Source organism: Zingiber officinale, chromosome 2B (genome assembly GCF_018446385.1).
Source record: "Zingiber officinale cultivar Zhangliang chromosome 2B, Zo_v1.1, whole genome shotgun sequence".
Taxonomy (NCBI): domain Eukaryota; kingdom Viridiplantae; phylum Streptophyta; class Magnoliopsida; order Zingiberales; family Zingiberaceae; genus Zingiber; species Zingiber officinale.
In genome coordinates, this window is record NC_055989.1 from 510,471 (window position 1) to 582,559 (window position 72,089).

A 72,089-nucleotide genomic window follows, 5' to 3' on the forward strand; every position below is an offset into this window, starting at 1 on the left:
CGGACTATCGCACAGCATGCAATCATGCAAATGATGCATGACAATAACCATATAAACATCCTGACCTAATCCATATATATAGAAAAGTGCACCCTAGGTCAACGAATCATATCGAATCAAAGGTACACAGAAGGTATAAAACCTAGGTCCTGAACATGGTCAAGCATGGCATATCACTACCCCTATAAGCATGTATAGACAGGTAAAATATACTCGAGATGCAAAACCAATCAATCAATCAAGCATGTAAGATTTGGGTAGTGATTAACCGAAACAGATAAGAAACACAATTAATGCAACATGTTAATTTAATTACTAAGCATATCAAATGACATAAGTCAAAAGTACCCGCCTCCAATCGAAAAGGATAGTATCCAAAACAGATCCCCCGTCAAGACACCGTCTCGAATCAATATCCTGTAATAAATCGTACAGTTTGGCTAAGTTTAATTATAACTAAAATAGCTAAACCAAACTATTTTCTTCAGGAACCCCAATTGAATTTAACTAAAAATCAATTAGGATTAGTTCCATTAACCCTAACCATTCTACTATTCGATTTCATTAAAACCTACACATGAATCCAACTCTCTACTTCTTACCTCAATTCTTCTTCAGCCGTTCTGTAATGGCAACAGAACCAATCAGTAATGAGATGACTGGAATTGAGGAAACCCCAATCTGCAAACCCGGTCAGAACCAATCAACAACAGCACTGATGTTTCAAACCACAATAGAAACCCTAGGGAGGAAAAGGGAGAACCTCGGGTCAGCAATGAAAACCAGAGCACAATGAACAACAAATCAGAATGGTAGCGCCGAGGAGAGGGGTGTCGCGGCTGAGGCTAGGGCACCGACGAAGGCAACGCTGAGTGAGTCTAGGGCTCGGGTGCCAGCACAGAGAAACGACCGATGATGGCTCTCACAGCGTCGGCATTGGGCAGAGGAGAGGGGCACGAAGCAAGGAGTCGGCTAGGAAAAATCTCGATGGCTGGCAACCGGAGATCGGCAAAGACCCATCTAGGGCTTGCTTCTTCCGTGCAGAGGGCGACTCCGAGAAAGAGAGACAAAGCCGGCGGTGGTGCTCGGGTGGAGAAGGCGCAGAGAGGAGAGGGGTTCGGCTCTTAATCAAACGCCGGCGAGGAAGAAACTGCCGGGCCGACGGTTAGGGTCGGCGTCGGGCGCGAGAGAAGAAGAGAAACGCGGTGAAGGCTGCGGGTTTTGGCGAGGAAGAGAAATAAGGAAAATGAAATAAGAAAAAAAAAGTAAATTGAAATTTATAAAAGAAACAATTCCTCGCTTAAATGGGTAGCCTTAATAGGCTTTTCCGGGCCCTGTTCCGATCCCTGTTAACTCATCCATACGAGCTCTGAAAAATTCTCGGAAAATTTCCAAAAATTCCGAAAAATTCCCTTATTAATATTCGCATATTTTCCGGTATTTTACATTCTCCCCCACTAATAAAAATTTGGTCCCCAAATTTCGTTATCTACCATCAGCAAGTACTAACAACAGACAGAAAGTATAAATGCTGAACGGTAAACTAAATCACATACCTCAAGTGAAAAGATGGGGATATCGAGCTCGGATCGTATCCTCGAGCTCCCAAGTAGCCTCCTCGTCCGAATGATGCTGCCATCCGACTTTAACCAGCCGGATGGTCTTGTTCCGCAACTGACGCTCCTTCCGGTCGAGAATCCGTACCGGAACCTCCTCATACGTAATGTCAGGCTGAACTGGAACTGGGATATCTGCCAGCACATGCGTCGGATCGGGTACATATCTCCTCAGCATAGATACATGAAATACATCGTGCACGCCTGACAGGGACGGTGGTAGTGCCAGTCGGTAAGCTACTGCTCCGATCCTCTCCAAGATCTCGAAAGGACCAATATACCGCGGAGCTAGCTTACCTCTGAGGCCAAATCTCTTCACCCCTTTCGTGGGTGAAACTCGCAGAAATACATGGTCACCAACAGAGAACTCTAATGGTCTGCGTCTCCGATCAGCATAACTCTTCTGGCGATCCTGCGCCTCTGACATCCTCCGTCCGATAGTACGGACCAACCTGCGTTCTGCTAAACTCTATGAGGTCCCAACAACTGGGCCTCTCAACCTCATCCCAAAGGACGGGTGTCCGGCAAGGTCTACCATACAACGCCTCAAACGGTGCCATCGGATAGCCGAATGGAAGTTGTTGTAGGCAAACTCTACCAATGGCGGATGGTCCTCCCAACCGCCTCCAAAATCCATAACACATGACCTCGGCAGTCCTCTAAAGTCTGAATGGTCCGCTCATCGTCCCATCCGTGTGGACGGAAAGTCATCTTGAAACGGAGTGTGCCCAAGGCTGCTCGCAGACTCTGCGTAAACGAGGCGTGAACCGTGGATCTCTATCCAAATGATACTCAATGGAACACCATGTAGTCCGATAATCTGTAATACAGATCTGCCAATCGATCCAGGGAATCAGTCCTCCGAATCGCTAAGAAGTGCGTTGATTTGGTTAATCGATCAACGATTACCCAAATCGCGTCATGGCCTCGTCGTGTCCTCGGCAACCCTACCACAAAGTCCATGGTAATGTGATCCCACTTCCACTCAGGAATAGGAATCCGCTGAAGTAATCCTGCAGGTCTCTGGTGTTCAGCCTTCACCTGCTGACAAACAAGACATCTAGCTACGAAATCCGCGATGTCTTTCTTCATACCGTTCCACCAATAGGAACGTCTCAAGTCTCGATACATACGGGTCCCGCCTGGATGGATCGCAAATCGAGAACGGTGTGCCTCCTGAAGTAGCTCCTGTAAGACCGGATGAGACTGAGGTACGCATAATTTGCCTCGGAAGAATATAATACCCTCCTCATCTCGTGTAAACTCGGTCTGATGCCCGGAAGCTATCTGACTGCTAATAAACTGCAAATGCTGATCACCAGCCTGTGCCTCTCGGATCCTCGTCCTGATCGACGACTGAGCAACCATGGTAACCAGAATACCCTGCTCTGTAGATCCCTGCTCCTCAAGGTCTAACTCGGAGAAACCCTGAACCAAGTCTGTAACTGAAACTCGGTGGCAAGCCAAAGTCCCTCTGGACTTCCTGCTGAGTGCATCTGCAACCACATTAGCTTTCCCCGGGTGGTAGCTAATGGTACAATCGTAGTCCTTCAGGAACTCCATCCATCTCCTCTGTCGAAGATTAAGCTCCTTCTGAGTGAAAATATATTTGAGACTCTTATGATCAGTGAGAATCTCAAATGTGATACCGTATAAATGATGACGCCAAAGCTTCAGAGCAAAGATGATGGCAGCTAACTCCAAGTCATGAACTGGGTAGTTCTTCTCATGCTCCTTCAGCTGTCGAGAAGCATAAGAGACTACTCTGCCGTGCTGCATCAGAACAGCACCCAAACCCTGAAGAGACGCGTCGGTGTAAAGTACAAACCCATCCTCTCCAGAAGGTAGAACCAAAACTGGAGCCGACACTAATCTCCGCTTCAGCTCCTGAAAGCTGGTCTCGCAATCCTCGGACCATACGAACTTCACGCCTTTCCGGGTAAGACGTGTCAGTGGCATAGCAATACGCGAGAAGCCCTCGACAAAACGTCGGTAATATCCGGCCAATCCCAGAAAACTGCGGATCTCCTGAACTGACTTCGGCTGCTCCCAACCGGTGACAGCCTCGATCTTCTGAGGATCAACTGAAATACCTCTGCTAGAAACCACGTGTCCCAGAAACCCAACTGAGGATAGCCAGAATGCACACTTGCTGAACTTCGCGTACAGCTGATGTCGTCGAAGAATCTCTAAGACTGTGCGAAGATGCTGTGCATGCTCCTCCTCGGAACGAGAGTAGACCAATATGTCATCAATGAAAACGATAACAAACTGATCCAGATACTCCAGAAAGATGCGGTTCATCAAGTCCATAAACACCGCTGGAGCATTGGTAAGCCCAAATGGCATTACCAAAAACTCATAATGACCGTATCTGGTACGGAAAGCTGTCTTCTGAATATCTGCGTCTCTGACTCTCAGCTGATGATATCCGGATCGCAGATCAATCTTAGAATATACTGATGTACCTCTGAGCTGATCAAACAAATCCTCAATCCGTGGTAATGGATATTTATTTCTGACGGTCACTGCATTCAGCTGCCTGTAGTCAATACATAACCTCACGGTACCATCCTTTTTCTTGACAAACAGAACTGGAGAACCCCATGGTGAAACACTAGGGCGAATAAATCCTCTGTCTAAAAGCTCCTGGAGTTGAACCTTCAGCTCGTTCAACTCTTTTGGTGCCATACGATACGGAGCTTTCGATGTCGGCGCGGTTCCCGGAATCAGCTCAATAGCGAACTCCACTGGCCTTCTAGGAGGCAAACCTGGCAGCTCCTCTGGAAATACATCTGAGTATTCCCGGACAGTATTCCCGGACAACAGGAACGTCGGAGAGCTGCGAACTACTACTGTCCTCAGTACTGATCAACGACAACAGAAAACCATGACAACCGTGAGACAGCAGCTTCTGCGCCTAAATCGCCGAAATAATCGAGATGCCGTCGTCTCTGATGCCAGTGAAACTCCACGAGGGTTGGTTCGGAGGGCGGAAGGTGACCACCCTCGTCTGGCAATCAACGGTAGCATGATATACTGATAGCCAATCCATGCCAAGAATGACATCAAACTCGATCATCTCCAATACTAGAAGATCTACCGTAAGTATCATGTTGCCAAAGTCTAACGGGCAACCTCTAATCTCTTGGGTGACGTCTAAAGTATCACCGGACGGTAGGGAGACAGTCAATCGCCGCAACCTAACAGTAGGTAATCTACCAATCTCCCGCATAAAGGTACGGGATATAAAAGAATGCGAACTACCAGTATCAATCACACTATCGGAATAAATGCATAAATGGAAATCGTATCGGAAAAGCGGATCCGTCGGCCCGAGCATCCTCTCCGTAATCGCATGAACACGACCGGTCTCGGCGGAGGAGGAGGTGGTAACATCGCCGGTACTTTGCGGAAGCACGACTATGTGCGATAAGGCGAGAGGATGGTGGCGTCTCTTGTCGGTGGTGGGGTGAGTCGATCACGCCGAGTCGGATAATAAGGTCCGGTGCAAAACTCGGGGTGCTTCTGAGCCTGAGTACTCTGTCCAAGCATGCCAAATCTTTGCTGCGGAGGGCTGCTCCCTGTGTGAAGATTGGACTTCTGCCCTCCTCGATAAGCCCCTGACTGACTAGACTGTCCCCTCGACCGACCCTCCGGGCCGTGTCTGAGCCTTCACCGACAATCTCGGCTCTGGTGCCCGGCAGTTTGCAATAACTGTCCCAAAGAGCAAGCTGGGTGAGGTGATCTCTGGATCCACATCGAAAATGAGTATCACGAAGGTGGTTGCGGTTCTGCTGAGAAACCGGAACGCGTCAAGAAGACCGCCACGATTTGAGGCCTCACGAGGCGCCCAGTACCACCTGACCGTCAGGATCGCTGCTGAGGCTCTGTCACTGCTGGACACAGTCGGCCAATACTTTCTTTTCCTGTCCGGATATGCTGTCTGCCGAGCTAACTCTATCATCAAAGCTCGATTCAATGCATCAGAGTAAGATGTAACCCCTAATCCGGCAAGCTGTACATGCAGATAACCATCCAATCCCTGTATAAACTGCATCATGCGAATTCTGTCCTCCGCAACTAACTCTGGACAAAACTGAGCCAACCGGAGGAATTCAGTATTATACTCGGTCACTGAGCGATTATTCTGCCTCAGACTCATAAAATCCTGTCGGCGAGCCATCTGATAGGACAGTGGAAAGAAACGGCTCTCAAAAGCCTCTCTGAACCTGGTCCACGTGACATTGCGCTCACCAATAATAGAACGCTGAGTAACCCACCAGGCATTAGCTTCATCCCGTAAATGATAGGCAGCCAGCTCTGCTTTCTCCCACTCGGAGCAAGCCATATAGAAGAAAGTCTGCTCCATAGTCTCTATCCATGACAGAGCCATACTCGGATTGAGATCTCCGCGGAAAAGAGTGAAACGAGTCTTCATCGACTCGGCCAGTGCTGGAATCCTAGCTCGTGCAGCGACAATATCAGTGAGCTGTGTCGGGACGGCTGCAGGAACTGGCGGAAACACTGGAGCTGATACTACAGGTGGTACCGCGGAATAAACCGGAGGAGGAACTCCCGGTGCTGCTGTATATACCGGAGCATACGCCGTCGGTGGTACTGCCTGGGGAACAAAAGTGGTGGCAACTGGAGGTACGGTAGAATAAGGTACCGGATATGGTGTAGCTGCTGCTACTGTAGGCACTGGGGGCACTGGTGTCGCGGGTGTCGGGTACACTGTAGGTCCAAGTGGCGGTGGTCCTGAATACATCGTAGGCTGCGCTGGAGCAGATGTCGGGTACACCAATGGTACCCCTGATGGTACTGTAAACAGGGTAGGCGTGGATAAATAGGTATCTCTACAGGAGCTATCGGGATTTGAGAGCCCGATGCTCCCGCTGCATCCTGAGTCTGTCCCTGACTGACAGGCTCACTAACAATGGGCATCTCTGGCATATCCAGAGATCCCGTGGTGCTCGCACGTGGTCGTCCAGCACCACGTCTTGCAGCAATACGAGTAGATCGTCTCATATCTGTTAAATTAAATTACAGATATTACTACCAATATAACAACCATAAAATAACAACATACCTATTTGCTGTCTGGAGATGTTCCGTCGCTGTCCAGTCCCCAATTTGACCTCAAAATTCCGAACGTACATATCGCCGGAAATCCAAATAAATCCGAAACGGAAATCCGAAACACAACCATATCGAAAATCCGATAATGCCCAGTTTGACTCGCAAACCTGGCTAACCCAAATATCCAGAATACCAACAAGAGGTATCCGATAAATCTCCAGAACACCAAAAGCAGGTATCATAACCCGCTCTGATACCAAATAAATTGGTATCAGATAAATCCCGAAAATCCAAAATACGAAACAAAAGATCGTAAAACTGTGATCTGATACCACTAAATTATCATGCCCCCAGAAGAGTCCCTGTCCGAGAAAATTTCGGCAGCATCTCCCCTGTACGGCGGACAATCAAAATTTTCTACAAGCACTAAATACTCAGCCACAGGCGGCTGGAATAATAACAGTAATGAAAATCAATCACCACGCAGTTTATATATATATATTCAGCCTCTGGCTGACACAACCACGCAGTAATAATACTCTGACTCGAAATCAACCCTACTCAACTACACTCGTAAAGCCCAAATCCGATTTTTTTCTTACCTCTTCTGCCGTTCAGGCAGGCATGTAGTAGAGTAAATCCAAATCATACGAAAAGTTCATCCAACGGAAAGATTCCATACAATATCCATATGTAAGTCCAAAACAAAACTAAAATAAAGTCTGATAGCGAAAAGCTAAAATGAAACAACTCAAAACCCAGGGAGTAGCACTACGTGCGATGGGGACTAGCGACTGGAACTCCGACAGCATCAAACTGAAAATAACAACAATGGAGGCGGGGTGAGTCCAACACTCGTACAGTTGATATGCAAAGTAAAGAAACAACATCTAGCACTAATCATGCGTCCTCACGATAAGAAAGATAAGAATGCATCTGAAATAAGCAGGAGAATATGTACTAACCAGGTCCTGAGTATAAGGTCAAACGGTCGAGGGATAAGGAAATCCTGGATGCATGTCAAACATAGGTATCCAAACAATATGCGGCAAATGCAGCAAACACAAACACAAGCAATAAATGCATCATGCATATGATGCCAATGATGCGTCCTGGTCACCCCTGACGCCAGTCGATCATCTCATACAAAAGTGAGGCCGAGTGGGTAGGGCAGTGACAACCGTGCACTCTGTCGTCACTACTCCTGATGAGTGACCGAGTGGACGGGATGCTGTCGGAGTACACCTAACCTCCTACCCCAAATCATAGATGGGGGAGCGCAATGCTCTCAACTCCCGGTACTCAAAGACGGGGAGGAATCCCTGCCGGATAACACGTTGTGTCACACTACCCATGAGCGGACCAACGGTGCCTAACAGAGTCCCTGCTGCAACACACTCAGCCTGAATCGACCACTAACCCATGAGTGGTAGTGTGTGCAGATCCATGTAACTGGCGATGTGCTCAACAATAATGGAGCGGACTATCGCACAGCATGCAATCATGCAAATGATGCATGGCAATAACCATATAAACATCCTGACCTAATCCATATATATAGAAAAGTGCACCCTAGGTCAACGAATCATATCGAATCAAAGGTACACAGAAGGTATAAAACCTAGGTCCTGAACATGGTCAAGCATGGCATATCACTACCCCTATAAGCATGTATAGACAGGTAAAATATACCCGAGATGCAAAACCAATCAATCAATCAAGCATGTAAGATTTGGGTAGTGATTAACCGAAACAGATAAGAAACACAATTAATGCAACATGTTAATTTAATTACTAAGCATATCAAATGACATAAGTCAAAAGTACCCGCCTCCAATCGAAAAGGATAGTATCCAAAACAGATCCCCCGTCAAGACACCGTCTCGAATCAATATCCTGTAATAAATCGTACAGTTTGGCTAAGTTTAATTATAACTAAAATAGCTAAACCAAACTATTTTCTTCAGGAACCCCAATTGAATTTAACTAAAAATCAATTAGGATTAGTTCCATTAACCCTAACCATTCTACTATTCGATTTCATTAAAACCTACACATGAATCCAACTCTCTACTTCTTACCTCAATTCTTCTTCAGCCGTTCTGTAATGGCAATAGAACCAATCAGTAATGAGATGACTGGAATTGAGGAAACCCCAATCTGCAAACCCGGTCAGAACCAATCAACAACAGCACTGATGTTTCAAACCACAATAGAAACCCTAGGGAGGAAAAGGGAGAACCTCGGGTCAGCAATGAAAACCAGAGCACAATGAACAACAAATCAGAATGGTAGCGCCGAGGAGAGGGGTGTCGCGGCTGAGGCTAGGGCACCGACGAAGGCAACGCTGAGTGAGTCTAGGGCTCGGGTGCCAGCACAGAGAAACGGCCGATGATGGCTCTCACAGCGTCGGCATCGGGCAGAGGAGAGGGGCACGAAGCAAGGAGTCGTCTAGGAAAAATCTCGATGGCTGGCAACCGGAGATCGGCAAAGACCCATCTAGGGCTTGCTTCTTCCGTGCAGAGGGCGACTCCGAGAAAGAGAGACAAAGCCGGCGGTGGTGCTCGGGTGGAGAAGGCGCAGAGAGGAGAGGGGTTCGGCTCTTAATCAAACGCCGACGAGGAAGAAACTGCCGGGCCGACGGTTAGGGCCGGCGTCGGGCGCGAGAGAAGAAGAGAAACGCGGTGAAGGCTGCGGGTTTTGGCGAGGAAGAGAAATAAGGAAAATGAAATAAGAAAAAAAAGTAAAAAGAAATTTATAAAAGAAACAATTCCTCGCTTAAATGGGTAGCCTTAATAGGCTTTTCCGGGCCCTGTTCCGATCCCTGTTAACTCATCCATACGAGCTCTGAAAAATTCTCGGAAAATTTCCAAAAATTCCGAAAAATTCCCTTATTAATATTCGCATATTTTCCGGTATTTTACAGATACCATTGTCAGTTTGGTCAGTCTATAGAGGATTGATGTATCATATTCCATGGGGATTTTGACCATGGATTGTCTATACTTGGTTGGATGACTTAGAATGTACATTCGGCTAGGATACCCCCACTGATGTGGAAAAGTGTTAAGCTACCTACTTAACACTTATGAGATACAACCGTTATTAGGGTATAACTTGGAGAGTACATTTGGATATATGATTTGTTCTAGTGTGGAAAAGATGATGTTAGCTGCTTAACCTTTATGTGACCAGGTACCACGTGAAGGAAGATACAGATGAGGGTGTTTGAGAACAAGGCGATGGTCAGTCGACTCGCGTAACGCTGTTCCATAGGAGATCCCGACTCATGGAACTATTGGATATGATTGGATATCCTTGATGTACTTAGTGATATATATCCTGTAATGGTGCGGAGGAAGTGGTGTTAGTTAAGTAATACCTAGGAGGTCTGACCGTAACTAGGTATAATATCAGATGATGATCTTCGAGGGCTAGAGCATCTACTGATAGATATTTTAACCAGCTATTTAGTTATAGTGTTCCTCTATCTTTGTGTTCATTGCTCGATACTAGAGGTTACTGAACCTCAGGGTGGAGCAATCGCAGTATGATGGGGTATAAGACCATGGTTAGACGATTCAACTAACATCGTCTTCATCAAGTGGCTCAAGACCTTGACCACATGATCATTTTACAGGTCTTGTAGTCTATATCTTAGGTCAGAGGGTTTGACCTTTTTCGATATTTGTCGAGGGACATTTATAGGATAATTATGAGAGTTGTGGAGATACCCTCTTCATGGGTAGACTCTCAGTTAGGAGGTTGAGTGACCCTTTGGATTTTAGATTGTCATTCTTTTATTGTGGATATTTGAGTACTTTGGAAGGATGAGATTAGACATACTCTTTGGATATTTTTGGATAAGATTAGTAGAGCTTTGTATACTCATATCTCATGGATTGACCGTATCTCTACCATTTAGAGAATTGTTGATCATCGATCAGGAAATCAAGGGACGCCCTTGGATTTCAGTTGTGATACACTTTGGTAGGATGATAATATATTTCTACATATTAATTGTAGCCCATGATGAGGGCGGATCAGTGGGAAAATTAGATTGGTGAGTACATGACTAGTCTGTCTCACTAAAGATATACGATAATAAATTTCCCCACTGGATATGATCCCTGTAGTGGTACAACATAGATGTGCAATGTTGAACCAAATTGGATATATTTATGTTTGTTGGCAGTGAGTGTTGAAGGATGGATGCCTTCCTTTTTTTATCATTCGTCAGATTTGATTGATATTGAGGATGATTTGTGATTGGTGGATATTGTGAGATCAAGTGTGGTGATATGTTATCTTTTGATGATCTATTAGTGGGCATTTGACTCGATAATCTATTATTTGATGTTTGATGTTGATAGCGACCTGAGGAGTAGCACGTGTGATTTTTATGGATGTGGTGATTTGTAGTTGCCGATCAGATTGTAAACTCGTTACCAGTGATCTTATGGTTGAGTGTGCTGGTTGTACGGATATTATGAGTCTTTGATATTACAATTTAGGCTTACCAGTGCCCTAGATGTTTTCATGGACTTGTTAAATCTAATATTCCTAGGGAATTTGGATTAATTGACATTGTCTTCATAGACAATATGGTGATATATTCCTGATCTAAGGTGGATCACGTACACCATCTTCGCATAGTTCTGAAGATGCTTCGACGATAACATCTCTATGTGAAGTTCAGTAGTGTTGGCGCAGCAGGGGCCGACAAGAGGGGGGTGAATTGCCTGCAAAATTAAAGGACACCCTCCTCAAGACTTTCAACTCCAAAATATGCAATAATAATAAAAGTAAACTAACATAAAGAAAAAGACAGACTCAGCTATTTACTTAATTACAACCAAGAAAATTGTTAATACAAGGCAGTAGAAAAACCTCTAAAGAATTTCCTTCTCGTTAGACGGTGAAGCATTTTACACATTAGAAGCTCAGAATTACAAAGTTGTTAGCCATCAAGCTTAAAAATTGAAGGCATATTGCATTGATAGATGTAATTTTAGGTTTATTTTTTAGTAGATTATTGAATTGATAGGATTTAAATTTTAAGTAAAAATTTTTGCAAGGGAGTTTTATCTTAAGCCCTAGAGGGTATTTGATAGATTATCTTGAAGTTTTAAGTTAATCTTTAGTGATTGAAAGGTCAAACAAACTAAGATAAACTTCAAATCACCCTTAGAATAGATGAAATTAAAGAAACTTAGGTTAACCTAAAATATTTATTTGGTCAACACAAACATCTTATTTTCAATATATAGTATGCCGACCAAGTTAGAATTGTGTGGACCAAATTTAGCATAAGGTCTTCAACTATCATAAAAGTTAGATGGCATAAGTTCAAAATAAGTCAACACATGGAATAATAGTTGAGGCCTTGTCTAAAGGTCCTTTGTAGAATTTTTGGCATAAGAACTCATGAAAGAACATCTCATTTGATCATTTACGATAGTCTCAAGTGTCAAAGATGAACACTAAAGATGCTATTTTGATAATATTTTTCTCACCTAAAGTTTTTGCTTTCGTTGATCACAGCTGCATTGTTTGAGCCAAGGTGAGTCCTAGATTTTGAAGGGTCCGATGTAAAAAAAAAAAAACTCTTTGTATTTATATAAAATAATAATAAAATATATACTATAAAATAATTTTATTAATAGAATAAGGATTTTATCATAATAAAAAGATATCAAACCAACTAATTGAGTAATCTAAAATTATTTTTCATTTAATCTTGCACTAAGCTAAATTAACATGGATCAAACAAGAAAACTCTCCCTAAATTGAAGCCTTGAAGGATCTAAGCACGTGTGTAGTGTCAGTGGGCATCCATGGTGACGCAACAATGTAATGACGACTACACTGTAAATCACAGTGTGGGAACTAGGAAGGTAGTTAGTAGCTGTCAGTGGGTGTCAAAGTGGACGAAAGCGAAGAGTTTAAGTGTGAGACAGGGAGCAAAAGTGCATTTAGGGTTTAGGAAGAAATAGGAAAAAGCTGAGAAAGAAAAGATATGATTGAACTCTCTCTTGTGGGTATTTTTCTCTTTTATTATTGACACTTTTACAAAAAAAAATTTACAATCATTTTAGATTTTTAAATTAATTTTTTTTTATTCAATAAATACTAACATTTTTTTACTAATAGAAGTGTGGCCTTGTCTGAAGTGGGGCCCTGTGCGCCAACCCCATCTTGACCACTCTAGGGTTGGTCCTGATTTGAACCTTGTTGTCAACTCTTAATCGGACCATAACGCTAAAAAATTATGATAACATTGTAAGGTTAGGAGAGTCTTATAAGCATAGCCCCTACTTATGGGAACAAACATTCTTGCCTAATGTTAAGTGATTACATAATTCTAAGTAAACCCCAATTAACTTTTAAAAAAAATTATGGATTTAGTGAAAAATTTTAGCGACAAAAAAAAATTGTTACAAATCTGTAACAAAATTCAGGACAAAAAAGGAAATCGTGGACATTTGGATTTTGTTAGAAAATATTATGGATGATTGATGTATATGTTTTTTATAAATACCAAGGCATATTTATTAATATTCATAATAAATTTAGCGATCTATTTCACAGTATAAATATGCCAATGAAATATATTTTTTCCTTTTTTCCTCAAAAATTACAGATTTGTCGCAAATTTCATAGCAGATAATTATTCTTGTCGCAAATTTTGTAGCAAAAAAATATCAAGTTTGTGATAAATTTTACAATGAAAATAAATTCTTCCTATCTTTTGAGACAAATTTTTGTAACAAATAGTTTGGTTGCAAAACTTGTCATGAAAGATAATTTGGTTGCAAAATTGTCCACGGAAGATAATTTGGTCATAAATTTTAGACAAAATTAAGTTTCGTTGTAGATTTACGACTAATTATATTTTTGTCAAAAAATTTGTAATAAAAATCTTTATTACTTTTGTAGCAGATTTTGTAATGAAAATATTTTTCGTCACAATTTTACGATGAAGTTTATTTTAGTTTATTTTTTTGTCGCAAGACTTCGCAACAACATATTTGCGATGAAAAAAAATTGTATTGCAAAAAATTAAATGCTGCATCATCATAAAATTCATGGTAAATGGTTTTTTTTTGGTAGTTGTAAGATCAAGTTATTTGTCTTGGTAAGAAATGTAGAACCAAAACAAATTATTTGATTTGAATATTCCAAATCAAAACTTTAAGGAAAAAAATCTGAAATGATTAAATCTATTAAAACCAAAACCATAAAACGGAATGAAATTTGAAGTTTTAATTTGCTATAGGAAGGTGTACCAGGGTAAACTCCCGCGTCCCATAAAAAGTTTGAAGTGCCCTAGATTTATGCACAAATCCTCTTTCTATTACTAGTGCCTAAATACCAAAACTTAGAAGGATTGACACTGGAGGTCTAGCTGATCTATCTTTTTAAAAATATATACACATAAACATGGAAACATTCATCATTCCTCTTGATTCATCACTCCATTCAAAATCGAGGTCATAAATACTCATCCGGCCATCATTAATGACAAAAAGGAAATTAATGAAGTAAAAGTAATCATTGCTTCAAATGTTCAAATTCAAAAGTATAAGGGGCGTTTGATTTACATTTTCAACGTTATTTTTTTTTTTTGAGAAAATGGAAAACGCTTTTGGTTTGCGTTTTCCATGTTCATTTTTTAAAAAATGAGAAAACATTTTATAAGAAAACGAAAAACGCGAAAAAGTCATTTTCTAAAAAATAAAAAATACGCATTTTTCAGAAAATAAAAATGAAAATGGGACAAATCAAACGCAGCCTAAATTTTTTAATAGACTCATAGGATTTTCAATCAACACGTCAAAAGAAACTAAAAATAGGGTAGGGTTAACTATCATGTATTCTCTTCCAATTTTTTATTCAAAGAAAAAACTGACTTAATCAAAATACAAAATGATCCGATGAATTTGTTCATTTTAGAGAGATCAATAATATTGTAGAAAATCTTTTGTAATTTTTAAAATTTTAATTATTAGAGAGCAATAAGTATACTAATCTATGTGATATATATTTTTTTTTCATATAGTCAAAGATGATAGGACTAAATTATTGTTTTGGCACACTAATACATCAATTAATTAATGGTCTTTGTGAGATATTAATGTGATATTTTGTTGATATTAATGGTTTTAAAAATAATAATGGCATTTGACCAAGTATTCCAAATTATTAATTTTTCTAAAATATTCACCTTTTACCTTAACTGAAAAATCATGACCAAGTGGGGGCTCAATTAACTATATAATAGTAAAAAAAACACTTATAAAAATATTAATTTATGATATGGAAAGGAGAAGTAACCAAAGTTATTCTTTCCTACATTCTTCTTAATAACTGAGAATAATAATATTTGCAAGGAAGAAGACCAGCTCAGGCTAGTTCTGCATCACTAGTAGGCAGAGACGATAAATGGGCTGGTCACAACATGTTTACCATCATCAGAGGTCCAAGTCAACTTTCCCTCCACGAACTGATTATTGCCCGAAGTGGGAGGTCCGTTGGCGCCCCATTTCACACTCACGGTGAACGACTTCTGCTCGTTTAGCTCGTTGAATGTCAACGTCTCGGGGGTGACAGTAGTCGACACAACAGTCTTCGATATGCTCACCGACACCGTGTAGCTTGATTTCGCCAATCCGACGTTCGTGACGGTGCGGGTCACTTTGGCCGCGGCCCTGCCTCTGGGGGCCAGTAGAATCGACGGGTAGTTGAGCTCCTCTTCAATCACACTCTTCGAGCACTTCGTGACTTCGCGCGCTATATTTCTAGCGCCTTCTTCACCGAATTTGCCACAGATGTAGTAGACGTAGTCATCGTGGGTGATGTCGTAAATAAGACCGGGATCGACAGCTTTGTTAGGGTTGACGTGTCCTGCGCCCTTAGCGAAATAGTGCGCCGGCTTAAGTAACTCGTCAAAGACGTCAGCGTCTGCCGTGGTGATGATCGCAGACCTGATTGCTGCCGGCGACCAAGTAGGATGTACGGCCTTTATGAGCGCGGCGACACCGCTGAGGTGAGGCGCCGCCATGGACGTGCCGGATTCAATTTTGTACTGATCCGGAGTGACATTGGAATGAATATAGGCTGCGAAGATGTTAAGGCCAGGGCCAGAGATGTCTGGCTTGATGATTCTCGGCGTTGCCTGAGACGGCCCTCGAGAGGAGAAGAAAGCCACGACGGGGGCGGGGGATACGCCGAGAACTGTCCCGTTGAAGACGATCGACGCAGAGGGGTCCAAAGTAGAGTTCAAATACGATTTGATGTCGGAGCCGTCTTGGATGGTGAGCACTACTCCGGGAAAGTCCATCTTCTTGATCGAGATGGTGGCGCCCTCTGTCTTTGGGGAAATGGAGATCAATGCCTTGGCGCCGTGGGACTTGGCGAACGTCGCCACACGTACAAGATTGTCGCAATCGACCTCGCATACCCAGACACTGCCCCTGTGTCTATCATCGGTAGGCTCCCTGTTGCAGTATGGCGACTCGGTGGGGTAGTACAGGGGAAGAGAACTTTCAAGGAAGTTGCTAGGTTGGTCGAGAGACTCTCCGGGGATCACCTTCCCATTGGGAAGCTTCACGAAGGCCCTGAAGCTTCGATCGACGCTGCTGGCCGCCACCGTGAGGATCCACGGTGCCTCGTTGGAGACGGTGAAGTAGTCAGGTCCATCGTTGCCGCCAGCGCAGCTGACGAAGATTCCCTTCTTGGCAGCCGCGAACGAACCAATGGCGATTATATCTTGGTCGAGAGGCGTGGAACGGCCACCTAGCGAGAGAGAAAGGATGTCGACGCCATCCTTGACAGCTGCGTCCAACCCAGCGAGGATATCGGCGGAATAGCAATTGCCTTTGCGGCCACAGACCTGATAGATGGCAAGGTGTGCCCGAGGGGCCATTCCGGCGGCCGTGCCTTTGGCAAAGCCGAAGTAGCTCGCGTTTCGGACGAAGTTACCAGCGGCAGTGGCGGAAGTGTGGGTCCCATGGCCGACCGCGTCAACGGGAGGACTCCCATCGACGATCATCGACCTGGCTCCGATGAGCTTGTTGTTGCAACCGGTCTCGAGCTCACACGAGCCCTTCCACGTCGAGGGCGGAGAAGGGACCCCCTCGTCGTCGTAGGAAGGGTGGCCGGGTGTCACGCCGCTGTCGAGAACTCCGATGATGACTCCGCTCCCGAGGTTCGAGTCATTCCACAGCCCCTTGCTGCCGACCTTGAGCCCGAGGAAATCCGGCGTGTGGGTAGTCATCACGCGCAACACTCGGTCGGGGAACGCGCGCACGAAGCCATTCTTCTTCCCCATTGCCTGCAGCTCTTCCTCCGTCAGTGTGGCGGCGAACCCGCTGAAGACGTCGCTATAGGAGTGCAGCAGCCGGCGATCGACGACTCCAGACGCCTCGACGGCCGGCGGAAGGAAAGATTCGTGCCACCTCTTCAGGCTCCCTTCCGTCAGCGGCCGAGCCGGCTCTTCCACTTGAATAATGTAACGGCTCGCAGAAGAAGGAGAGGCAACGGAAGGATTCGAGAAGAAGGCAAGGAGAAAAAAGAGCAAGCATGGCGCAAGATCCATTTCGGGAATCTGAATAGCTAACTTCTGATAAACAAAGATCCTTCTGTACCATATATAGGGAGAGCCGTACGCTGCTAAATTTGGAGACCAATTAAAATATAATAATTCCTCCGTTTTAGAATCTATTTAACGTATAATATATATTTAAAATATAATAATTCGTCGTTGTAGAATCTACTAAATACCTAATATATTCATATGATAATTCATGGAAATATTAAATTACGTGTCTGTCAAATAGTAATTACATGCCGATTTGGTGCATCATTAATTCCTCAGCCTCTTGCTATCTCTGTAGAAATTTTACTTGTATAACACTAAAAAATTTTCAGGCAGAGTTTTTAATAAAAGTAAAACCATGCCATATGATCACTTGGCTAGTAAATTTGAGCATGGATTCTCTGATTTGTAAATTGTGGATTAAAGGATGATCCATTTTTTTAGATCATTGATTTAGATGGACCCCACCTATTTAAAGATGGGGTTCATCCAAATCAAAAATCCTCATGCAATGGACCATCTCCTGGTCTATAATTTGAGGACAAGAAAATTTCTACTGAGTAAATTTATATTTTTGTTAATTTTATAGATACCACCGGGTGTAATAAATAATTACCTGATCACAAAGTCGAATGAATAATTAATATTTTTTATTTAAATAAGAAAGAAATATGTTGTAAATATTTAATTAAGGATGATTGGATTTTTTAGGGGAGAAGGAAATAAATTCATATTAAAATTAAATAAAATGAATTGAAGGTAGATATAGGAACTATTTAAGATATTTTTGATAAATTAAAGATTTGATTTTTTTTATTGTTGGGAATTAGTAATTTTTATTGGTTATTGCCTAGGTGAATAAAAAATAAGTAAAATAATAATAAAAAAGACATCCTTAATTATTAGAATTGTTAAAAATATATTCTATTTTTAAAATAATAAAATACTATATTACATTTCTCATACTTAATGATCTGATTAGAGGTCGAGAAATGGATCAAATTCCACTAGAAAACACGTAGTTGATTGGGGTATTTGCCACGTAGCACTTAATTCTATTTTCTTGGTGGAATGGTCGTCTCACTATAGTTCCAATGAAAGGTGAACTGAAAAGAGACACTCTTAAAGATGGTAGATTTTTCTAATGCCGGTCCCACAGATATAGAAAAAAGTAAATGTACGTACACAGGTGTTAGGCGCGCATGGTGAGATAAACCTTAAATCGTCTTAAAGAAGATTAAAAGTATGGTTGAGTCGAGCTCGACTCAACCCCATAGGAAAGCAATGAGTCGCATGGCGAACACTAACAGAGTGGAATTCCCGTAGGAGGAAAGGAGTGTACAAAAGGTATATAATCATTTTAGAGATAACATGATCAGGAAATCATGGGTAAAAATAGTGACATAAATGCTATGGTTGCTAATACATGGGAGGCTATCTGTTCGCGTTAAGCAGAAGTATTAATTAGGAGGATAGGTTATGCGCCTTCTGCCGACATGAGGAGGGTACATCATATTTGGAGGGCGGGTGATCACAACACGTTTAAGGGGATGAGGTTTGATGCAGAGTTGATTTTCAGGAAAATACATATTCATATTTACAGGTTACGTTGCTTGGGAGATGGCCACACACGAGTAGCTTGGGAGATGGGGATCGATGAACAGCCAGTCCCTTAACGCTGGAGGGACTTTCTGTATTTATAGAAATTTTGGTTTCTTTATTTTTTTAATGAGATGCATGTCCTCTATGGTACATACCGTTTATGATCGATTACTATAAAGTTTTGCTAAAGCTGTCATTTTTTGTGACGGTGTTGTATAAATGCATAAATGATAAAGAAGCAGACCATTTTCAAGTATTGCTACATTATCACATTTATTTATTTTTAACTCCTGCCCATTTATAATAAACCTCTTTAATACCCTTCCTTATATGAAAGGCACACTGCCTTAAACATTTCTTGGCCAGGTTAATATCTTGTCTCAAGTTTTTTCTGTAAGATCAGGGTGAATCATGTGTTTTTAAATGCCTTTTCTTGTCTTTTGTATTTAAAAATCTTTGTTCGGAATTCAAGCATGCAAATGAAGCAAAAAAACATCGTACAAAAAGTAAGCACAAGCATAGGTCGATTTTATTTGGTTCGAAACCCCAATGATTTCTACTTTAAGATTTAGTGATCCTTTGGACCATATTTAAATGGAGATCCACTAATATTCTCCCCAAAAAACCCTCGGAGAGAAGCCAGAGTACAAAATGAGGGAAGTACAACAATCCTACATTTTCCCATGCAATAATAGTATGCAATCAAATAATAGAAATTCGTTATCCAACACGTGTGGATGAGAAGTGATGAACTCGTGTGTTGGTGACGGTCTCAACACAGCTTGGTCAGAGTTGTTCTTGGCATAGTGTGAAGGATCGAAAGTGTTAGAGGGGGGAGGGGGGGATGAATAACGCTCGTAGCTATTTTAACGATTTAAAACTAAGAGTAGAAACGCAGCAGAAAGTAAATGCAAACACACAGAGACGCAAGTGGTTTACTTCGTTCGGAGCCTATCTCGACTCTTACTCGAAGGCCCGCAGTCCTTGACCGCTTTCGGTGGGCAACAACTATATGTCGGAAAGATGATTACAAGTTGGAGTACAATTAAGTGCAATAAAGGAACTATACCAACGAAAAGAGAACAGAGAACTTTGGAGTGATTCGTTGGAGTAGCAGAGCGTTGTTGAGGCGTTAGCAGCAGCACATGGAAGAGCGCAGTTTTTTGTTCGAAATCGATGATCTGAGCTGCACCTCGAGGCCTCCTTTTATAGCTCTGCAAAATCTGATCCAGATCCCCAAGCTTCGGGATCAAGTTTGACCCGACGCGGATCGGTCGACCGATCCCAATGTTCGATCGACCGATCAGGCGATCTTCTCCCATCCGATCCGCCCAATCCTCTCGCTCCGCTGGTCAAACTTTATCTGAGGTTCGGTCGACCGATCACCGTTTACGGTCGAACGATCAGCTGTTCTGACTTAGCCCAGTCAGCTTGATCCAGTCGACACCAAACCCAGGTTCGATCGACTGATCACGAGGTCCGGTCGACCGATCCCCTTGTCGAGCCCAGTCCAACCTTTAGAGATCTGATCTGTTGGCTTGTGGGTTCGGTCGACCGATCCCAAGGTTCGGTCGACCGATCCCGGTCACTTCTAACCTTGCACAAAAAGGTTAGTCTCCTGCAAAACAGAGTTAGAGCAAAATGGATAATATGTAAACAAATGAATTGACAGCCTTCGGACTGTCCGGGTCTGACTTCGGGTTTCCGACCGAAAACCCTAGGTCGACCCGACGCCTACTGTTCCCTCTACGGAGAACGCGTCCTCACCTACTCCACTCAGGAGATTTACCTGATGTCAGTCCGGTCCTCCAGACCGACTGGACTTTCCGCCTAGGGTTACCACCCCCTAGGACCTAGGGTTACCGCCCCCTAGGATTTTCCTCCACCTAGGGTTACCTCCTCCTAGGACCTAAGGTTACCGCCCCTTAGGGTTTTCCTCCACCTAGGGTTACCTCCCCCTATGACCTAGGGTCACCACCCTCTAGGGTTTTCACCTACTTAGCCGCAGCTAGGACTTTTGCCTAAGTATCACTTAGGACTTTCCTGCAATCTCCATGAACCTTGTTAGATAACACCACAGCTTAACTTTGAGCCCTTTGCCATAATCAAAACTCAAGTTCGATCATCTGGTGCTCACTGCACCAACAATCTCCCCCTTTTTTATTATGACAACCTCGGGTCAAAGTTAAGTAAAACATAACATTAAATAAAGGAATAAATAATAGAAGTTAACCATGAGCATGAATGCAATTTAAATTTTATGCTTCCCCTTTCATTATGTTTAATTTCTTGATTTCTTAACTTTGACTTTTCACTCCCCCTTTGACATAAATCAAAAAGGAATTAACACAAGAGAGAAATCGTCTCTTTAATTTTAAGCTCCCCCTAAAGGGTAGTATAGTTTAAGTACTTAGACTTAATTTAAAAGGCTTTTGAAAATAATAGTTTTCTTAAAAAGACTTTTTCTTTAAAAAAATTATTTTGAAAACCACTTAGCTAAATTTGAAATGCTTAACTAAGTTTTCAGCTTAAAAATGATTGAGTTGAGAAAGTATCTTGCCAAGTGGCTAAGTTTAGAAAATAATTTAACTCAGTTTAGTTAGAGAAAACTTAATTAAGTACTTAGCTTAGTTTCTAGAGGAGTTATAATTTAAAAGTCAGGTCATGAATAACTTTAATTTTAAAGCTAAGTTAAAAAATAACCTGAATTTTTGAAGATAAGGAAAAATTAGTTTTTAATTTTTAAATCAAGTCAAAGATAATTTTATTTTAAAAACCAAAAAAAATACTTTAAAGAACAACTAACTTGGAAAAACTAACTTTAAGACCAACCCAAAATCACTCCCCCTTAATGCCTTAATAACTTTAAGTAAGGTTATTCATTCAAATTCAGTTGGTCCAAGCATGAGTCAATATGTTTCAGACTATTTACTTTTGAGAGGTATCAGAGCCCTAAAGTTCATGCTTGAGTGAACTCAAACTGGTTTACATATCAAGCACGTTGTTTTACGGCCACATGTCTAACCATTTAGCTACTAGCTGATTACCTAGAGGGAAACAACTTTCACTTGGTTAGTCAAGTTAAGTCACTAAATCCAGTTAGATTTGACTAGTGCTGGAAGACTTAACTTGATTACTGTTGACTTGGTGTTTAATGCCCAGACTCATATTGATGCACAGATATAAGCATTCTTGAGTCCAGGTTGTACCCTATGCATCTCACGTCGTTCTATGTTTTTTCAAACATAAGCAAGGTAAGCCTAGGTGTTTGTGAGATGCTCTGGCTGAAACTTAAGGGAGCATGATTTCTAAGGTTGAGCCTAGGCTAAATCCATATTTTGAAAATCTAGTAAAAGCTGGAATTTTAAAACCAATATTTTCCTATAATTTTTAAAAGGAATAGGATGATTAAATAAGAGTTTTGAAGTAAGACCACGAATTTGAAAAACAACATCTATTCTACCCAATACATTCCTATTTGTCTTCTAAGTGAGTTAAACTCAAGTTCAGGTAAGGGCTTTGTGAAGATGTCAGCTAGGTTTGATTTTGACTCAATATAGTTGAGTTCAATATCACCCTTAGCTATGTGATCCCTTACAAAATGGTGCTTTACTTCTATATGTTTAGTCCTTGAGTGATGAATTGAGTTTTTTGTTAAATTTATTGAGCTTATATTATCAATTGAGATTTTTATTTTATGAAACTCTAGTTGATAGTCTTTAAGGGTATGCATCATCCATAGCAACTGAGATGTGCATTCACCTAAGGCTATATATTCAGCTTCAGTGGTAGATAAAGCAACACAGTGTTGCTTTCTACTTGACCAACTTACTAAGCGTTGTCCTAGAAATTGACAGCTACCACTTGTACTTTTTCTATCTAGCTTGCATTCGGCATAGTCTGAGTCAGAGTAGCCGGTTAGGTCAAGGGTGCCAGATCTAGGGTACCATAGTCCTACATTTAGGGTTCCTTTAACATACCTAAGGATTCTTTTGACAAGGGTTAAGTGAGACTCTTTTGCACAAGATTGGTATCGTGCACACATACCTACTGCGAAATAATGTCTGGTCGACTCACAGTTAGGTACAGTAGACTTCCTATCGCACTTCGATAGTATTTCAAATCTACTGATTTATCTTATAAGTCTGAGTCAATTTTAGTATTTGTAGCCATTGGTGTATTAATTATTTTTGAGTTCTCCATGCCAAATTTTCTAACTAATTCCTTAGCATATTTAGTTTGATAAATATAAATTCCATCTTTAGTTTGCTTAATCTGTAAACCTAAGAAGAAATTAAGTTCTCCTACCAGACTTATTTCGAATTCATTTTCCACTAGTTTGGTGAATTCTTTTAGAAATTTAGAGTTTGTGGAACCGAAAATAATATCGTCGACGTAAATTTGGGCTATAAAAATGTCATTTTCTAAGGTTTTTACGAAAAGGGTTGGGTCTATTTGACCCTGGTTAAATCCTTTTGATATTAGATAATTGGACAGACGTTCATACCAAGCCCTAGGTGCTTGTTTTAGTCCGTATAGGGTCTTTTTTAATCTAAAGACATAATTTGGTTGTTCTAAGTCCTCAAATCCTGGGGTTGACCTACATATACTTCTTCTTTAATAAATCCGTTTAAAAATACGGATTTTACGTCCATTTGAAATAGCTTGAATCCTTTGTGTGCTGCATATGCCAGTAACATCCTAATGGATTCAAGTCTTGCTACAGGAGCATAGGTCTCATCATAGTCTAACCATTCTACTTGACTGAATCCTTTAGCTACTAACCTAGCTTTGTTTCTAACTATTTCACCTTGATCATTTAATTTGTTTCTAAAAACCCATTTAGTGTCAATTACGGATTTATTAATGGGTTTAGACACTAATTCCCAGACCTGATTTCTTTCAAATTGGGCCAATTCTTCTTGCATTGCTAGAGTCCAATCTGGGTCTGGTAGGGCTTCTTCTATGATTTTGGGTTCGATTTTTGAAATCAGGGCTATTTGACTCTGATTTCTATAGGATGACCTAGTTCTAACTCCTAAAGTTGGGTCACCCAAAATTTGGTCAGATGGGTGATTTGTGCTTGTTCTTGTTGGTTGTATACCATTTGAGTTGGTGATTTGTTCTTCAGATTCAATAGGTTCAGGTTGAATTTCGTCATCTTCTCTGTTTATTGGGTTAGCATTTTCTGTATTTTCATTTTCATTTATTGTGTTGGGTAATTTATTTTCTTCATCAAATATTATATTTATTGTTTCTTCTACTTTTAGGGTATTTTTGTTATACACTTTATATGCTCTACTGGTTGTTGAATACCCTAAAAATATTCTCGGGGTCGTTTTTTATGTAAATTTCCCTAAGTAGTCTTTAGTGTTCAAAATGAAGACTTTACACTCAAACACTTTTAAATAGTTTAAGTTGGGAATTTTATTATAATAAATTTCATAGGGTGTTTTATTTTGAAATTTGTTAATTAAAATTCTATTTTGAATGTAACATGCTGTATTAACTGCTTCAACCCAGAATTGATTAAATAGTTTATATTCGTTCAACATGGTCCTAGCAGCTTCTTGTAGGGTTCTGTTTTTACGTTCTACTAAACAATTTTGTTGAGGGATCCTAGGGCAGGAGTATTCATGTTTGTACCCATTTATTTCACAAAATTCAGTAAAGTTGTGATTCTCAAATTCTCCTCCATGGCCGCTTCTGATTCTTTTTATTTGAGTGTCTTTTTCATTTTCTATTAGTTTACAAAAGTTACAAAAGACTTCAAAGGTTTCATCTTTTGTCTTTAGAAATTTTACCCAAGTGAACCTGGAGTAGTCATCGATTATTACTAAGCAATACTGGTTCTTGCTTAGTGACTTGGCTCCATGTGAATCAAATAGGTCTAGGTGAAGGAGCTCAAGTAGACAAGTAGTTCTAACTAAATTGGTTGACTTGTGGGTTGACTTGGTTTGTTTTCCTTGTTGACATGCATTACAGATTGAGTTTTCAATAACTTTTAATTTGGGCAACCCTCTAACTAGTCTATTTTGACTCATTTTTGAAATGAGTCTAGTGTGAGTGTGACTTAATCTTCTGTGCCATAACTCAGTTTCCTCTTGTGTTAGAAAACATTTTATTGAGGATGTTGGTAGATAAATGGTGTAGACATTATCTTTCCTAGTGCCCTTAAGTATGATTTTTGGATTTTCAATATGTTTAACTATACATTTAGATTTGGTAAAATTAACTGAGTAACTAGTATCGCATAATTGGCTTATACTTAAATTAAAATTGAGATTTTCAACTAATAAAACTTTTTGAATAATAAAATCGGAGTTAAGTTCGATATTACCTTTTCCGATTACCTTAAGTTTACTGTCGTTGTCGAACGCAACCGATCCTAGGTTCTTTAGTTTGAGCTTAGTAAATTTCAATTTATCTCCAGTCATATGTCTGGAGCATCCACTGTCCAGTATCCATTGATCTAATTCCTACACATAAAGTAGTTGAATTGGATTTTTTTTCCTCTTTGATAAAAAAATGGCTTAATTGAGGAAAACTCCCTAATTTTCAATTTTACCCAATCTAGGTTAACTATCAGTTAATCCTATGGGGGATTGTTAGATGGTTTGAATAATTAAAACATTAATCTTAAGGGTTTTGAGTTAATTAAAAAAAATTTAAGTTAATTGAATTTTGAAAAATATTTTAATTTAATTAATTATAAAAAATATTTTAAGTTAATTAAGTTTTATTTGAAAATATAATATTAATTACGAATTTGAATTTGAATTAATTATGAATTTAATTTTGAATTTCAATTAATTATAATTATGAATTTAATTTTGAATTTCAATTCCTTAGTCATCTCACCCAATCTAAATTTTCAATCAGGGACTCCTATAATTTTTGTGAGATGAATTGAGGTTCAATTTTAGGATTATGTTTAACTTTGTGTTAGATTAAGATTTAGCTTTGGGTTCAACAAGTAAGTATTCTTTGGATAAACTTCTGGGCTATGGTGAGTCACAAGGAACTCATTAAAGTAACCATGCCTTCGAGGTTTTTCAAATAGTCCTACCCATTGAACTTAATACTAAACCTTGGTCTAACTAGTTAGGATCCATTTAAGGGTAGCTTCGGTCAGTTCTACTTGGCCAAATGCACCAGGTCGAAGCCATATCTTCCTAGACATGTGATGCCCAAGCTTCCCTAACGTACTATCATCCAAAAATTTCACCAGTACCGTGGGTCAAGTTAAACCTAGCCCATTTTATCTAACCTTAATTACCCTACCGGGTAGTCTATTCTTGTTTACCCATTTCGGGTAGATTAAGTTTGGTTACCCAGTCGGGTAGTTTAGTTGCGGGTGCCAGCTATTCTGGATCCTCCTTCTATTTTTAATTGAATTTAGAATGTTAAATTTAATTTCGAATTTTGATTGAATTTTGAATTTTGAATTTAATTTTAAATTTTTAATTGAATTTTGAATTTTAATTTAATTTCGAATTTTGATTGAATTTTGAATTTAATTTTAATTTAATTTGAATTTTGTTTTATTTTAATCGTTTTTCTTCTAGCTCCCCCTGGATCATAGCCTTGATATAGTCTATCGAGGTAATATATTTGATCCTTAGGAACCCAATATTGTCCGGGTCCAACTTGATTGATCAGGTTGGACTTGGCAACCCATGCTTGGACCATTTTTCTATTTGTTCTTTGTATGAGAGATAAATATGACTTATACTTCTTTTTCGATTTGTATCATAGTCCAATTCGATTGTAGATTGCCCTTTGTGTTCCAAGAATCAAGTCAAGATTCTTGGATCCCAAGGAAAATCATTCTAAGGTTGTCTTCAAATCCTTGACTTGACTTTTCAGGTTGGAATTCTCTTCCTCAAGTTTTTGAACTTGAGTTGAGGTTCCAGTCTGAACTAGATCAGTCAAAGATTCGTTATTAGTCGTTTCTTTAAGGAGTGTTATCTCCTTCAGAAGCGACTTGATTCGAATTTTGGACTTAGCTACTTTATGCATTAAATAATTAATTAAGCCATATAAACAATTTTTACTTACAGAGGGGTTTGGCCCTTCGGAAACGGATGTGGATCCGTGGCTTCTCTCGGACTCGACTTCCGATTCGTCCTCGCTTCCGGATTTATTGGTGTAGTCCCGGGCTGTCAACGCGAGAAAATTCGTCTGCTCGAGTTCTACATTGTCGGATTCCTCGGAAGAAGACTCGTCCCATGTTGCTTTCAAGGCCTTCTTCCTTTTTGGTTTCTTTGGATCCTTTTGGTTCGGGCAGTTTGCCTTGATGTGCCCCTTTTGATTGCACCCGTAGCAGGTCACTTCGAATTTGACCTTTGAGCTTGGTTGGGCTTCTTTGGACTGGATGACCTTTCTGACATCCTTTTTGTTGAAGCCCTTCTTTTTTGCAGAGTTTCTTTACCAGGTTGACTATTTCGGTTGTAAGCTCGTCATCATCTTCCGAATATGGTTCTTCTTCTGATTCTGGTTCGGTTCTGCGCTTTATCTTTGATTCGTGCATTCTCCCTGTTCCTGCAACCAAAGCCAACCCTTTCTCGGTCGGGCGTGCATTAGTCTGTTCATGAAGTTCGAATTCTGCAAAAAGTTCATCTAACTTTATGGTAGATAGGTCCTTAGAAACCTTGTAGGCATCTACCATGGATGCCCACAAGGTGTTCCTCGGAAAGGCGTTTAAAGAGTACTTTATGATGTCCCGGTTATCTACCTTCTGTCCAATTGCATGAAGACCGTTGAGCAGATCTTGAATCCGGGCGTGGAGTTGAGCAGTTGTCTCACCTTCCTGCAGTTTGATATTAAATAATTTATTGAAGATTAGGTCTCTTTTACTTACTTTGGTGTCGGACGTTCCTTCGTGAAGTTCAATGAGTTTCTCCCACAGCTCCTTGGCACTGTTGAAGGGGCCGACGCGGTTAAGTTCTTCTTTTGATAGGCCACACTGGAGGGTGCAAGTCGCCTTGGCATTAACTTCCACCTTCTTAATCAGAGATGCGTCCCAGTCCTCGTATGGTAGTGGCTTGTCGGCGCTATCAGTTGGTAGTTGGAGTCCGGTTTTGACGATCATCCAGACTTCAAAATGAGTCTGGAGATATGCCTTCATCCGACCTTTCCAGTACCCGAAGTTGTCTCCGGTGAATAGCGGGGGGCGGGCTGTACTGTAGCCTTCTTGAAGGGCCATTTTAGATCAACTATGAAGAAAAATAAACAACAAGAAAATTCCAGGACTTGGTCCTGGATTAGTAGTGCGGGAAGTAAAAAAAATAGAACACGAACTTGGGTGGTGTTGCACCAACCTCGAGCAAAAAACCGATTCGAGAAAAGAATTAGAATATAACTATAACGCTAAATTCTAATTGATTCCAAAAAATATGAAAATACCACAAAAAAAATTGTTTTGAATGGTGGTTGCACCAATTCAAAACGACCCCGCTCTGATATCAATTGAAGGATCGAAAGCGCTTGAGGGGGGGGGGGTGAATAGCGCTCGTGGCTATTTTAACGATTTAAAACTAAGAGTAGAAACACAGCGGAAAGTAAATGCAAACACACAGAGACGCAAGTGGTTTACTTCGTTCGGAGCCTATCTTGACTCCTACTCGAAGGCCCACAGTCCTTGACCGCTTTCGGTGGACAACAACTATATGTCGGAAAGATGATTACAAGTTGGAGTACAATTAAGTGCAATAAAGGAATTATACCAACGAAAAGAGAACAGAGAACTTTGGAGTGATTCGTTGGAGTAGCAGAGCGTTGTTGAGGCGTTAGCAGCAGCACACGGAAGAGCACAGTTTTCTGTTCGAAATCGATGATCTGAGCTGCACCTCGAGGCCTCCTTTTATAGCTCTGCAAAGTCTGATCCAGATCCCCAAGCTTCGGGATCAAGTTTGACCCGACGCGGATCGGTCGACCGATCCCAATGTTCGGTCGACCGATCAGGCGATCTTCTCCCATCCGATCCGCCCGATCCTCTCGCTTCGCTGGTCAAACTTTATCTGAGGTTCGGTCGACCGATCAGCTGTTCTGACTTAGCCCAGTTAGCTTGATCCAGTCGACACCAAACCCAGGTTCGGTCGACCGATCACGAGGTTCGGTCGACCGATCACGAGGTCCGGTCAACCGATCCCCTGGTCGAGCCCGGTCCAACCTCTGGAGATCTGATCTGCTGGCTTGTGGGTTCTGTCGACCGATCCCAAGGTTCGGTCGACCGATCCCGGTCACTTCTAACCCTGCACAAAAAGGTTAGTCTTCTGCAAAATAGAGTTAGAGCAAAATGGATAATATGTAAACAAATGAATTGACAGCTTTCGAACTGTCCGGGTCTGACTTCGGGTTTCCGACCGGAAACCCTAGGTCGACCCGACGCCTACTGTTCCCTCTACGGAGAACGCGTCTGTTAGAGTGTATACTAAAAGCCTAGCTTTTGGTATAAACATTTATCTAGAAATAAGAATCACATTGGTCAAATATCTACATTTATGATAAATGTAGTTGTTCAATTAATTTATATTGTAGATAACATGGTGTGTGGTGTCACACACAGAGGATCATGTTATCAGTACCTTATAAATTATAAACAGTAGCTCACGACCATAATGGAAAGGAACAAACCATTGGAAGGTCGTAGTGTAATTAGGTATTAGTTTATCTTAATTATATAATTACACTAGTACACTTAGAGTGTATTGAGTAGGACCATTAGAGGTCGTTTCTTTTATACTGACTTTATAAAGAAACAAAGACCTCAGTTATTATGGAAGTGTGTGCTCTTACTCTAATATAATAACAAGCACATATATTTGATATTTATTTCTTTAATTTATCAATGGGTGAGATTTAGTTCGATGAATCAATAAGCCCGATAAGTTGGGAAATGATATCACTTATAGTGTGTGTTGTTGATTATAGAAGGAAACTGTGTCCTAGTAATCTAGGTTGAGAATGTCCCCAAGAGGAGCTCATAAGGATTGTCATGTTAAACCCTGCAGGTGGACTTAGTCCGACATGACGATGAAGTTGAGTGGTACTACTCTTGGAGCTAGATATTAATTAAGTGAGTTGTCAGTAACTTACTTAATTAGTGGACATTTGTTATCTTAAACACAGGGAGACTAACACACTCATAATAAGAAGGAGCCCAAAATGTAATTTGGGATTGGTGCGGTAGTTCAATAATAGTTCTTTAGTGGAATGAATTATTATTGATGAAATTAAGTTGTGTGTTCGGGGCGAACACGGGATGCTTAATTTCATCGGGAGACCAAAACCAATTCCTCCTCTCGGTCCCTATCGTAGCCTCTAGTATATAGAGATTTATACCCACCGCATACCCACCTTCTTACCCATCCAATGGGGCCGGCCAAGCTAGCTTGGAACCCAAGCTAGGGCCGGCCAAGTGGATGAGTCATGTAGGTGGCCGGCCAAAGCTTGGGTCCCAAGCTTAGGTGGCCGACCACTAGAATATTAAAAAGATTTTTATTAAAATTATTTCTTATGTGGATATCATGATTTTAAAAGAGAGTTTAAAAATTAAAAATTTCCTTTTATAACTTTCTACAAAAGATTAAGAGAAGAGATTAATTTCTTTCCTTATTTGTAGTTTAAAAGGATGGTTTTAATTTTTGGTAAAAACTTTCCTTATTTGTAAATCATCTACATGTTTAAAAGAGAGTTTAAAATTTGAAATCTTTCCTTATTTGTTGATTAAAGGAGGATTTTAAATTTTAAGAAAACTTTCCTTTTTAACCATATTCATGATTTAAAAGAAAGTTTAAAAAATTAATAATTCTCTTTTATTAGTTTCTACAAAAGATTGAGAAAAGATTTGATATCTTTCCTTATTTGTAGATTAAAAGAGATTTTAATTTTTAGAGATAACTTTCTTTTTATCCACATGTTTAAAAGAAAGATTTTAATTTATTAAATTTCCTTTTTATAAACCAATCATGAAGGGATTAAATTATTGGAGAAATTTTAAAAATTTCTGGAGACAAATTAGGAAGTTTTAATTAATTAAAACTCTCCTTGTTTGTAGCTATGCTGTGGCCGGCCAAATAAAATTGAGAAAGAAAATTATTTTTAATTAAATAAATTTTCCTTTTCAATGGCAAAAGAATTAAGGAAGTTTTTATTAAAATTTCCTTATTTGCCAAGATCAAGGATTATAAAAGAGGGGGTAGAGGAGGCTTCAAGGCTAACGGATCTATTCTATTTTTCTCCCTCTTTTCCTTGGTGATGTGGCCGGCCCTTCCTTCTTCTCTTCTTCTTCTCTTTGTGGCCGAACCTCTTCATGCTTATGGAGTTTTAATTGGTGGCCGGATCTAGCTTGAGGAAGAAGGAGAGAAAGCCTACATCCCTTGGAGCTTGATTGGTGGAAAAGATCTTCATCTTTTGGAAGCTTTGTGCTTGGCCGAAATTTGAAGAAAGGAGAAGGTGCTTTGGTGGTTTCTCATCTCGGAAGATCGTTGCCCACACAACGTCCGAGGTTAGAAGAGGAATACGGTAGAAGATCAAGAGGTTTTTATAAAAGGTATAACTAGTATTTTTTCTTTCCGCATCATACTAGTTATTTTTGGAAATAATACTAAATACAAGAGGCATATGATTCTAGAGTTTCGAATTTGTTTTCGATATAGTGTTCTTTTGTTTTTCTTTTCCTTGTGATTTGATTGTTCTTTTCGGTTAACCTAAAGTTATTTTAGGAAATTAAATAAGCTTTCCATAAAAGGTTTTGTCTAGTCGGTGGTGGTTGCTCCCATATCCAAGAAGGTCATGTGCCTCGCCACGTCAGTACTGGGAACCAATTATGGAAATTAATATTTAATGGAATTAATAACTTAAGGTGACTTGGGTCGAACGTGTTAAGTTCCGCAGGAGATCCAAGTCAAAACCTAAAAGAACAAATAGATTAAGTTTTGGATCAAACGTGTTAAGTTCCGCAGGCGATCCAAAATTTAATTTAAAAGAACACATGGTAGCTAGGAAAAGGTTCAGACCTTTGTACAAAATTTTTGTACAGTGGAACCTCTAGGTTTTCCGAGTAGCAACAGTACTAGCCAAAGGAAGGAGAACCCCACGACTCATCTTGGTGTCCAGCGGCTCAAAGTAAGTCGAAGACATCAAGAGAAGGGAATGACAACTACTTGCTATCTGGCACCGTAGGTAGCTACTATCGGCGATTGTGGTGGCCATGTAGGAATTATAATTGAATTGTACAAAATAAATTAACCATACATCATTGCAGCGAAGAAAAATAGGAGGTATTCTTGCCGTCAGTGAGAAGATCACCAGCAGGAACCTTCTCGCAAGATTTGTTGGTGCAATATCCCTCAGGTCAAGGTTGACCTGGTTAACCAAGCTGAGTCTTGGTTTGGGTTTAGATGTTTGACAATAAGATAATTGATTGAAGAAGAATCAAGTAGGTCAAGGGAGTGACCGGATACTTGACTGGGAAGTCCTGACTGGGATGTTAGGCAGGAGGAAGTCCTAGTGAGTGAAGCTAGGCAGTATGGAAATCCTGGTGAGTGAAGCCAGGTGAAAGACCTAGTGAGTGAAGCTAGGCAGAAGGAAATCCTGGTGAGTGAAGCCAGGTGAAAGTCCTAGTGAGTGAAGCTAGGCAGAAGGAAATCCTGGTGAGTGAAGCCAGGTGAAAGTCCTAGTGAGTGAAGCTAGGCAGATTGGAAGTCCTGGTGGTTGAAGCCAGGCATGATGGAGAAAAGTCCAAGTAGGTCAAGAGAGTGACCGGATACTTGGCATGAAAGAAAAGTCCAAGTGGGTCAAAGGGATTGACCGGACACTTGGTGAGGGAGTCCTAGCAGGTCAAGAGAGTGACTAGATGCTAGGCATGATGAACCAACAGGTCAAGGTTGACCGGATGTTGGTTTGGGAGGTTTGGGACTTGGTTTTGGGCAAAAAACCAAGTGCTAGATCGATCAGTGGATCGATCCAGACCTTTCCCAGCGAACAGAAAGCTTCTGGATCGATCAGTGGATCGATCCAGAGGTTCCGATCGATCAGTAGATCGATTGGGACGCAGCCGCTAGGCAGATTGGAAGTCCTGGTGGTTGAAGCCAGGCATGATGGAGAAAAGTCCAAGTAGGTCAAGAGAGTGACCGGATACTTGGCATGAAAGAAAAGTCCAAGTGGGTCAAAGGGATTGACCGGACACTTGGTGAGGGAGTCCTAGCAGGTCAAGGGAGTGACTAGATGCTAGGCATGATGAACCAACAGGTCAAGGTTGACCGGATGTTGGTTTGGGAGGTTTGGGACTTGGTTTTGGGCAAAAACCAAGTGCTGGATCGATCAGTGGATCGATCCAGACCTTTCCCAGCGAACAGAAAGCTTCTGGATCGATCAGTGGATCGATCCAGAGGTCCCGATCGATCAGTAGATAGATTGGGACGCAGCTGCTTCGCGCGATAAGCGCTGGATCGATCCGTGGATCGATCCAGGCATTTTCCCCAGAGCACAGAGGCGCTCTGGATCGATCCATGGATCGATCCAAAGCCTCCCCGATCGATTGGGAACATTCGAATCGATCGGGATCCGACCGTTGGCGTCGATAAAGGCCGCAGGCGCACGATTCCTTTGGTATCTCTTCGCAGATTCATTTCAGATCTTCACCAGCTCCTCCACAGCTCTTCTCAAGCTCGAGATCGCCAGTTCTTGAAGGTTCTTGGAAGCTCTTCCAAGTCAAGAGGCGGATCAAAGTCAAGAAGAGAAGCTAGGGTTAGGGTTTGTACTCATTGTAAGCTTGTAAGCTTGTATTTCTTGTATCCTTTCCCTCTCTTCTTGTACTGAGTCTTGTAGGGCTTCTCCGCCCTTGGTAGTTACCATAAAGGAGAGTTTTATTAGTGGAGGGTGAGTGCGTAGGTGTGGATCCTTGGACTAGTCACCTCTTGTGAGGTGGATACCAAGTAAACCAACCTTGTTAGCGTTGTGTGATTTGTTCTTTGTATTTCCGCTGCACATCTTTGAAGGAATAAGCAACGCCGAGCATCGAGCGAACGCGACGAGCTATTCACCCCCCCTCTAGCTACTTTTGGTCCTAACAAGTGGTATCAGAGCAAGGTTGCTCTTCACCGGAATCATCGCCGGAAGGGTCAAGCGTAACAAGAAAAGCTAGAGGGTGAAGAAGTTTGGAGCAAATTCTTCAAGTTCAAGATTTTATCAAGCTCAACTTCAAGATGCAATTCCAAGATGGACTTGGATTTGACACAAGGGTGGCTCCACCGTACACATCCACAAGCTTCGATTCTTGGAAATCAAGAATCGAAAATTTTCTTATGATGGAGATAGAGCAATGGTTTGCTCTAATCGAAGGCTTCGAAGCTCCAACAAACTCCAAGGGCAAGCTTCTCAAGAAAAGCAAATGGAGCTCGGAGCAAGTCCAAAGGTGCGAGGCAAATGACAAAGTGACCAAACTTTTGGTCAATTTATTGCCAAGCACCATCCTTTGCAAAATTGGAGAATTTGAAGATGCAAAGGAATTATGGAGCAAATTGGCCAAGCTTCATGAAGAGATCCCCTCCACTGTACAAGATCATGAAGAATCCAGAGAGGGTGACTCTTTGGGGCAAGACCAAGAGGAGGACTCCGAGGTTGAGAGATGCTCAACCTCCGAAGAAGAGGAAATCCAAGAAGCTTCATCCTCAAGGGAATGCAACGAAGGGAACAAGGAGGGAGCATACTCCTTGTTTCATATTCAAGATGATGAAGCCTCCACCTCTAGGATTGAGGGGGAGCAATCCTTGGTGACGCCGGATCAAGAAGAAGGAGAAGCTTCTACATCCGGGTCAAGAGACGAAGAGGAGGAAGAAGATTCTACCTCCACAAGTCAAGAAAAATCAAATGGAGGAGAATCAAGGTCCGATCAAGAGGAAGCTTCTACCTCCGGATCCAAAGGAAAAGATGCCACCCCTACAAGCGAAGGTATAAATATTTCAATTAATAATAAAAATCATATTATATGCTTTGAATGTAGGGAACATGGGCACTACAAGAGCAAGTGCCTAAATTAGCCAAAAAGAAGGGCCAAGTGACACAAAAGGGCAAGGTGAAGCCCAAGGAGACCATCCCCAACACAAAGAAGAGCAAGGAGCATATTATATGCTTCTCTTGCAATCAAAAGGGGCATTACCGAAGTCAATGCCCCAAGGGGAAGAAGGTGGTCAAAGCTCAAGGAGGCACTAGTCAAGGGGGAGCCTCCAAGGTAAAGAAGAAGGTATCTTTTATTGAGCCTACCTCTTTACATTATGGTAAAAAACATGATAGTTCTAACTTTTATCATTTTAATGCAATTTACCATAAGAATAGAAAGCATGAGGGCTTTAAGGAAAAGCATGTGGTCCTACATGCCAAAACTATCCAACCTAAGGTTAGAAAGGTAGATAGTCACTTGGGCAAAAACACTAAAGATAATAGATACATGCCTAAGACCAAAAATGCTCATGGACCAAAACCTAAGGATTTAATGATAGAAAATCAAGTCTTGAGGTCAAGACTTGATAAAATGGAAAAGACCCTAAAAAGGATGGAAGATATCCTAAAAGGGCAAAATGAGCAAAACCTAGGTCTAGGAGCACAAAGGTCATCCAACGGCCATAGAGGTTTGGGATACAAACCAAAGGCTAAGAAGGATGTTCCCTCTTACCATAGAGTTCCATATAGTTATGGAACAAACCCTAGGTCTAGTGGTCAAGTCAAGAATACTAGGGAAGTCATCCCTAAGAGTATTTTTGCAACCAAAGTGACTAAGACTTCTAAGAAGTCTAAGAAAGTCACTAACAAGGTCACAAGGGAGGCTATCCCTAGAGTTGACCTAGAAAATGTGACCAAGGCTTCTAAGAAGCCAAACAAGGTCACTAGAAAGGTATCTAGGGAAGTTATCCCTAGTGAGTACCTAGAGCATCCAAGGAGCACCAATAGGTGTTGGGTTCCTAGGAGCATCTTCTCTACCCCATAGATGGGTTAGAGAGTGTCAACTCCGATTAGAAGGGTAGTTAACCCAACTTTGAGGAAATTGACACTCAAGGAGCATTTTCAAGGTTTTTGTTAACCTTTGAAAATGAAATGGAATTATTATTTACTCCTTGAAAGAGTAAAATGTGCCTAATGGTGGAAGAATTGAGTTTAATCTTAAATGGCACATATTGGGAAATTCATAAGAACTACCAAGTTGGGATTTTGGTATGTTCTTAGGAAATTTAAGGCGATCCGGGCCTTAATTTAAAGGTGCTACTGTTGTGGAAAAATGAAATATGCCAACATTTGAGGATATGCTTAATTGTTAAGTGGCATACATCAATCAAGGGAATTAGAAATGCCAATTTAGGCTTTGGCATTCTTTTGAAGCACTTTAGGGCAATCTAGGTTTAAGTTGTAAGTTTAGCTAAGATTTTAAGGATACTTAGATAGTTAATCTAGGTATGTTGTATTTATGCTAAATCTTGCCATGATTGTTTGCCCATTATAGGCCATGACATCATGTCTATTTTTGCATTCATGTTTTATTATGAAAAATCCGAAAATATCATGTCATGACATTCATACATCATGTAGTTATAGGAATCTTTCTTTTGAAAGTTATTTTATTTTGATGTATGCCATAACATTATCATGCATTAGTTTAATTCCTTGTAATTAAGGACAAATGACATTGAACAACACTTATTAACAAGTGACATCCTAGGTGGATGTCTAATATCTCTAAAATGCCTAGATAGATATGCATGATCCCTAGATTAGGGCAAAACCAAAATCTACATCTCACAAAGACCTATAAGATGACTTGTATGTGTTTTAGTGCACATTAGATACAAGTGAGATGTTAGGATGATGAACAAAACTCAATATGTTGATTTAGTGCATTCTTTTGAGTTTTAAGTTCATCAAAACACATAGTTATGTGTTTTCCCATCATTGAGAAGGCTAATGTACAAGTCATGTGCATTAAGCCCAAGGAACATGGTGGGATATTGGTTTTGAAAATGTTTTCAAAAAGATTTTGGAAAACCTTGGTGAAGGCTATCTTTTGATAGTAATCACCATTGAATAGTTAGACACAAACTTGAAGAAAACACTAAAATTTTTGCAAGTTTTCAAGTTTGTGTCAATCTCTGAAAATATGAAGTATTTTCATAGAAAACTATTTTTCCTTGATAGTATATACCCTAAATAATGTCTACACAAATTTTCATGATTTTTGGATTTTTGTAGAATTTTCTAGGGGTTTCTGAAGTTGATTGAAATGGAATTTCAGCAACTATCAGAGCTCCGATCGATCCATGGATCGATTGGAGTGCCTGAATCGATCCGTGGATCGATTCAGAAGGCAATTCTCTCGCGAGCAGAAGCTCGCTGGATCGATCAGCCGATCGATCCAGGAAGTCTGAATCGATCAGTGGATCGATTCAGAAAGGTTCAATCGATTGGAACCCAACTCCAATCGATCCAAGTTGCTGATTTTGGCTGGGAAGGTCTGATTTCAGCATCTTTGAACCTCTTTGAGTCGATGTAACCATTCCAAACCCGTAAAATACATTTGTATACATAAAGAGGGTGTTTTCGTATTGAAAACAAGGATGGAATGGTTAAGGAAGACTTCGTTGAAGTTTAGGTTGAGGTTTGTTTCAAATTTTGAATATTTGAACCTCAAAACTTCTAAATTTGAGTTTCCTAAAGGTTTAGGAATTCCAAGTCATTGTTGGTGCAATGACAGAAGTTACCACCATGTCTTTAGGGGGAGGGACTCTTTAAAGACATGAAAATTATTTTTCATGAACCTTGGAAGGTGGTTAACATTCTTTAAAGAAAATGCTCATGTATGAGCTTTTGAACTTGAAATGGGGAGTGGATATCCTCATTGTTTCAAGTGGGAACTCAAGTGGTTAGAAAATGCTCAAGGTTGGGTATTTGTCTAAATTGAGGGAGAAGTTAAGGATAAATGAAGGGTATGGGACCTTCATTATCGTGTTGATCACAACGAGTGATGTTGTGAACAACGATGAGCAACTCTTCAGGGGGAGAGTCGTCAACAATTGGATTTGTTGATGTGTAACCAAAATTGGGGCATGGGTTGAAGTGTTCCCAAAGATGGGTTGATGTGTGCCAATAGGGGGAGAATGTGTGGTTTAAGTTTAGGCCTTCATTACCTATGAGGAAGGTCATAGGGGGAGAATGAAAGGACCGGTAAATGGGAGTAAGTTAGACTTTCATTACCTAGAGGGAGTTTGCCCTCTTAGGGGGAAAATGAAAAGCTTAACTTATGTGTTCATTACCTAGTGGCATGAAGGATGAGGCTATGGGATTAGCCTAACTTATATGTTGAATTGTAAGTATTATTGTGATATTGTCAAACATCAAAAAGGGGGAGATTGTTGGTGCAATATCCCTCAGGTCAAGGTTGACCTGGTTAACCAAGCTGAGTCTTGGTTTGGGTTTAGATGTTTGACAATAAGATAATTGATTGAAGAAGAATCAAGTAGGTCAAGGGAGTGACCGGATACTTGACTGGGAAGTCCTGATCGGGATGTTAGGCAGGAGGAAGTCCTAGTGAGTGAAGCTAGGCAGTATGGAAATCCTGGTGAGTGAAGTCAGGTGAAAGCCCTAGTGAGTGAAGCTAGGCAGAAGGAAATCCTGGTGAGTGAAGCCAGGTGAAAGTCCTAGTGAGTGAAGCTAGGCAGAAGGAAATCCTGGTGAGTGAAGCCAGGTGAAAGTCCTAGTGAGTGAAGCTAGGCAGAAGGAAATCCTGGTGAGTGAAGCCAGGTGAAAGCCCTAGTGAGTGAAGCTAGGCAGAAGGAAATCCTGGTGAGTGAAGCCAGGTGAAAGTCCTAGTGAGTGAAGCTAGGCAGATTGGAAGTCCTGGTGGTTGAAGCCAGGCATGATGGAGAAAAGTCCAAGTAGGTCAAGAGAGTGACCGGATACTTGGCATGAAAGAAAAGTCCAAGTGGGTCAAAGGGATTGACCGGACACTTGGTGAGGGAGTCCTAGCAGGTCAAGGGAGTGACTAGATGCTAGGCATGATGAACCAACAGGTCAAGGTTGACCGGATGTTAGTTTGAGAGGTTTGGGACTTGGTTTTGGGCAAAAACCAAGTGCTGGATCGATCAGTGGATCGATCCAGACCTTTCCCAGCGAACAAAAAGCTTCTGGATCGATCAGTGGATCGATCCAGAGGTCCCGATCGATCAGTAGATCGATTGGGACACAGCTGCTTCTCGCGATAAGCGCTGGATCGATCCAGGCGTTTTTCCCAGAGCACAGAGGCGCTCTGGATCGATCCGTGGATCGATCCAAAGCCTCCCCGATCGATTGGGAACATTCGAATCGATCGGGATCCGACCGTTGGCGTCGATAAAGGCCGCAGGCGCACGATTCCTTCGGTATCTCTTCGCAGATTCATTTCAGATCTTCACCAGCTCCTCCACAGCTCTTCTCAAGCTCGAGATCGCCAGTTCTTGAAGGTTCTTGGAAGCTCTTCCAAGTCAAGAGGCGGATCAAAGTCAAGAAGAGAAGCTAGGGTTAGGGTTTGTACTCATTGTAAGCTTGTAAGCTTGTATTTCTTGTATCCTTTCCCTCTCTTCTTGTACTGAGTCTTGTAGGGCTTCTCCGCCCTTGGTAGTTACCAAAAAGGAGAGTTTTATTAGTGGAGGGTGCGTGCGTAGGTGTGGATCCTTGGACTAGTCACCTCTTGTGAGGTGGATACCAAGTAAACCAACCTTGTTAGCGTTGTGTGATTTGTTCTTTGTATTTCCGCTGCACATCTTTGAAGGAACAAGCAACGCCGAGCATCGAGCGAACGCGACGAGCTATTCACCCCCCCTCTAGCTACTTTTGGTCCTAACAAGATTCACAAACCAAATCGCTGCTTTCGTTATGGATGTTCTCCTTATTCATTGTTCTCCTTCTGGACGAACAGATTGGATAGTTAAATAATAGGAATCCCATGAGGGGTATATCGGTATATTATCCCAAGGAAATGTGGGCAACGTGGACATCATGGGTAGCCCACACCCTCATTCCAACATCTCATATTCATCCAAGCCAATTCTAGAAGGTTGATTAGTGACAAAGACTATACAAGAATCACATCACAAAGACTATACAAGATCATTTCATACATTAGGGAAAATGATTCGTGCGATAGCAAGCATAGATAATAGTCAACTTGGGATATCTATTCATGTATGACGAAATGTTAGATCTGAGTAGATGCCCAAGGTACGATATGCATGTGTTTGTACTTTCCTGAATACTAACTGTACATCAAAAGCTACACCATCAAACATACCTTGACTCCTTGCCTGCCATACATGATATATCATGGAGGGCATAGCGAGGTCTCGAGCTTGCATCAACCTACTAGTGCCTTTGAACGACACGAAGCATCCATCGATATGTGGTCATCTGTTTGAGGCATCTACAACCACCATCTAGCCCTGCTCCATAGATCACTGATCGGCGGGCACTAAAAGAATAGATGCTCTTAGGTCTCTGATGCATCATCAACATAAGAGGACCTAATCTTCCAAAGGGCATATTTTTTTATTCGAGACTCAAAATCAGGTTTTATCAGCGGTTACGCGTGTAAAATTCAAAAATCTATATTTTTTAAAGGATAACCCATGACTACCAATTTTCGGCCCTAAATTCCTCTATTTAGACCCTTTTCAGAGCCCTTTTCTATTTTTAGTAATTTTTATTTTTATGATATTTAGGATTTTTTTTGTATCTCTACTATTTAAGGTTAGTGATCGTCTAAATCAGCGTTCTGTTTTATTAATTTCTATTTATTACAAAATTTCCTTTTCTAGTAAGGTTTCTTTCCTTTATTTATAAGATTGAAATTGAGAGCTAAAATTTAGGATTTCTTTCATTTTTAGTCCTAACAAGGTCTATATAATACCTATCTGTATGAAGAATTAATCCCTCTGTTATTAACAAAGTTCTTTTTTTTTAGAAAACTCTAAGCGTTTCTCTTTATTAATTTTTGGTGTTCTCTCTTCTTGTCTTCTCTTCCAATCCTCCTTCTTGTTAGCCTGCAAGATAATTGCTATCCTACCCGGTATCAGTCTCCTTTGCCATTCTACAGAAGGTGCAACTTCAGTCGTCTATATAATCTAGTCGGGCTCTAGTAAGTAGCCTCCTATGTGCTAATGGGCAAAGGGTGAATTGTGACTAGGCTAGTTTGTTTGTCTATAATGTGAATGTATTGTGAAAAATCATTGTTTGTATTAGTTGATATTTGAATATAAATAAGTAAATTGTGAAAACGAGGATGTAAATTGTGAAAACGAGGATGTTTGCCCAAACTTTTACGAAATTTAGTGATGGAATTTAAATTTCATCGCTAAGCGTGTTTAGCGCTCTATTTCCTTACAATAGCAGGGGCACCACCCCCTTATTTTCTCCACCACACAGTCATGCATCAAGGCATGATCATGGCATGTATGCCTCGGGTGCGGGGGCACGATATGCCCCTGGTTCTCTTCAGGTAAGGCGGCACGACCGTGCCTTTTGGCACGACCGACCCTATCTTCAGCTAAGAGAGAGGCACGACTGTGCCTATTGGAACGACCTCCCTACATTTGCTCTATGGTAATGGGGCACGGTCATGCCTCAAGCGCGTAGTCACACCTTGTTTTTGCTCAGAAGGAGGCACACGGTCGTGCCTAGGGGCAGATCAAGTTGCTGGATCTTCTAAAGTTGCTTTAATGTGCCTTTACACTATATTTTCATTCTAAATTACGTCTTGTCAATCAAAACAAGTAAAGAGCAGATCTCTGAACAAATAGAATAGATGTATGACATAATAATAAAAATATGATATAATAAACATAGATTATATTCATGAAATATAAGTAGATGTGCGTCAAAGAATGCATAAAATATATATAATCTATACACATCAGTTATGATATTTTTAGTAGCCATAATCTACTATAAATTAATATATTATTTAGTATTTCAGTATAATTCATATGCATGCAACTAATGATTGACTTAATATAAATTAGAATTGGTTTATAAAATTAAGTGGTAACTATGTTTCCACTCATTATTCGTATATTTCAATCTAATCAACATTGATAAGTTATATATTATGCACATCTTATCAAATGAACTAATTATTAAATGAACTACTCATGTAATGAATGTATTATAAAATAAACTAATCAGTCTGTTAAGATTGTTAACATATAACATTCTTTATTTTAAGTTCGTTAACACATAACATAATTTTTCACAAAATTATTCTATTTCTATATAATAACAGTTTCTACTATATTATTTTTATAAACTAAATGAGCTAATACTGTTCATATATAATGACAGTGACAATAATATAACTCCAATAAAATAGATAAGCTAACATCACTCCTAGTAGGAAAAACACTAGTGCAGTGGGTAATACTATCCCGTTCATCCTGTACTAGATTAGGGCAATCTCAAGTTGATTAGCTTCAAGATTCTCTATAGAATCTTCAGGATCCTCTTCTGGATCCTTCTGAAAATAAGAAAAGATAGTTCAAGAAATGAAAGAGAAATGGAAAAGAAGTTGGTGTTATTGCTGAGCAAGACATAATCATGTGACAAAAGGTGATTCGTTCGCCTCCAGCACCCCTACCAACCCGTCCCTAAGCCAACACGTAGGAGGTAAATCACAGGTGGTTACTAGCCATTAGTGCAGGTGGCCAAGGCATGGGGGAAGGCATATTCGGATATGTCAAGTTTCGACCCAAGACCTCACATAGTAACACCCCATGTCTCAACCATCGTACCACCCCGAAAAGACTTAGGCAAGACCTAATCAAGAAAAAAGGAAAGAATTATGAAATGTACTACTGTTTTTGTGTAACCTAAGCTCATTTAATTTAAATTCAGATTTATTAATCAAATCATGGCTTATTTGATCACTTTTGTCCTATTGGACAATCTAACCCTATTTTAATCAAATCTGGTCAATTAAACAAATTTAGCCCATTTGACTATATCTGGAAAGATCCAGCCCAATAAATCAAACTGATCCAATAAATCAAATATGCCCATTAAAACAAATTTAGCTCATTTGATCAAATTTAGAAGGATCCAGCTGATCCAATTCTGATTAGCCTAGATCTATGGATTAAATCATCCCAATTAGATTCAGTCTAGTCTGATTAAATTAAATTGATATAGTTAAACTAACAAACGATTTAAACCATATCTGAATGACCAGCCTAATCGAATTTAAATAAACCATACTGATGTGGTTCAAATGAACCATACTTATACTGATTTAAACGAACCAGCCAGTTTTCTTTACCTTCTTTATTTATTATTATTATTTTTAATTTTTCATTTGATTTATAAAAATCAAAATTTTCTCACATTTTTTTAAATTTCTAAAATCAAAATTTTCCTCTTCGAAGAAGAACACTCTTCTTCTACGCAACGCTTCTACCCGTGAAATTTTTTGTTTTTTTTTATTTATAAAAATCAAATTTTCTTACTTTACTGTACACGTGGCAACGAATGCAGTTGTCGCCATGATTTCGACGAACACGATCGCCGACCATCTTTGTGGCGACTCCGTGCCGCCGAGGACTATTGCGAGTTCCTGGCAATCGGGTGGAACTCTTGATAGCGCTCTGATATCATTATTGGCGTTCTAAAGCATGAAAATTACATAAACAAATTCTATGAACAAGAAGCACTTACAGTGGATTTGCAACGGATCATGTGTTCTTGATGAGCAATCGATGAGTCCCCTCGGATGGGTCTAGTGGCTAGCGCATGAAATATTATCATCACGAGATCTGGGATTCGAATCTTGGCAAATCCGAGATAAATACCTTTCTTATGTGCTAGTCACTATTCCAAAGGCTAGTGGTCGCCCGTGATTTACCTCTTCCATGTTGGCCCTGAGACGGGTTGGTAGGGGCGCTAGGGGCAAACATATTCGCCTTTTTGCCATCTTGATGAGTGATCGATGACAACTTGTGACCTTCGTGCCTATTGTCCGAAGAGTAATCATGAAAATTCGAATTGCCATGAATCAAATCCCTCTTCTGCAAATGGACGAATCAAATTTGATCTTGATCTATTCCTCACTGCACACACCCTTTTAGATTGCCTTGGACACATATTTATAGGATAAGAAGAGGAAGGGGAAGGGATGCCCTTTCTTTTTCGCAACGTGTGCAGTAAGGGGCGCCCTTTCACCTACTTAACTCCAACATATTCAAACATCAATAAGGTTGAAGATCCATGAGTAATGTGAGTTGTAAGAAACTAGGAATGAAATATAATCATTGTTCTAGCTTTTCATAAAATATCTTCAAGAAATGATGTAGGGATTGCATAATGGTTATAAGGAGTTTCGACCAAGGAACAACAAGGAATGCAGCCGTAGTCTACGATCAAGCTCAATCTCAAGCTTTGCACTTGCTTACAAGGAATGTAAGCTTTGCCTTCATCCTAATCATGCTCCTTCCCTCAAAACCTCCTCAATAAGCCTCCATCCATAGGAATTCTGCCTTTAAGTTTTGCTCAATCAAAGTCACTTGAGCCGGCACTTCTTCATACACATAGATGAATTTCGACGTCAATCAAACCTACTAGAAGTTTCACTCTAGGATTTCTCGTTTGCTAAAAGTCCCACCTTTGAGACTTCTTGTTTGCTAGGAGTTTCATCTTCAAGATTTCTCATTTTCTAGAAGTTCCACATATGAAACTTCTCATCTACTAGACTTTCAACCTTTAGGACTTCTTCTATATTAAGATTCACTTAGACTTCTACCCAGGAGTTCACTCATCTAAAACTTCTTATTTACCAAGACCATTTCAACTTCCACCTGCTAAGAGTTCATTCCTCTCAGACTTTCTCGTCTTCCAAGATCACTTGGACTTCCATCCAACAAAAGTTTTCTCATCTGGGACTTCTCATCTGCCAAGACCAATTGGATTACCACCTACTAGTTCTTTTCCTCTTTACCTACGTAGTTTGTTGCCTTCCGGCTATCATCAACATTGTCACCATGATGATGCTTGTTCTAGTGTCCCTTCAATGTCATTGTTCATCTTTCTTTCTTTGATTTATGATGGACCTCAAATTATCGAGCCAACCAACTTAGCCAAGCCAAGTCAAGCTCCATAAGTTTCTCCAACACTACTCATTACTTCTTGTCTCGCGGTGCCTTGATACCTTATACATCCTTCTCTAAACTCCATGGAACTTTCAAGCAACTAAGGATGTCATCTCAGTCACACTAATCCACACTCGATCGATCTCGTCAAGCCACCAGCTTTGTGAGCTAACATACAAATCTTGCAAAAAAAAAATAATATATGGGTTCATCATGTTGTTTTGATATGGGTTGATCTAATATCGCATACAAATCTTGCAAAAAAAATTGTCTCATTGTGCTAATATGTTGCTTTCCATTGTGATGATCCCACCATGAAGTTTTTCATTGTGCTAATATGGGTTCATCATGTTTTTTTATAAATACTAAGGCATATTTATTAATATTCGTAATACATTTTGCTACCGATTTCAAATATGCCAATAATTTTTTTTGGTCGCAAAAAAAAAATTAAGTTTGTGATAAATTTTGCAATGAAAATAAATTCATCCTATCCTTTGAGACAAATTTTTGTAACAAATAGTTTGGTTGCAAAATTTGTCATGAAAGATAATTTGGTTGCAAAATTTCCCATGGAAGATAATTTGGTCAAAAATTTACGATGAAAATATGTTTCGTCGTATGACTAATTATATTTTTATCATAAAATTTGCGATGAAAATCTTTATTACTTTTGGTGTAGATTTTGCGATGAAAATATTTTTTGTCACAAATTTATGACAAAATTCATTTCATTTATTTTTTCGTTGCAAAACTTTGCAATGACATATTTGCGATGAAAAAAATTATATTGGAAAATTCTCCGCATACGATTTTCAATCAACACTTCAAGAGAAACTTAAAATAGGGTAGGGTTAACTATCATGTATTCTCTTCCAATTTTTTATTCAAAGAAAAACTGACTTGATCAAAACACAAAATGATCTGATGCATGCTTACGATGGAAAAGAAATTGTGGATAAAGAAACTTGAAAAAAAAATAGTAATTAGGTGATATTGTTTGTTTGTTGATCTTTCTTTCTTCTGTTGATGCAATCATGCTCCATCTTGGTCCTATTAGACTAAGATGTTCTGATATTTGAGCAATGTGGTGGAGTTGAGTATTTATGTTAGGTTGATATGTCAAATAAGTTAATGTTAACAAGATAATTGTGAATAAATCTTATCCAAGTGAATAAAGGTTGACTGGACACTTAACATCGATGAAGTTCAGTAGGTGTGTGCAAGTGTGGTGTTGGCAAGTATTGATAAGTGTAAAGCCAAATAAACAGGTGTTGATATGAACATTTTCAATAGATGTTGGTAGTTAAAATGTTTAGAAGGTGTTGGTGAGGGAAAAGTGCAATAGGTTTTTGCAAAGAAAAAGACCAACAAATGTTGGCATTAAATGAAGTACCGACAAATCAAGATTAATCTAAAATTGAGCAAGTGTAAGTTCTAGTAAGTCAAGGTTGACTAACATTGGATAAATGATAAAGTTTTGGAGGTTAGGAATTTTAATAAGTCCTAATAAATCAAAGTTGATCAACAATCGGCAAACAAGGAAGTCACAGAGACAATGTCTCTTACTAAGACAAGGACTCAGCTTTATAGTTGATCGGAGTTGATGATCCAATCGACTAAAGGATATATTCAATCGATTGATGGTTGAGCCAACTAGGCAGTCAACTAAGATTGGTTTGCCCACAAATAGAATGTTTTTAATCATAGGAAAGATACTAGATCAAGAATAGGAAAGAAAAGAAAGTAACTTTGAAGAACAAAACCTTACCTTGCTTCTTTGTCCTCAGAAAAGAAAGTAAGTGTTAGGATCCTTTGTACGGCTAGAGAGGGGGGGTGTGAATAGCCGACCCCAAATTCTCGCGTTCTTCCTACAGTTAGGGTTAGTCGCAGCGGAAATACAAGGAAGAAACTAAGGAGAAGAAAAACAAACCGATGTAACGAGGTTCGGAGATGAACTCCTACTCCTCGGCGTGTCCGTAAGGTGGACGAAGCCTACCAATCCGTCGGTGGATGAGTCCCCGGAGAACCGGCTAATATATATACTCCTTCTGGGTGGAGAAACCTCGCCACAATCTTTCTTGCAACAGCAAGAATGGAGTACAGAAAAACAGCAAGAAATACAAACAATATGAATGTAAAACACCTTGCTTGCCTTCAACTGGTTTCCGTTGACGAAGCAGCAACTGCTGACCAGCCGGGGAAGCTCACACGAAGCTTCACGAATCGGAGAGCTCAGCAAAGCTCAAGTGCAGCAAGAATCGAGGCAAGAATCAAGGAGAGGAAGAAGGAGGCTCGCAGCCTCTCCTTTATAACTGCGAAGAAAGCGAAGAAAACACGAAGAAATCTGGCTTGCGGCGCGCTAGTACTGATCGATCGTGGACCGATCAGGCTCCATGGATCGGTCCACGACCGATCCATTTCTAACTTTGTTGTCACGATCGGTCCATGGACCGATCGGGAAGAGGTGGATCGGTCCACGGACGATCCCTTCCTTTCCTTCTCGCGTTGCTCGTCACCGATCGGTCCACGGATCGGGACATCTTTGATCGATGCGTGGACCGATCACCGCCTTCTTTCGCCTCTGTTTTCTTCGATCGGTCACGGCCGATCGATCAAGAATCGAAAGAGCTTCGTCGATCGATCGGTCACCGGACCGATCGAGCAAACAAGTATCACTGGATCGGTTTGGTGACCGATGCAGAGCTTGGGTTTGGCCCAAACCAAGTCCCAAGACTTCCAAACCAATATCCGGTCAACCTTGACCTATTGGTACTTCATCCCTAACATCTGGTCACTCCCTTGACCTGCTAGAACTCCCTGCCAAGTGTCCGGTCAATCCCTTTGACCTACTTGGACTTTCCAACACCAGAAGTCCGATCATCCCTGATCCATCTGGATTTTCCCTTGCCTGGCTTCACTCACCAGGACTTTCACCTGGCTTCACTCACCAGGATTTCCACATTGCCTAACATCCCAGTTAGGACTTTCCCACTGCCTGGCTTCACTCACCAGGACTTTCCACACTGCCTAACATCCCAGTTAGGACTTTCTCATTCACCTAGCTTCACTCACTAGGATTTTCACCTGGCTTCACTCACCAGGATTTTCCACACTGCCTAACATCCCAGTTAGGACTTCCCATTCACCTAGCTTCACTCACTAGGATTTTCACACTGCCTGGCTTCACTCACCAGGACTTTCCACACTGCCTAACATCCCAGTTAGGACTTTCTCATTCACCTAGCTTCACTCACTAGGATTTTCACCTGGCTTCACTCACCAGGATTTTCCACACTGCCTAACATCCCAGTTAGGACTTCCCATTCACCTAGCTTCACTCACTAGGATTTTCACCTGGCTTCACTCACCAGGATTTTCCCGAATGCCTGGCTTCACTCACCAGGACTTTTCCCCGTGCCAAACTCCCTGTTTGGACTTTCCCCGTGCCAAGTCTCCATACTTGGACTTTTCGCGTGCCAAGCTCCCTGCTTGGACTTTTCCGTGCCAAGTCCCCATACTTGGACTTTTCCAGTGCCAAGCTCCCTGCTTGGACTTTTCCGTGCCAAGTCTCCATACTTGGACTTTTCCCGAATCAGGTCAACCAGGTCAACCTTGACCTACGGTTGCACCAATAATCTCCCAAACATCTATTCTTGTCCCACATCAAGAATAGAACTCTCTCACGAGTGTCAAACATCAACATGCAACACAACTAGGTCAACCTTGACCTAAGGTTGCACCGACAATCTTCCCAAGTCAAACATCAAAATACAACTCGAGTCAAGTCAACTCGAGTCGGGTCAACCAGGTCAACCTTGACCTAAGGTTGCACCAACAATCTCCCCCTTTTTGATGTTTGACAAAACCATAATCAAGTTAGGTTAACCCGATAACCTAACTTAGGTTTTCCAACCATCTTCCAATGTCCAATGTTCTTTCCTTGAACATTCTCTAGACATTCTCCCCTTAGGTTAACCCGATAACCTAACTTGGGTTCTCTAATAATTCTCCCCCTTTTGACACACATCAAAAGTATTCCAATGTTCTTCCTTGACAATCTTCCCTAGCTTAGGTTAAACCGATAACCTAACTTGGGTTCTCCAATAATTCTCCAATGAACACTCTCCCCTTTTTGACACACATCAAAAAGAATAAGGAGGGTATCAAGGTCAAGAGTTTCTTCCTAATGAAAGTCCCATACCTTTCATTGAAACTCTTATTTTCCCCTTGATACTAAGCTCAACGATCCACTTAGTGATAATCCCATATCACTAATCCTCAAAGAGTAAAAACTCCCCCTAAAAGTCAACTCCCCTTGACTAATAGTTAAAACTCCCCCTAAAGGCCAACTCCCCCTTGACCATTGCACCAACAATGTCTTGGAGAGTTTCAAACCTTTAGAAATCTAAAAACCAACTTTCAGCCGAAATTTCAGACATGCAGTCGAATTTCAGCACATTGGCACGCTATCAGACCTCACTGGATCGGTCACCAGACCGATCCACAGCACTCTGGATCGGTCCAGTGACCGATCCAGCCCTCCCTGGATCGGTCCAGCGACCGATCCAGCCCTCCCTGGATCGGTCCAGCGACCGATCCAGACACTGATCACAGGGATTTCTGATTTTTCCTCTCCCGAAATTCAGAAACCCCTAATAAATTCCAGAAAATTCGAAAAATTGTGAAATTTTGAGGATACATTCCTCATATCATACACTACCATGGAAAAATAATTTTCTATGAAAATAGTTTCCATTTTCAAATCTTGATACAAAGTTCAAAAACTTTGAAATAGTTCAAAGTTAAGTCAACTTTGTATCACAATGTTCAATGATGAATGCTATCACTAGGAAAGCTTCATCAAGGTTTTCCAAATCAATTTTAAAATGCTTTTAAAACCATTTGAATTTAGGACCATAATCTTAGGGCTAAATGTACATGACTTGTACACAAGCTTTCCCTATGATCCCTCATTTCTTGAATTAGGGTCATCTAGGTACAAGAACTATGCACCTTGATCCTAACTCATGATCCTAATATCTCACACACATCTAAAGTGTATCAAACACATCCAAGTCAAATTTGATGTGAGATATGAGTTTAGGTATCTTAGACTAAGGTCTCATGCATTCTCTAAACACCAATTTGATCTCAATATCAAATTATATGTTTGTCCTTAAATCAATTACATTGATTATAATGCAAGAGATGATGACATGGCATATAATGATATCATAAGTAAAAACATGTGCCAATGTCATGATGTCATGGCATAAAGTTTGAAAACTTAAATAAAGCATGACATATAAACTAGCCTAGCACTATCATGACATTTCAAATGATGATAAAACTAAACATGATGTCATGACATGTCATATGGCAAACAACCATGGTAAGTTAACACAAATAAAATACCTAGATTACCTATCTAAGTATCCTTAATCTCTTAGTTAACTTAAATTCTAATCCTAGATTGCCCATATATCCCTAAGAGAAAACCAAAATCCCAATTATGGTTTTTCTCTAGGTTTCCTTAAATTGTGCCACTTAAGATTAAAAATGATATTTCCACCATTAGGCACATTTAGCTCTTCAAGGGAGTAAATGATAATTCCATTTCATTTTCAAAAGTTCTCAAAACCTTGAAAATGCTCCTTGAGTGTCAATTTCCTCAAAGTTGGGTTAACTACCCTTCTTATTGGAGTTGACACTCTCTAACCCATTTATGGGGTAGAGAAGATGCTCCTAGGAACCCAATACCTATTTGAGCTCATTGGGTTCACTAAATATTCACTAGGGATAACTTCCCTAGCAACCCTCCTAATGACCCTCTTAGGCTTTAAAGCCTTGGTCATTTGGGTCTCATCAAGGTCAACTATAGGGGTGACTCCCCTTGTGACCTTGGTAATGGTCTTCCTAGCCCTAGGCTTTGTTCCATAATCAAATGGAACATTGTGGTAAGTGGGCTTGACCATTTGGGACTTAGGTTTGTGACTCAAACCTTTCTTGTCCTTGGACTTGGGTTTTTGACTCTTAAACCCTAGAGATGACTTCTCCATGTTTTTAAGAGCCTTTTCAAAGTATCAAGTCTTGACCTCAAGACTTGATTCTCCTTCTCTAATACCTCAATTTTTGATTTGTCATTTTTCTTTGAGGCATTCCTAGGCATGTGTCTAGTTGATTTGGGATTCCTACCTAGGTTCTCCTTAACCTTAGATGAGGTAATTCTAGGGTTGGCTTTCCTAGTGTTATCCTTATCTAGGCTCACATGTTTTGCACCTAAGCACATGTATTGATTCCTAAGGTTATCATGCTTGTTATTATCGACAAGTGCAATAAAATTCCTAGCATGCATTTTATTAGAGTTGCAAAAATGAACCTTAGAGGTTACCTTAGGGTTTGCCTTAGCTCCCCCTATCGATGTGCCCGGTCTCTTGCCCTTGTGAGGTTGCCTCCCCCTCGGACAATGGCTCCTATAGTGTCCCCTTTGCTTGCATTGGAAGCACACGATGTGCTCCTTGCCCTTGCGTTTCGGGACTCCGGCTTCCTTGACCTTTGGCGCCGGTGGAGTCTTTCTTACCCTCTTTGGACACTTACTCTTGTAATGTCCATGTTCCCTACACTCAAAGCACATAATGTGAAATTTAATTGAACTTAAATTGCTTGAGTTACCTAGGGTTGAGGGTGGATGCGAGCTCTCTTCTTCATCCCTTTCGGAGGTAGAAGCTTCTTCTTCTTGCTCCGAACTTGAAGAAGAACTTTCCTCCTCTTCGTCCTTAGATGTTGAGTAACCCTCAACTTCTAATTCGCTCCCTCCATGATGTGAGCTACTTGGCTCACTAGGCTCCTCTTCATGGCTTGAAGTGGAGCTCTCCTCATGGTACTTGGCCAAGTTATCCCATAATTCCTTGGCATTGTTGTAACCTATCTTACACAAGATGTTAGTAGGCAATGAAAATTCAATTATTCTCGTTACCTCTTCGTTGATTTCGGATTTGTGAATTTGTTCTCTTGTCCACTCCTTCTTCTCAAGTGGTTTTCCTTCCTCATCCACCGGAGGAGTAAAACCTTCTTGTACACAAAACCAATTCATTATGTTAGTCATAAGAAAATACTTCATCCTTACCTTCCAATACGCGAAGTCGCCGCATTCGTAGAAAGGTGGAATGGTAATGTCTTCTCCATAGAGATCCATTCTCTAGCTTTGCTCCCACGGGTGTTGATCCGTCGAAGAGCGGCCTTGCTCTGATACCACTTGTTAGGATCCTTTGTACGGCTAGAGAGGGGGGGTGTGAATAGCCGACCCCAAATTCTCGCGTTCTTCCTACAGTTAGGGTTAGTCGCAGCGGAAATACAAGGAAGAAACTAAGGAGAAGAAAAACAAACCGATGTAACGAGGTTCGGAGATGAACTCCTACTCCTCGGCGTGTCCGTAAGGTGGACGAAGCCTACCAATCCGTCGGTGGATGAGTCCCCGGAGAACCGGCTAATATATATACTCCTTCTGGGTGGAGAAACCTCGCCACAATCTTTCTTGCAACAGCAAGAATGGAGTACAGAAAAACAGCAAGAAATACAAACAATATGAATGTAAAACACCTTGCTTGCCTTCAACTGGTTTCCGTTGACGAAGCAGCAACTTCACGGAAGAACAGCAGCAGCTGACCAGCCGGGGAAGCTCACACGAAGCTTCACGAATCAGAGAGCTCAGCAAAGCTCAAGTGCAGCAAGAATCAGAGGCAAGAATCAAGGAGAGGAAGAAGGAGGCTCGCAGCAGCAGCCCTCCTTTTATAACCTGCGAAGAAAGCGAAGAAAACACAGAAGAAATCTAGCCGTTGCGACGCAACGGCTAGTGCCTGGATCGGTCTGTGGACCGATCAGGCTCCATGTGGATCGGTCCACAGACCGATCCATTTCCTAACTTTGCTTCTGTTCCGTCCCTGATCGGTCCATGGACCGATCAGGGAAGAGGTGGATCGGTCCACAGACCGATCCCCTTCCTTTCCTTCTCGCGTTGCTCGTCACTGATCGGTCCACAGACCGATCAGGACATGGCCTGATCGGTCTGTGGACCGATCAGCCTGCCTTTCTTTTCGCCTCTGTTTTCTTACTGATCGGTCACCGAACAGAGAGCTTCTGTTCGGTATCTGATCGGTCACCAGACCGATCAGAGCAAACAAGTATCACTGGATCGGTTTGGTGACCGATCCAGAGCTTGGGTTTGGCCCAAACCAAGTCCCAAGACTTCCAAACCAATATCCGGTCAACCTTGACCTATTGGTACTTCATCCCTAACATCTGGTCACTCCCTTGACCTGCTAGAACTCCCTGCCAAGTGTCCGGTCAATCCCTTTGACCTACTTGGACTTTCCAACACCAGAAGTCCGATCATCCCTGATCCATCTGGATTTTCCCTTGCCTGGCTTCACTCACCAGGACTTTCACCTGGCTTCACTCACCAGGATTTCCACATTGCCTAACATCCCAGTTAGGACTTTCCCACTGCCTGGCTTCACTCACCAGGACTTTCCACACTGCCTAACATCCCAGTTAGGACTTTCTCATTCACCTAGCTTCACTCACTAGGATTTTCACCTGGCTTCACTCACCAGGATTTTCCACACTGCCTAACATCCCAGTTAGGACTTCCCATTCACCTAGCTTCACTCACTAGGATTTTCACACTGCCTGGCTTCACTCACCAGGACTTTCCACACTGCCTAACATCCCAGTTAGGACTTTCTCATTCACCTAGCTTCACTCACTAGGATTTTCACCTGGCTTCACTCACCAGGATTTTCCACACTGCCTAACATCCCAGTTAGGACTTCCCATTCACCTAGCTTCACTCACTAGGATTTTCACCTGGCTTCACTCACCAGGATTTTCCCGAATGCCTGGCTTCACTCACCAGGACTTTCACCTTCACCTAGCTTCACTCACTAGGATTTTCACCTGGATTCACTCACCAGGACTTTTCCCCGTCCCTGCTTGGACTTTTCCGTGCCAAGTCCCCATACTTGGACTTTTCCAGTGCCAAGCTCCCTGCTTGGACTTTTCCGTGCCAAGTCTCCATACTTGGACTTTTCCCGAATCAGGTCAACCAGGTCAACCTTGACCTACGGTTGCACCAATAATCTCCCAAACATCTATTCTTGTCCCACATCAAGAATAGAACTCTCTCACGAGTGTCAAACATCAACATGCAACACAACTAGGTCAACCTTGACCTAAGGTTGCACCGACAATCTTCCCAAGTCAAACATCAAAATACAACTCGAGTCAAGTCAACTCGAGTCGGGTCAACCAGGTCAACCTTGACCTAAGGTTGCACCAACAGTAAGTTGTGAAAAACAAAATGCTAAAGGATATTATATTCATAGCATAAAGCAATGAGAATACCTAATAATTTAAAGTAGATCAGTTATTAATAAATATAGAATTCAATCCTTTCCAAACATTATGTCATCATTGTGAACACTTAGTTAAAAAAAAGAGAAGTTATGATTATACAAGATAATTGAATGTCAAGCGCCAACTAGTGATAGCATCACCAAGCCATATTTGGTCCAAAGTTAGGTGACGAAGGGAACCTAAAAGACAATCCTTAAATACTTATATAGTTAAGTCCTTATCATGTGTCTTTATACAACAACAAGAAGCCATAAGCTAGCATAGGCTATTGGAGTCAACTATAATTAAATAGCATTACAATTATGATCCATGAACACAAAATTAAGCTTGTTCTTGGAGCTTAACACAACCCTCCTTTTTTATATGATTTCGGAAGTTGGAATTTGGGGGAGTGTTCTTGCTTATACTGAAGCACATAATATTTAGGATGCTGAATTGAGAATGTCCAATCGCATCCAAGGTATGGACATAACACCTATTTTTATTTTCAAGACTACATTTTTTATGATTTTGTTCAGTAGCTACAATTGCCTTATCAATGGAGTATTTCAGGACCAAATGGAAGCCTTGGGTGCATCAAGAAGTGGTAGATGACCCACATTGCTTGTAGAAAAAAAATAGAATTCGTAGTATTAGTGTGTGAAGTTATATGTCAAGACACTCCTTATGTATTTTATGAATAATTATTTCATAAAGGTAAGTATTTGTCGTTAATTATTTACTTTTCTGTATATATATGATTAATGATAAAGTCCTATAGATTAATGAATATATTAATTTGAAAATAGTCTTTGATCGAATAGATATCTAGAGGAGACATGAAAGTTTAGATCAACGCTGAGTATGACTAGGTCGAGATAGATCAAGTGATGGATATTCAAGTTGTACTTGGGGTGTCTTGAGCTTAGAGGTACACTGTACATAACCCGCTTAAGAGGAAATCACATATTAAGCATCATTGGTCATTTTTCTTATGAATGAATGAAACTGATCTTTTGACATTCATTTATTCTATGCATGGAGTTATGTACTTTAACGTCGTTAAAAGTAGTCTTTAATAAGATTGTGATTAATATGTTAGTTGGGTATATAGTAAAGTATAGAGGGAATAGTATTGAGTCAATAAAGGATTCATCGCTCTCTTTTATTAGAAGTTAACATCCTGACCACTTGATAGAGATATCAGTGACTAGAAATCCTTAGCCATAGAAGGAATGATTTATCATTCAAGAGGAGTCTATTATATCTTAGAAATCAAGTAAAATAATTAATTTGGTGATAATGCATAATGTATCAAATTAATTGGGATGTAGCTAGGCTTAGATGAAGAGATTGAATTACACAGTAATCGGTTCATGGTGGTTTATAGTTTATGACTAATATTAATTTTATTACATTTGGTGACTAAAAACTACTGTTAGACTGTTACCTTAGTCCGTGTATAAATGTTTATTGTCTTCATGTATATAACCTAAAGGGTCGCACGCATGACACGCAAACATGAATATTATCTATAATTGATTATTTTATTGGATACTAAAATTAATTAATTGATTATTTCAGAATAAGAATTAATTGGATTATTAATTAATTCTAAAATATTGGAAGCTAATATGGGTCAAGATCAAATATAGTTTTATTTGATTCAAAGAAGAGGGAGTAGAGAATTTGGATAGACACAATCATGATCATTTTTGGAAATTTGAAGAGTCATACCGCTTTACCTTTCTAATTAATGGAGGTCGTAAATGAAAAATTTATGGAGACCATAACTCTTTATCTTCCTAATTAATAGAAGTCATAATTAAATAAAGAATTAATAGAGGTCATAACTATTCATCTTCCTAATTAATAGAGGTCATAAATGAAGAATTAATGACGACCTTAATTCTTCATCTTCTTTGGAGGCTATAAATAGTCACCCTTAGAAAGGTTGTGAGAAACTCTTTTCACTTCTCTACTTCTTCCATCAAAGAGATCGGGAGTGCTTCTAAGCTCTTGTCAATCCAAGAGACTAGCACCTAACAGATTGTGTCAAGTTTGTGATCTAGTGCGCGTGAATACCGCTAGAGAAGTCGTAGCTGGGGCTCTTATTTATTTGTGACATCATTCACGTCTATCGAGAACTCGAGATATGTTTTTTGTTATTTTATTTAAAATTATATGTACCATGAAAAGATTCATGATTTTGGGACAAATCTAATTTTAAATATATGTATTCCGCTACGTACCGATTCTAACACTTAGCAAATAGAGTTTTTGTTGTTTATGAAATTGTAGAGGTGAGGCTTTTATATTTTCTTCATAGCATTAAGCGAGGAGTTTAGGAATAAGAGATCTCTTGTACAATATGTGAGCAACTGTTTATCCAATTTTCATTGTATTTCTTCTCTTATATTATATAAATTTAGAATTTCCTTATAGAGCATACTTCTATCAAACTGAGGCACAACTTGGTTTGCATGATAAGATTATTGATGGATTATAAATCTGAGTGATAATAATATTTTAAATGAGGATATCTAGTAAAGTATGATAAAGTTATCTTTGTTTGGTATGCTTTTTTACTGTAAGGATAATAATATGAGTTATTTATTATATGATGAAAATACCCCTGCCTTTCAAAATTTGGATGCAAATAAAAGCCTAAATTCCTCTTTCACACCAACTCTCCACATCACAGCAAAGGCTAAAAGGGTCATTTTAATATGCTATCATTGTTACTATACAAATTGTGATTCAAAATACTTGGGCCAAAGAGCCATCGATTTTCCAACTTATACAGTGATATGTTCACGAGCAACTAGTTATCATTGATTTCGTTAAAAATGAGTCTAGCATGGGTTAAAAACATAATTCTACCCTAATCAACCCTACCAAACGGACCCTAAGTGTATTTTTCCTTTGTATATATTTTTTTTAATTTTTAATTTTTTTTCATGAGAAATGAAGATTCTACCACAGTCATTGCACTAGAGGTGATTCCTCATTATGAAAAAATGAATTTAGGTCTACAAATGTATGGCTTAAGGTAGAAGAATCTCAAACCAAACTAAGAGTCTTTAATCTCATCAAGTACCATCATAGACAATTTGTATCACACTAAGTGATACTAGAAATGAGATTGTTAGATCTTGGAACAATGCATCTTATTAGTTTTACAAATTTTTAAAAAGGAGTAAATTGATGAGATTATACTTATTAAAAAAAATAATTCAGAAGTTAGCATAGCCATTCATTACTTGCATCATTTGATCGTTTTGTGAAGGCTCTCCTATTTGGTAGGAGAGATGAGTTGACAAGTAAAACTATTGCATTTGTTACTTTAGAAGAATGTGAGATTGTTGCATCTTGGTATGATGTTGTTGACGACAAAGAGTGTGGTTGGACGGAGAAGCAAGTTCGTCGTGTCTTGATCCTAATCGGGAGAGGAAGGGGTGTCGATCTAGGAAGGGGGAAGAGGGAGATGAGGTTGAGAGAGATGGTCGGAGGTTTAGGTTTAGGCTGAGAGAGATGGTCAGATAGTCGGAGGTTTTAGGATTAGGTTTACGCGAGAGAGATGGTTGCGCGGAGGAAGGGGCGGTATATAGATTTAGGTTTGGAGGGAACTTCACAGTGTTGCAAATTTTGGCTTGTGGGAAAATTAAAATATTTTATTTTGGTTCATTAACACCGGATTTTAAAAACCGCTGTTAAAATCGATGTCTATTAACGAAAAAAAGGGCGCTCATATACATCGCCTAAAAAATGATGTCTAAAAAACCGATGTCTATGAGCTAAAATCTGCGCTCATAGACACCGGTTTTTGTAAAAATCGGTGTAAAATATTCAAAGGCATCGATTTTTGCTTAAAACCGTTGTTGTTCCACTGACGTCTATGAGAGATTTTGTTGTAGTGAGAATTTGGATGAAAATTCATTAATCCCATCAGTTGAGAAGGCGTAAAGTTGATAAGAATTGAGCACCTATGTTATCTAGCCAATGAGAAAACTAGGGAGGGGAAGAATTTTTGAGTCATCAGGTTTATGAGCCGATGAGATGTCTTGTGAGGAAGAGAAATAGTCAAGCAGAGGAGTAATCGGGTTCGTCATGTTGACAAGTTGATCATTGTTGGACAGAATAGGTTGTGTAGTGGAGTGATTGTGTATACTGGCAAAGCTAAGGTTGGTGAGGAAGAGGAGTTGGGATTAATTGCAACAAAAATTTAGTGATGAGTAAGTGATCACAAGTCAACATGATTTGAGCATATAAAACAAGCATGGATGATTGAGGCTTTTTTGATATTTGTACTACATGTTAGGAAAAATTTGCTAGTGCAATCATAATATTGGCAATATGATTGAGGTGATTTTAAGATAGGCTGATATGTTAAGCATGTCAAAATTGATTGGATACTCTGACATCAAATGAAGTCCAAGTGAATAGTAGTCAACTAAACATTTGAAAAGTACAAAGTCTAATAGTTATTGACATTAGTGAAAGTTCAATAGGTGTCGACAATGAAAAGTTAAATAAAGAGTTGACAAGTGAAAAATTCAATAAAAAGTTGATATCGAAAAGTTTAACCAGACAACTCAAGGTTGATTAGATGTTTAACAAGTAATCAAGAAAGTCAAAGTGAATTTGGTGATTGACAAATGGTGAAAGTCCAAGCATGCCGGTTAAGGTGAATCAGATGATTGGAAAGTAATGAAGTTTTAACAAATCAAGAGTTTATTAGATGCTAGATTAGTAGAAGTTCCATTGGAGTAGTCCATGCATGTCGAAGTCCTAGTGAATCAATGTAGAACTAAAGTTGGGTGGGTAGAAATCTTGATTTATAAAGAATGAACTCCTGGATACACGATTTCTAAGCACGTGAATCCCAAATAAATTGAGATAAATAAATATTAGACAAATTGAGAAAGTCTCATGGACATGAGTTCATTTGGTGAGGACTCAGCACTTGAGTGACTGGAGTTAGTTTCAATCAATTGAAGACTCATTTTAATCAATTGATGGTTGAGTAAGTCAATCAACAATTGAGTCAAGTTGGAATGCTAATAAATAAAATATCATTCTAGTTGTCAATCAACCAAGTGATTAACTAAAGCAAGACTAATGAACTAATAGGTGAGATTAGTTGACTAACACATCAACAAAATTCTAAGAAGATAGTTGTTTATCTAAAAAATTTAACGTTGTGAGGCGACTCAAATGCTATGGAAGATAAATTAACTAAATACAGGATCAATCGACTCAACTAGTCATTATAAGCTAGGGCGGTCAAATACATTAAAGTTCAATTGACTCAACTAATACAATAAACAAACTAAGGTAAATTAATAATTGACTGATATGACACATTCAACAGAGCTATTAGTAGCAAGAGCTCTATAAGAGGGGATTGATTGGAGATGTTGATATCAACGGTTGGCCACTTAAAACAAATGAGATTGAAAGCTAGTAATAACAAGTGATAACAAACTAAAAGAAAGCTCGAGTTATGTAATATTTTCTTATGCTGAATTTATTTTCTCTAGCATTATATATCCTTGATGATGTTGTAAACTCAAATTTATAAGAGTCTTCTCTACCTCTATAAAGTATAAAGACATTCTAGGAGTGATCCAATGATATATCATATATCATAGAGTAGGAGTTTGTGAGTTGTCAAATCATTTAACTTAGTTTTTTTGCATGTGTTTGTATGTTTATATTTATTTTATTCTATATTTTCCTCGTCTATTAATAAATTGTAAACAAGAGCACAAAATAACAATGACTAACTATTAGCTTTTCTAGCCAGAATATCAATCCAACATCTATAACAGAGAAGAATTACTAAGTCATTGAATACACTAATTAGACGAGCAATGGAGTGGATGCCAATGACACGGGGAGGACAAGTCCAAATTAATTAGGAATAGAATTTGTGCATTTTAGAGGGATCAATAATATTATTAATTTATGATATTTAAAGGGAAAAATATTTATTGATTCGAGTCCCCAACCAGATTTATTCATTCATACATTCTTCTTACTAACCAGGAATAATAATATTTGTAAGGAAGAAGACAAAATGAGCTTGCACTACATCACTCCAGGGCGGAGACGACAAATGGGCTGGTCACCACATACTTACCATCATCGGAGGTCCAAGTCAGCTTTCCCTCCACTAATTGATTACCGGAAGTGGGAGGTCTGCCGGCACCCCATTTTGCGCTCACAGTGAATGACTTCTGCTCGTTCAGCTCAGTGAACGTCAATTTAGTGGGGGTGACAGTAGTCGACACAGCAGTCTTCGATATGCTCACTGACACCGTGTAGCTCGATTTTGCTGGTCCAACGTTCGTGACCGTCCGGGTCACTTTAGCCTCCGTCCTGCCTTTGGGGGCTAGCAAAATTGACGGGTAGTTGAGCTTTTCTTCGGTCATGCTCTTCGAGCAGTCCACGGCTCCGCGCGCAATATTTCTTGCGCCTTCTTTGCCAAATTTTCCGCAGATGTAGGAGATATAGTCATCGTCAGTGATGTCATAAATAAGACCGGGATCGACAGCTTTGTTAGGGTTGACGTGTCCTGCGCCCTTGGCGAAATAGAGCGCCGGCTCAAGTAACTCGTCAAAGACGTCAGCGTCTGCCGTGGTGATGATTGCCGACCTGATAGCTGCTGGTGACCATGCAGGATGTGCGGCCTTTAAGAGCGCGGCGACACCGCTGAGGTGAGGTGTCGCCATGGACGTGCCAGATATAATATAGTACTGATCCGGAGTGTCACGGGAATGAATATAGGCTGCGAAGATGTTAAGGCCAGGGCCGGAGATGTCTGGCTTGAGGATTCCCGGTGTTGCTTGAGATGGCCCCCGGGAGGAGAAGTAAGCCACAACGGGGGCAGGGGATACGCCGAGAACTGTCCCGTTGAAGACGATCGACGCTGAGGGGTTAGAAGCAGAGTTCAAATACGATATGAGGTCGGAACCTTCTTGGATGGTGAGCACTACTCCGGGAAAGTCCATCTTCCTGATCGAGATGGTAGCGCCCTCTGTCTTTGAGGAAATGGAGATCAATGCCCTGGCTCCGCGGGACTTGGCAAACGCCGCTACACGTAAAAGGCCGCCGAGTTCGACCTCGCATACCCAGATGCTACCCCTCTGGCTATCATCAAGAGGATCCATGTCGCAGGACGGGGACTCGGTGGAGTAGTACAGGGGAAGATAGCTCTCAGGGAAGTTGCTAGGTTGGTCGAGAGACTCTCCGGGGATTACCTTCCCACTGGGAAGCTTCACGGAGGCCCTGAAGCTTCGATCGACGCTGCTAGCTGCAACAGTGAGCATCCATGGCGCCTCATTGGAGAGGGTGAAGTAGTCAGGTCCATCATTGCCGCCAGCACAGCTGACAAAGATGCCCTTCCTTGCCGCCGCGAATGAACCGATGGCGATAGGATCTTGGTCGAGAGGCGTGGAACGGCCACCGAGCGAGAGAGAAAGGATGTCGACGCCATCCTTGACAGCTACGTCCAACCCGGCGAGGATATCGGCAGAATTGCAGCTGCCGTCACCGCCGCAGACCTGGTAGATGGCGAGGTGAGCCCGAGGGGCCATTCCGGCGGCAGTGCCTTTGGCGAAGCCGAAGTAGCTCGCGTTTCGGACGAAGTTACCACCAGCCGTGGCGGAAGTGTGGGTCCCGTGGCCGCCCTCGTCAATGGGGTGACGCCAACCGGTGATCATCGACCTGGCTCCGATGAGCTTGTTGTTGCAACCGGTCTCGAGGTCGCAGGATCCCTTCCACGTCGAGGGTGGAGGCGGGACCCCCTCGTCGTCGTAGGAAGGGTGGCCGGGCGTCACGCCGGTGTCGAGAACTCCAATGATGACTCCGCTCCCGAGCTTCGAGTCGTCCCAGAGCCCCTTACTCCCGACCTTGAGCCCGAGGAAATCCGGCGTGTGGGTGGTCATTACGTGCAGCACACGGTCGGGGAACACGCGCACAAAGCCATTCTTCTTCCGTATCTCCTGTAGCTCTTCCTCCGTCAGCATGGCGGCGAACCCGCTGAATACATCGCTGTACGAGTGCAGTAGCCTCCGATCGACGCTAGACTGCTCGACGGCCGGCGGCAGGAAAGATTCGTGCCACCTCTTCAAGCTCCCTTCCGACAGCGGTTCAGTTGGCTCTTCCACTTGAATAATGTAACGGCTCGCAGAAGAAGAAGGAGAGGCGACCAAGGGATTGGAGAAGACGACAAGGAGAAGAAAGAGTAGCCATGGGGTATGAGTACTCATGTCTGGAATCTAAATTGCTATATCTTGTGATAAAGACGGATCCTTTTGTACTTATATATATAGGGAGCCGTACGATGCCAAATATGGAGACAATGTATACTTAAAATATAATAATAGTTACTCCGTTTTAGAACCTGCTTTATATATAATATATATTTAAAATTTAATAATTCGTCCTTTGTAGAATCTACTAAACACCTAATATATTCATATGATAGTTCATTGAAATATTAAATTATGTGTCTGTTAAATACTAATTACATTCCCATTTGGTGCCTATCATTCCTCAAACCCTCTTGCTACCTCTGTAGAAATTTTACTTGTATAACATTAAAAAAAATTCCGGCAGAGTTTTTAATAAAAGTAAAACCATGTCGTATCACTTGACTAGTCAAATTATATTTTTGTTAATTTTATAGATGCCACTAAATGTAATAAATCATTACCGGATCAACAAGTCGAGTGAATAATTAATGGTTTTTATTTAAATATGAAAGAAATATGTTGTAAATATTTATTCAAGGATGATTGTGTTTTTTAGGGGAGAAAGAAATAAAGTCACATAAAAATTAAATAAAATGAATTGGAGGTGGATATAAGAAATATTTAAGATATTTTTGATAAATTAAAGATTTTATATTTTTTTTTATTATTGTTGTTTAGTAATTAATAATTTTTATTGGTTATTGCCCAATTAAGTGCATAAAAAAATAAGTAAAATAATTAAAAAAAAGACATCCTTAATTATTAGAATTGTGAAAAAGATATTCTATTTGATTAAAAAAAATTATTACGTCATATTTCTCATACATAATATTCCGATCAAAGGTCGAGGAATGAAATAAATTCCATTGGAATGACACTTGGTTGATTGGAGTATTTGCCATGTAGTACTTAGTTCTATTTCTCGATGGAATGGTCGTCTCACCATAGTTCCAATGAGAAGTAAACTAAAAAGGGACACTCTTAAAGAATGTAGATCCGCTACATTAACGACCCTCATAGTGCAAGCCCCACAGATATAAAAAGAGATAAATATAGTATACATGCGTTAGACGCATGGTGGGGTAAATCCTACGTCATCTTAACCAAGATTAGAAGGACGGTCGAGTCGAGCTCAACTCGGCCCCATAGAAAAGAAATGAGCCGCAGGCCAAATACTGACAAAGTGGAATTCCCGTTTGGGTAAACGAGTGTACAGAAGGCCTATAATCACTTCAGAGATAACATGACCAGGAAACCATGGGTAAAAAATAGTTTGACAGAAATGCTATGGTTGCTAACACATGGGAGGCTATCTGTCTGCGTTAAGCAGGAGTATTAGAAGGGCATGTTGGAGTGTATACTTAAAAGTTTAGCTTTTGTACACATTTATTTTGAAATAAAGAATCACATTGGTCAAATGTTTACATTTATTTGTTAAATGTAATTGTTCAATTAATTTATATAGTAGACAACATGGAGTGTAGAGTCACACTTAGAAGATCATGTTGTCGGTTCTCTATAAATTATAAACAGTTGCTCACGACTAAGATGGAAAGGAACAAACCATCAGAATAGACGTAGTGTAATTAAGTATTAGTTTATCTTGACTAATAAAATACACTGATACACTTTAAGGCTATGTTTACTATAGAGGGTGGATGAGGAAAGGAAAGGAATCAACGATAGAAATTTGTCTTTGGAGGAAGAGAAAAGAAAGGGTGAAGAAATCTTTTCCTTTGCACACTTGTTTATCTTGATAAAGGAAGGTGAATACTTATGATGTAATTTTGTAAATAAAAAAGGGTGCATGCGTCATTTTTTTTTGGTACATAGTGTAATTTTGTGAGTTAAAAAGGGTACATGCATCATTTTTTTTGGTATATGGTGTAATTTTGTGAATGCAAAAGGGGTACATGCGTCATTTTTATTTCCATCCGTTGCTTTCCGTCCGATTTTGAGGTGATTGATTTTGGCTCCAAAATTATCCGCGGATGGATTACATTACTTTTCCTTCAGAAAATTTTAATGAAGTAAACGACGGAAACTTTTCCACCGTGGAAACTTTTCCTTAATTTTACTTTCCACTCTCCCAAGTAAACAGAGCCTAAGTGTATTGAGTAGGATCATTTAGGTAAGTTCCTTTTGTACTGACTTAGTAAAAGAACTAGACCTTAGTTATTATGGAAGTGTGTGCTCTTAATCCTAATATAATAACAAGCATGTATATTTAATATTTATTTCTTTGACTTATCAAAGGGTGAGGTTTAGCTCGATAAATCAATATACCCGATAAGTTAGGAAATGCTATTACTTATAGTGTGTGTTGTTGATTATAGAAGGAATTTGTGTCCTAGTTATTTAGGTTGAGAATGCCCCCAAGAGGAGCTCATAAGGATTGCCATGTTAAACCCTGCAGGTGGACCTAGTCTAACATGACAATAAAGTTGAGTGGTACTACTCTTGGAGCTAGATATTAATTAAATGAGTTGTCAGTAACTCACTTAATTAGTGGACATTCGTAATCTTAAACGCAGGGAGACTAACACACTCATGATAAGAAGGAGCCCATAATGTAATTTGGGATTGGTGCGGTAGTGCGGTAATAACGCTCTAGTGGAATGAGTTATTATCGATGAACTTGAGTTGTGTGTTCGGGGCGAGCACGGGATACTCGAGCTCATCGGAAGGCCAAAACCAATTTCTCCTCTAGGTCTCTGTTGTAGCCTCAATAAAGCCTCAAGTCCATCCAAAGAAAAGCCTATCTTGGTGTCCAAGAAGGGGTCGGTTCATTGCTTGGTGACCAAGCAATGGTCGGCCACATATTCTCTAGAAGTGGCCGGCCCTTGCCTTGGGCAAGGGGGCCGACCGCAATATTTAAATTAGGAAGGTTGTTTTTGAATTTTTAAATTTCCTCAGATATTTACAATTTGCAAAAAGAGAGATTTTAAAATTTTATAAAATTTTCCAAATTTAAATTAGGCCACAAGATTTTAAAAGAGAGTTGTAAAATTTATAAAACTTTCTTTTAAAAAGAAATATTATTAGAGATGTTTTAAATTTTAAAACTTGATTTTAAATTTTAAAACTTTCCTTTTAATATCCACATTAGAAAAAAAAAGAGTTTGTAAAATTTTATTAGAAGGTTTCTTCTTTTAAAATTTTATAAAATTTTTTTCTTTCTCTCCCTTTTAATAAGTGGTCGGCCACCTTGCTTGGTGCCCAAGCAAGGGGCCGGTCAAATAATTAAACATCAACAAATAGTTGTTTAATTAATAAATCAATCTAGGATTGATTAATTAAAAGGAAAGAAAAAGAAAAAATTAAAAGAAAATAGGAATGAGTCTAATTTTTTATAAAACTCTTTCCATAAATTTCCGTTGGAAAACTAATATAAAAAAGGGGGAAGGGGAGGCATTGAAAAACATAACAATTGATATTGTGTTGTTGGAGATCATCAAGTGGTCGGCCCCTCTCCCTCTCCCTCTCTTCCCTTTGCTCTCTTTTGCTCCTTTGTGGTGGTGGTGGCCGAATTCTAGAGAAGGAGGAGAAGCTCTCCGGGTGGTGTTCGTCTTGGAGGATCGTCGCCCACACGACGTCCAAGAGGAGGTGAGGGATACGGCAGAAGATCTCGAGGTTTTTAGCATACAAGGAAGAGGTATAACTAGTATTTAATTTCCGCATCATACTAGTTAATTTTTCTTTGTATAAATACCAAATACAAGAGGCATTCGATTCTTGTTTTTCGAATCTAATTTCGATGTTGTGTTCTTTTTCTTTTTTCCTTGTGATTTGATTGTTCCTTTTGGTTAACCTAGAGTTATATAAGGAAATTAAATATTAACTTTCCTTAAAAGGCTTTGTCTAGTCAGTGGTGGTTGCTCCCATATCCAAGAAGGTCAAGTGCCTCGTCATGCAGTACTAGAAGCCAATTTTGGAAACTAATATTTAATTGAATTTATAACCTAGGTGATTTGGATCAAACGTGTTAAGTTCCGCAAGAGATCCAAATCTAAACCTAAAAGAACATATAAGTTAAACTTGGAATCAAACGTGTTAAGTTCTGCAGGAGATACAAGTTTAACTTAAAAGAACACATGGTAGCTAGGAAAGGTTCAGATCACGTACAAAATTTTTGTACAGTGGAGCCACTGGGCTTTCCGAGTAGCAACCAACAATTGGTATCAGAGCTAGGGTTTTGCCTCTGTGTATTTGGTATTAGTTTAATTATGCACATGTCATACATAATTTAGGTAGGTTAATAGTAGGATGTGCTAACTTTGTGGATGCAGGATCCAACTATTATGACTTATAGTTATTATGTGTGTGATTGGACCCTTGGACATGTCAAAGGCATTTATTATGTGTGCATGATTGTATTATAAAATACAGCAGGAGCTGTATTTAGTTTTATTAGGATTTTATTTTTTGATCTAGATACATGTACATTCCTTTTATGGAATATAGGATCGATGGATGTAAATTTTATTTTATGTTCGATCTAGTTTACATATACATTCCTTCGAGGAATATAGGATCGAAAAATGTAAAATTCTATTTATGTCGCGGATCGAATCTTGCAAGGCGTGGAACCTTTTGAGGATCAGAGTGGCGCAGCGGAACAAGGAGCAAGATGGATGCGACAACTAGACCCGGTGGTGGTGGCCAAAGATGGCAGCAGCTAGGGATGACGACACACGGAGGACAACAATAGATAAAAGCCATAATAGTTGAAAATTAGTTTTTCTATTTATTGCTTTTATATTGTGCTGTGTGTGAATGTTAGTGTACATATTTAGTAGGCTAGCATAATCAAAATTCCTCACTTTAAATAACTAAGTGGGAGAGGGATTTGTTTTAGTGAATTTCACGGTCTCCATTACTGGTTTGTAAGTGATGCAAATAAACTTGCGCGTTGGCTCTGAGTGCCTTCCTCCATATCGGATGAGTTTGTTTGCGGATCACTAGACCAAACTTTCATTTTGGATGACTATAGGAAATTAATTAAGAGCGTGTGATCTTCTCCATCGGAAGGGGCACAATCTTATTAATGGACTTAGTGTCAAGTAATGGTATACACTTAGGCACGTCTAATAGTATCCTCCCCATCGGAGTCACTGATATTATTTGTGTGACAGAAGGAAACTAACTATTAATTTTATTTGTCAAAAAGTTAGGTTGACAAGATAATAAAATTAATGGGATATACCCTCCTTTTACCAATGTTGAATTTGTATACGTCCACACTATCGTGGCATACAAAATTCACGGTGTTTTAAGGTGTTGGTTAATTTAAAATAGTATTGTTTGAGGAATCAATATTTTTCTAAATTTAGAGTTCTGACCAAAATTTATTTTGTGATTCTTAGGATGACTTTCAACCCACTGGCCATTATTCTAAAAGAAAACAGACTTACTGGTCTCAACTATATAGATTGGAAAAGAAACTTGGACATTGTTTTAACTGCTGAGAGCTATAAGTTTGTACTGTCAGAGGAATGCCCAGAAACACCTAGCAATGATTCTACCCCAGAGGAGATTCAGCATCATAGTAAATGGGTAAAAGCTGATGAGATGGCGCGGTGTTACATCTTGGCTTCGATGTTAAATGTATTGCAACGTCAGCATCAGGACTTACCAACAGCCTATGATATAATGAACAATCTCAAGGAACTCTTCGGACATCAGAATCGGGCTGCTAGGCAAGAGGCAATGAGAAAACTGATGACAGCCACCATGACTGAGGGGACTCCCGTGAGGGATCATATTCTCATGATGATGGCTTACTTAAACGAAATACAAGTTCTTGGAGGGGAAATTGATTGGGAAACCCAGGTCGATATCATCCTCCAAACGCTGCCCAGAAGTTTTGAGCATTTTCGCCTGAACTATAATATGAATAAAAGGATGTATTCATTCGCGGAATTTCTGACAGAACTTCAGGCAACCAAAGGGTTGTTTCGTCAAAATTCTCAAATTCACTATGCTGAAAATGGTTCTACTTCTAAGCCGAAGGGCAAGAAGAAGAAGAAACAAAATGGCTCAGCAAAGAAGGTGAATAAACCTCAAGGTGCAGGACAAAAAGCTGGAATAAAGAAGCCGAAGGGCAAGTGTTTTATTTGCAAGCAGACTGGACATTGGAAGGCGGACTGTCCTTGTAGGAAATAGAACAATAAAGGTATATCTCATACTCTAGTAGTTGAAACATGTTTAGCGGTGTTATCTACCAGCACCTGGTGTGTAGATACGGGAGCCACTGATCATGTCTGCAATTCTTTGTAGGGGTTCCAGGAAACCCGACGATTATTTGATAGAGAGATAACTGTCTACATGGGCAATGCTACTAAGGTGGCGGCTGTTGCAGTGGGAGACGCCTACTTATCATTTGATAGGAATAGGAAATTGGTTTTAAGGAATTGTCTTTATGTACCCAGTTTTAGAAAGAATTTAATTTCAGTTTCTAAACTGTATTTGGATGGATATTCAGTTTCCTTTAGTAACAATGTGGTTATAAAGATAAATAAAGTGATTATCTGTTCTGGTGCATTGGTTGGTAATTTATATACTTTAAATCCAATTTCTCCCACAAAGCAAAATATGGAAATTAATAACACATCTTCTAACTCTAATAAGAGAAAAGAACCTTCGGAAATGAACCAAACACATCTTTGGCATCTAAGGCTTGGTCATATTAACTTAAGTAGTATTCAAAGGCTTGTAGCCGATGGACTCTTGGGTCCATTAGAGTTGGAAAACTTTCCAACGTGTGAATCCTGCTTGGAAGGTAAGATGACCAAGAGACCTTTTAAGGCCAAGGGGTATAGAGCCAAAGAAGCGTTAGAATTGGTTCATTCTGATTTGTGTGGTCCTATGTCTATCCAGGCTAGAGGTGGCTTTGAATATTTTGTCTCTTTTATAGACGATTATTCAAGATATGGATACATTTACCTAATGCGCCGTAAGTCTGAGTGCTTTGATAAGTTCAAAGAGTACAAGGCTGATGTGGAGAAACGTCTAGGTAAAAGTATCAAGACACTACGGTCTGATCGTGGTGGCGAATACCTCTTAGGAGAGTTTAGGAATTACTTATCAGAGGCTGGGATTCAATCCCAATTGTCCACACCTGGTACACCCCAACAGAATGGTGTGGCAGAACGAAAGAATAGGACTCTTATGGAGATGGTTAGATCGATGATGAGTTATTTAGAATTACCAAATTCGTTTTGGGGATACGCTCTGGAAACAGCAGCACACATTCTGAACTTAGTACCTTCTAAATCAGTATCTTCTACTCCCACAGAATTATGGAATGGGCGGAAGCCCAGTCTAAGACATATTCAGATTTGGGGTAGTCCAGCACATGTGCTGAAACAAGATGCTGATAAGTTAGAATCTCGTACAGAAGTTCGTATGTTGTGGGGTATCCCAGAGGAACAAAAGGTGGTTTATTTTATAGTCCTAAAGACCAGAAGGTCATTGTTAGCACCAATGCCCAGTTTTTAGAAGAAGACTATATAATGGATCACAAGCCCAGTAGTAAAATTGTTCTAGAAGAACTTAGAGAGGACACGTCTACTTCAGTACCAACAGTACAAGATGAAGTACCACAAGAGACTGCAACACGTGTCACACATGATACACAATCACAGACGGTGCCTCGTTGTAGTGGGAGGGTTGTAAGGCAGTCCGAGAGATTCATGTTTTTGGGTGAGTCTTCGGACTTGATCCCAGGCAAACATGAACCAGATCCCCGGACATATGATGAAGCACTCCAAGATATAGATGCAGTATCTTGGCAAAAGGCAATGAATTCCGAAATAGAATCTATGTATTCTAATAAGGTCTGGGAGCTTGTAGAACCACCTGATGGTGTAAAAGTCATTGGATGCAAGTGGATCTATAAAAGGAAAAGAGGGACAGATGGGAAGGTAGAAACCTTCAAAGCAAGGCTTGTTGCGAAGGGGTACACTCAGAAAGAGAGAATCGATTATGAGGAGACCTTTTCGCCGGTAGCTATGCTTAAGTCTATCCGGATACTCTTATTCAATGCTGCTCATATGGATTATGAGATTTGACAAATGGATGTCAAGACAGCTTTCCTTAATGGAAGTCTTAAAGAAAACATCCATATGAAGCCACCAGAAGGGTTCATTGAAAAGGGCAAAGAACAACTGGTGTGCAAGCTTAATTGGTCCATTTATGGACTGAAGCAAGCTTCAAGATCTTGGAACATCCGGTTTAATGAAGTAATCCAGTCATATGGATTTATTCAGTGTCCGGATGAGTCTTGTGTATACAAGAAGTGTAACGGAAACATGGTGGTATTTCTTGTACTATACGTAGATGATATTTTGTTGCTTTATATATAGATACAATCCTTGACCGTTTTAGCATGCAAAACTCCAAGAAAGGTTTCTTACCTTTTAGGCATGGAGTAGCCTTATCTAAAGAGATGTCTCCAAAAACATCAAAGGAGATTGAGGACATGAAGGCAGTTCCTTATGCTTCGGCTGTAGGAAGCCTTATGTATGCAATATTGTGTACGAGACCTGATATCTGTTTTGCCGTGGGCATGGTTAGCAGATATCAAAGTAACCTGGACAAGGATATTGGACTGCAGTAAAGCATATATTAAAGTACCTGAGAAGGACTAGAGATTATATACTAGTTTACCAAGCAGACGATTTACTCCCTGTGGGTTACACGGATTCGGACTTCCAATCAGATAGAGATAACAGTAAGTCTACATCAGGCTATGTGTTTACTTTAGGAGGTGGAGTCATTGCATGGAGGAGTGTTAAGCAGAAATGCGTCTCAGACTCAACCATGGAAGCTGAGTATGTGGCAGCCTCTGAGGCAGCCAAAGAAGCTGTATGGCTCAGGAACTTTCTAATGGACTTAGATGTGATTCCTGGTTTGCCCAAGATCGTCACAATTTATTGTGATAATAGTGGAGCAGTTGCAAACTCGAAGGAACCACGAGCCCATAAGGCAAGTAAACATATAAAGCGCAAGTACCACCTGATACGAGACATCGTCAAGCGAGGAGAAGTTGTCGTCGCCAAGATAGCATCAGCAGATAACCTGGCAGATCCTTTCACTAAGGCCCTTCCGGCGAAAGCTTTTGATCGACATGTGGAGGGGATGGAAATCAGATGTATGGCAACAGATATGGCAGCTTAGACTTTTAGTATAAGTGAGAGATTGTTGGAGTGTATACTTAAAAGTTTAGCTTTTGTACACATTTATTTTGAAATAAAGAATCACATTGGTCAAATGTTTACATTTATTTGTTAAATGTAATTGTTCAATTAATTTATATAGTAGATAACATGGAGTGTGGAGTCACACTTAGAAGATCATGTTGTCGGTTCTCTATAAA

General features: G+C 40.1%; 2 protein-coding genes across 2 annotated transcripts; both read right to left on the minus strand.

Moving 5' to 3' along the window:
- Positions 1-15,123: 15,123 nt before the first annotated feature.
- Positions 15,124-17,298, minus strand: LOC122048050 (subtilisin-like protease 4). The gene has a single exon (XM_042609658.1). The coding sequence runs from the start codon at positions 17,296-17,298 to the stop codon at positions 15,124-15,126; it is 2,175 nt and encodes a 724-aa protein (XP_042465592.1).
- Positions 17,299-60,547: 43,249 nt separating this feature from the next.
- Positions 60,548-62,467, minus strand: LOC122048051 (subtilisin-like protease 4). Its single transcript, XM_042609659.1, has one exon. It carries the CDS (start codon positions 62,399-62,401, stop codon positions 60,548-60,550), a length of 1,854 nt encoding a protein of 617 aa, XP_042465593.1. The 5' UTR covers positions 62,402-62,467.
- Positions 62,468-72,089: the final 9,622 nt, after the last annotated feature.

Bases quoted from the DNA above. Each gene is read 5' to 3' on its own strand.
- LOC122048051 (XM_042609659.1), bottom strand. From the start codon at position 62,401: ATGACCACCCACACGCCGGATTTCCTCGGGCTCAAGGTCGGGAGTAAG.
- LOC122048050 (XM_042609658.1), bottom strand. From the start codon at position 17,298: ATGGATCTTGCGCCATGCTTGCTCTTTTTTCTCCTTGCCTTCTTCTCG.